At 47.5% G+C, this 67,547-nt stretch overlaps 2 protein-coding genes across 2 annotated transcripts; both read right to left on the bottom strand.

Moving 5' to 3' along the window:
- Window positions 1–4,544: 4,544 nt before the first annotated feature.
- Window positions 4,545–5,937, bottom strand: LOC105538502 (chromosome unknown open reading frame, human C15orf32). Its single transcript, XM_011978380.1, is given in 5 exon segments — window positions 4,545–4,669; window positions 5,099–5,257; window positions 5,260–5,328; window positions 5,331–5,381; window positions 5,384–5,937. Coding segments are annotated over 5 exon segments (468 nt in total). The 5' UTR covers window positions 5,448–5,937.
- A 5,885-nt stretch (window positions 5,938–11,822) lies between these two features.
- On the bottom strand, window positions 11,823–53,447 carry ST8SIA2 (ST8 alpha-N-acetyl-neuraminide alpha-2,8-sialyltransferase 2). The gene is made up of 6 exons (XM_011978389.1): window positions 53,269–53,447; window positions 47,456–47,518; window positions 43,196–43,324; window positions 38,973–39,230; window positions 32,653–32,946; window positions 11,823–13,479 (listed from the first exon to the last, which is right to left on the bottom strand). The coding sequence occupies exons 1-6, from the start codon at window positions 53,445–53,447 to the stop codon at window positions 13,194–13,196; spliced, it is 1,209 nt and encodes a 402-aa protein (XP_011833779.1). The 3' UTR covers window positions 11,823–13,193.
- Window positions 53,448–67,547: the final 14,100 nt, after the last annotated feature.

Raw genomic sequence — 67,547 nt, 5'->3', positions numbered from 1 at the left:
GTGGTTGCTGGGTTGGGCTCTGACTTTTGTGTGTCTTTTATTAGTGACCGTGGATTCCCATGCCAGGCTGCCAGTCATGACTTAAGGGTATCCAGCTCCCTCTAATGCCTACTTTTTCTGTAGGCAAATTTAGTTTTACTGAAATCTACTGTTGGGTAGATTTGATGATAAAAGCTATTATTTTGGAGGAAGCATGTATATTAGGACAAGTAATGAACACGTATTTGTTTAGAAATGATTTAAGCGGGTTGTAAAGGAATAATGTTATTTTTATATGTGTGTGGGCATAGTTCTGTTATGTTGGTAGAATTAAAATTGTTAAGTAAATCAAGAGAGTGGGTCTCATTCTATAAGGACTAGGAGAAAGTGATGTGATGAAGAGAGGGGAGCCACGGAGCAAGGCCATGGGTGAGGAGACCCAAAGCACAGGTGGATGTTGAAAGTGGAACAGAAGTTGCAGCTGAGAATATGCCAGGCAGCCCCCACCCCATGCTGGTGGCTGTGGTTAGAGACAGTGCCAGGCCCCACTTGCCTAGCTCAGTGATCTATGGAGAAGCCACCACTTTCAGCCTCAGCTCCCCATTTCTGTCCAGTTCGACTCCAACAGGAGGGTGGCTGGAAACATCCATCCTCCCCAAGAAACACCGGGAGAAAACTGATCTGCATCTCAATTGCTTATGCAATTGACAGTATAGGAAACTATAGCATTCCCTCAATGGCTGGCCTGGTAACTGGTATTACAATCAGGAGATCCATAAACAAACCATGAAAACTATGATTAGAAGTGGAGCATGGAGGTCTCATTATGCCCTGGGGGAAGGTGAAGAGGAAAGAGAATGAAGGCATGAAGGGGTGGACTTGGGTTGGACAAAAACAAGGTGAGACTGCAGGTCTCAACGTTGACTGTGTGGGCACCTGCCTCTCCCTCCTCTGGCATTGCTGAGACCATTATCCACAAATCAAGGGCCTCGTGAATCAAGGTGGCCTCACCCGGGGCATCATCACGACCTAGTAGGGAGGCTGGGTGATGGTAGCAAGGTTTATTTCCCTGGTGGCTTTTGTAAATTGGCCAGGGTTGGCAGCGGTGTGATAGTTAGCAGCTTGAATGCTTCTTCTGTTCCTTGCTGCCACTGAAGAGGGTGGAGATTTCCCAGAAGGGTAGGCCAGAGAGTCAACATCCCACTATCAAAATCCCACTCATTCTTCAAGGTCCAGCCCATCTATCACCTTCTCTGTGAATCCTCTGAATGCCCCCAGTTGGTTGGATTGGCATTTCCTCTTTATTTCATTCTGTCATTGGCTGTGCATAATTGTTCCCCCCTTAGATTTGAGCTTCCTGAGGCAGGGACTGTGTGTCCTACAATGTCCACAGCAGGACGTAGTTCATTGCTGGCTGTCAGTGGTGTCTCTGAAGCTGGATGAATGAATGGAAGCACATACTCTTTGACACACACATGGAGACCTCTTCTTGACCTGTTCTTGTTGAGATCTATTGAGTGGCGCATTGGTGTAGGTTGTGTACTATGCATGTGTACTATGCATGTGTACTAAACTTCACAGCCCTGGAGCTGGAAGGGTGCCAAGCTTTGGATATGGGATTATGAGGGTCAGAGTGTCCCAGCCTTCACTCTTCCCCTGCAGTCCATGTGTCTGTAGAGGAAAGGAGAGCTCCCTTCATGGACACATGAACTACATTCCTAAGGCGTATTTCAAAGTTCTGCTTCCATTTGGCAGTAAAGATGATCCTAGATAGAATGGATAAGTTAAGGAGGAAGGCATTGAAATGGGTGAGTTGGAGAACTAGCAGCAAGTATTCAAAGGCTACTGTCTCCTCTGTGAAGCTTCCCCTGAAGTGTCCTCTCTTGTGTAAGCTCCTGCAAGCAGAGTTCCGGGCTCCTTTCTCTCTGTGCTCCCTCTCTCTACACAGCAGTGTGCCCGTTGTTCTACAACAGCTCTTACAGTGCTCTCCTATGTGTCTGCTCCCTCTCCCCCTCCTACCACTGCACTGCGAGCCCCTGCAGGAGAAAACACAGGGTGTTCATATGCCAGGACATCTAGTGGACACACCCTCATGTTTCTTAAATGAGTGGGCGAAGAAATCCCCTCGAAATTCATAGGTTGAAATCCCAGCCCCCAGTGTGATAATATTAGGAGGTGTAAGGAGGTGGGGAAATAATTACGTCATGAGGGTGGGGCTTTCTTGAATGAGATTGGTGACTTTGTAAGAAGAGACCACCAGAGCTTGCCTCTGTCTCTCTGCTTTCTGCCATGGGAGAATATGGCAAGAAGATGGGTATCTGCAAGCCAAGAAACAAACTCTCACCAAGAACTGAACCTGCTGGTACTCTGATGTTGAACTTTCCAGCTTCCAGAACTGTGAGAAATAAATGTTTGTTGTTAAGCCACCAAGTCGATGGTATATTTGTTATAGCAGCCTAAACTGACTAAGATGGAGACGAATGAATGAACGAATGAATAGGCTTCAATTGCTGTATAGATTAGGGAGGCAGAGATTCCTAGAAGCAAGTTTCAACCTGAGTTTGATCCCTGTTCTGCCACTTACTAGCTATGTGACAAGCCATGGGCCTTGTCCATCAAATAGAGATAAATAATACCAGCTTCACATGGGGTGGTGGAGGAATGAACAGCCTAATCAAAGTGCTCGATGCCATGGCTAGCACACAGCACTCAACAAGTGGAAGGTATGATGGCTGGCTACTTGACTCATTTAGGGTGCTGCAGGAACACAAAGCCATTTCAACATTAAATGAGGTGCTGACATTAAATTGAGGGTGTTCTCTGTTCTATTGCTATGCTCCTAACTGCAGCTCTCAGGTAGAGGGAGACAGAGAAATGTACCTATTTTGTTCAGGCCTAGAAACTGAGGCCTGGGGAGCCCACTCGTTGAGTAGCCAAAGATGAAAGATTTTAGTAAACTGGAAAGCATTCATCCATTCATTCAAGAGGGATTCATTCATTATTGGGCACCTACTGCATGCCAGGCCATGCCTGCTTGCTTCAACAGTGAAGAAGGCAGGCTGAGCTAAGTAGAAACTGAGCAAAACTTACCACAAACTAGTCCTTGCCCCCTTGGCCCGAGAAAGCAGCCCCAGAGGAGAAGCAATGAGTTGCCAAGCATCTAATGCTCTGAGTGGGTGAAGAACTTAAGGCTCCTTATCTGGTTTAATCACAAGAGCAACCCAGTCCAGGAAGCTTTTAATTTCCACTTTACTCATCATTGAGTGGCTGGATCCACTCTGCTGGGTCAGGAAGCTGAGGAGGCAGAGGCAGGGCCTGGGCCATCTGAGGTCCCCTATTTTCCCTGATGCTGCAAAGGAGGGCCTGATACCCCTTCCCTGCAGTAACCCAGCCTGATGCAAACATTTAATTTCAAGGCAAGCTGTTGGAGCAAGAGTGCTGATTAGGTCAGCTGGTAGCATCTTGTAGCATTCAAGGACGATGCCCCACACTTTTGCAGCCCATTTCGCACTCCTGCTCTTCATTCATTTGTTCTGTCCTCTGCTTTGTTGGTTTCACTTCTCACTTCCAGGCTGGCCTCTGCCAGAGAGCGATTCCACATTTTCCCAGCAGCCTGGCCGCCTACCATCTCATTCTCAGACACTGAGCCAAGTGGCCCCGTGTGTGCAAAGAAGCATGCTCAGCCTCCCTGACAAATTCAAAAGGCAGCCGCAGCAGCCATGGGCCCAGGGCTATGCAGCCAGAGCCTGTCGCTGGTGCTGCACTAGGAGCATTCCCACTGGGTGGACCTGGGTGACAGCTGGCGTTGGAGAGGCGCTGGCAGCTGAGCCGGGTGTGGGGACAGCAACTGTGGGAACTGGCTGGATCACTCACCTACGAAGTCTAATGCCATGGGTTTGGCTTGATCTCAGGCCTCAGTTTCTAGACCTGAGCCAAACAGGTAAATTTCTCTGTCTTCCTGTACCTGAAAGCTGCAGTTAGGATCATAGTGATAGAACAGACTGCACCCCTAAATTAATGTCAGCACCTCATTTAATGTTGGCACGGCTTTGTGTTTCTGCAACACCCTGAGTCGAGTAGTGAGCTACCGTCCATTAGTTGAATGTCTGCGGTGTGTCAGCCACTGCACTGAGCACTTTGACTAGACAGCTCCTTCCTCCATCACCCCCTCTGAAGCTGGTGTTATTTATGTCCATTTTATGACCTTCATCAGCTTCAGTGGCAGCAGATCAAGGTCAAGCTTAGAGGCTTCCTTCACCACTCTGGAACCTGAGGGCTTGAGTTTAAATCCCAGCTCAACCACTTCTTAGGTTTTTGGCCTTGGGCAAGTTTATCAACCTCTTGCTTCAGTTTCCTCCTCTGCAGAGTGAGAATAATAATAATGTCAACCTCAAATGGGTAGCTATGAGAATTAAATGACTTAGCCCACGTAAAACATCTAGTTAGTGCTCAGTGAACATGTCCTGCTCTTTTCTGGTCATCCTCTGACCCTCTTTCTGTTTCTGTCATCCCCTGACCCTTCACTGTGTACCTCTCAGAGGCTATTCAAGGTGAGGGTTTGCTCATTACCAGTCCTGGCTGACTCTCATAAGATGCCTCTTCCAGTGCCTCTCTATGCTTCCGCAGTTGAATTTGTAATCTGTACGCACATGAGCTACACAGAATATCTGCTTTGGGTCAAGGATGTGTCCATGGAAAACAAGAGAGGAAAGCCAGTCACCCAAAGTAGCTGCCACGGAAACACCAATGCAGTGAGGCTCCGGTGTCCTGCCCAGTGGTCCAAATGCCCAAATCGGCCACCTGGCCCCTAGTTTCTTGCCTGGAGAACCTGGGAGCATGGGTGATATGCAAAGTATTTACCAACACAGAGGGACCCGAACCAATCAGAATGGACCTTGGCCACAGTGCTGGAGCACGGGGCACATGGAGGGCTTAGAGCCATGGCTCTTGACCACCTGGCAAGGAAGCATTTGAACAATTGGCATTGCTACACAGGTGTGCTCTGGGTCTGTATCTGCTTTGCCAGTGGGAAAAGCCAGGGTGCAGCAGTAGCCTATGAGGAGTCTGGGCTACAGGAAGCTGAGTTCCATCTTCCTGTCACTCCTGAGTGCAGGCTCACTTTTGACAAGATGGTTGAAGGTTGATAGAATTAAGTGGCCTTCAGGCCTTTTGAGCTGAGGTGGTGTTAAAAATGTTGGCTTCAGCATCAAACCATCCACTCGTGAACTTTGGCATCTTAAATGAGTCTTTAATTTCTGAGAACCTTGGTTGTTTGATTGTAAAATGGGTGCAACACCCCAACAAGGGCTAGTATACAAAGCATCTCACACAGGGTTCAGACACATGGCCTCCTTCTCCTCTTGGGGAAATCTTGGTGTTCTTCCTATTAGGTGGGACCCCTTCCCACTCTGAGGGTCAGCTGGGTGCAAGTCTTCCTTTGAAGCATTCACACTTGTTCTTTTGTTCATGCAGCAGGAGTTTATAAAGTGCCTACTCTATGCCAGGCACAGTTCTAGTGGTCAGGAATGCCTCAGTGAACACGCCAGACAAGGCCCCTGTCCTCACAGAGCGTGGAAGGGGAAGTAGAGAACATGCTAGACAGGCCTTTCCTCCCACTGCAAGCATGCGGCAATCCAGAGGCCTGGATGCCACTAACACAACGGCAGTGGCAACAAAACCCACCAGACAAAACAGAGCCTAACTTGGAATCAGGGAAGGAAACTCTCAGAAGCCAGAAGCAAAAGAAAGACTTCACACCACGGGCCTGAGAGGGGCTGCCATGGAAGTGGTCACAGAAGTTCAGGAACTGGGTCTAGGTCAGTGGTTCCCAGCTGGGGCTGCACCTCTGCGTGACCTGGGGAGCTTCAGGAGATGCCTGGACCATACGCCAGACCAAGGAATCAGACTTCCTGAAGGCCAGGCATAGGTTTCAGGAGGCTTTAAAGCTCTTCCAGTGGTTCCAATGTCCAGCTGTGCTTGTAAAGGTCTTTGGGGTGGGGCTAGGGGGTGGGGTTCTGAAGCCTGCACAACCCTGTGTAAGGCGAGGCTCATGAAATTCTCTGAGCGGGTCAAATGGGGACTGGAAAAATTCCACCCACTAGCTCAGCTAATGGGTAAAAATGCTGGGCATTTATCTGGAGCTGCAGAGGGTACAGTGTCACCCTTGGGAAATTCAAAGCTGGCCTGTGCCTATTGAGAGCACCAGGGATATGGTCACATTGCTGGTCTGTTGCCAGCACCCCAAGCAGAGTCATCAACAATTACTTTGGAGGATGGCCACTTCCACCTTCCAGGGCATAGGTGACCGCTGTGGAAAACAAGTCCCCCTGGAACATCCGAGAAGGGCAGGCAGACCATAAACTAGTGAGCAGATATGTCATTGTTTCTCAGTTCTGACCGTGAGCCAGGAAGATGTCCATGATCAGCTTCCAGAGATGTTGATTAAACTTGTGTGGAGTGTGGCCTGAGCATTGGGATCTTTTAGGAGGGTTCTTGGGGTTGAGAACTACGAAACAAATGAGACAATTTAGTTTATGAAGACCACCCAGCAGGATAATGTGTCATATAATAGAAAGTAATTAGCTGAGGGAGACCAGGAGCAGGCTCCCCAGGAGGTGACATTCAATTTGAAGCATGAAAGATGAGGCAGAGGGGGCAGACAAGGAGCTGGGAAGCATATTTCCAGGCAGAGGGCACAACAAATGCAAAGGCTGTGACACTAGAATGACAGGGAGCCAGAGGGAGGAGGGCTCAAGGTCTTGGAAGCCGTGGTAAGATGCTTGGAATTTTCTTGCAAGGATGAAGGAAAGCCACTGAGGGTTTAAGCAGGGCAATGATGTGATCTGATGTTGGACAAACAGAATCCTGAAAACTCATAGCTGCATACATTTCATTTGCTTTATAACATTGAGTATCCCCACTCCCTCTGCCCAATTTCTCCATCTACCTTGTCCTATATTTGCGTTTTTGCAATAACTCCATATGGGAGGTCGGTAGCTGTCTTCTCCATTTTACAGATGGAAAAATACCAGAGCCAAGTCTCATTTGTGCCCTCTAGGTTCTTGTGCGGCAGGCTTTCAGATTATCTGGTACTCCTTCCAGAGCTCCTGCCCAGAGATGGGGCACTTGTGAACACAAGATGCAGTTAACCTGTCCCGCTGTTGTTATTACAGTGAGTTGTATTTTTGCCCACCTTGGCCACTGGAATGAGAATGCAGTAAAACAGCTTGCCCCAGAGTGGTCTTCCCTGCAACACACAACTTCTCTTAAGCATTCATGATTCTGAGGGCCCAGTCATCCCTTCATTGACTTTGTCCAGCAGCTCCACCATTACAGTCTCATTTTAGATAATAAAGACACTTGGAAACAAATTGAAAGGGCGTTTTCCTGCACCAATCCCACTTGACTTGCCTCAGTATGTTGCATGGAGGGCTGCACTCCCCCCGTGACTGCCTGGACCCATCATGCTAGGGTCCATGTGGGTTGCACGGCAGTCCTCCCACTTCTTGGCCATTGGGTCCTCATTTTCTATTAATTCTTTAAGGGATGGCCACTCATTCCTGGCGCTGGGTCAGTTTTGGAGAACGCTCTTAAATATTTAAAAATGTTGTCATGGCTGGAGAACTTGAGATCTTTGTTGACACGGTTCTTGGAAGCCCATAGTAGCCCCATTTCCCATTCCCCAGGTTCTAGGGAAAGGTGGCTGAAGAAGTGGTGAGGAAGACTGAGAAAGGCCACAAGGGAACTTTAGTGCTCTTTGTTGGGTGGTTCTATTGGGCTTTGGCTGCAGACAACTAGGATGATTCTAGAGAAACTACGATCTGGGCCTGGATGGCTCAGTGGACTGTATATGGAAATTGCCCTATCACCTGGATTGCTAAGAATAGAAATTACATTACCCCCATCATAAATCCCCAAACAACTAAGATATTGCTTCTAGATGGTAACCACGGAAACATCCCATTGTTGTGGATGACCTGCCACCAGAACAAAAGCCTGTTTTTGTTCTGCTTCCATGAGGAGTGGCATAGAGTGCTCCCCACTCCCCCCCTTTCCTGCTATCTTACAGCATTCCTCCAGGTCAGGGCTCAGGGACCCAAGAAGAAGGGATGCCACTCAGCTCTCTGGGCTCACTCTCCTCCTGGTGAATGCCAAGGGAAGAGCCCTGAAGACAGGAAGCAAAGAGTGGAGATAAAGATGAGAAGAGATGACATTCGGCAGTGTTGGTGAGAGACAGAGGCTGGGGCAGACCGTCAGTGTCACTGGGGATACCATTAAGGACATTCATGAGGCCGTATGCTTGCCTGGAGTCCCATCTGACTGGCATCAGTAAACATCCCTCTTCCATTCCTTCTGGAAAGGGAGTCTTAATTAGGCATGAAGAGATTTATCAAATGGCAGCCCCTTGGAGTTGTTGGTCTCCCTGCCATCTGGAAGGATGGTTTCCTACCCTGCAACAAACAGCAGTGGGAATGATTGATGGGGTCCTACAGCTCCACCTCCCAGGCCTCGTAAAACCCAAATGGCTTTTGTCCTTCCCAGAAAGGAGCGAGATTTTGCCTGTGTTGATGGGGTTCATGCTGAGGTCTGCTGGGTCTCTGTGTCTAGGCCTCTGCATAGCGCTAGTTTTCAGTTTACAGTGACCCCACCACAAAGATGAACAGAAAAAGCACTGAAGTAAGGATGAGAAGACCTGGGTGGACATTCTACCAGGAAGCTATGAGGCTTCATACAGGTTTTTGGCCTCAGTTTTACGACCTATACAATGGGGATAATGACTTCTGCTTTGGTCCAACCCACATGATTTTTCAGAGGTTCTTGTGACATTATAGATGCACAATGACTTCATTAACTAAAAGCCCTTTACAGGCATTAAGGATTTAATCCAACAAACATTTATTGAGCAACTGCTGTGTGCTATGCACCACGCCTAGTGCTGTGATGGATACAGATGAATAAAACACAGTCCCTGCCCTTGGCGAGCTTACAGTCTAAGAACAGTCATAGGACAAGTGCACAAATAACTATAATACAAGGCAGAATATGGTAAGTGCCATGAGAAAGGTACAAATAAAGTGCTACGGTGGTTCAGCAGAGGGAGAGAGCCCAGTGGTTGGTAGATCAGGGAGGGCTTCATGAAGGACGTGGTTTCCGCATGGGCTTTGAAGGGAAGAAAAGGGAGCATTCCAGGGGATGGGAACAGCAAGACCAAAGGCACAGAGACAGTAAAACGCAGGCACCCTTTCCAGGAAAAACAACTCTCCTAGGCTGACCAGGGGAGGGTGGAAAGGAAGAGTGGGGCCTTATCCGGTGGTCTGTAATGTCAGAATAGAGAATTGTACATTTGTTCATGGGCCGGGGAAACTTTTAAAGATTTGTGTGCAACGGGAGAGAAAAATCACTGTGCATGTTCAGGGTGGACTGGACAATGTGTCAGCGTGCACAGAGGTAATCTGGGAGATGAGACTGTTGCTGAAGTAGTCCACGTGACAAGTAAAGAGGTGAGGTTAGAGTTAGTGGGAAGAATTAGCAAGGCAGGACATGGGAGAATAGTCGAAGATAACGTCAGCATCTCAGACTGGGTGGCTGATGGGATCACGGGTCTTTTAGTAGAAAATGGAGGGATTGTGGGGGAAGGGGACACAGATGATCCACTTGGCTTCTGACGTGTTGAGTTGATGGTGCTGCTGTGGGAGCAGATGGGGTGAGTGTCCCCCGAGCGGGTATAATCGCAGCCTAGAGCTCAGGAGAGGGCTGGGTTGCAGAGAGGGGTTGGGGCAGGGGCAGCTTAGGGAGGTGCAGCCCGGTCTGAAGGCAGGTGTGAGGTTGCTGATGGAGAGTGCAGAGGGACCGAGGAGAGGATGCCAGTGTAAGGCATGTCCATATGGTGGGGCAAGGAGAAGAGAGGGGGATACTGGTCAGATCTACCTTGATTCTTTTGTCAATCAAAGTAGGGGTGTCAATAAATAAATCACAAATAAATAAATAAATAAATATATAAATAAATACATGGCTGAGAGGGATTGGGAAAGAAGGAGTTAAAAAACACAAGAACGTGGCATTCTGGGTGCCAAGGGGCCAGGGAGCGTCCAGGAGGGGTCGCTGCAGAGCCAAGTGGCCTGGAGAACTGGGAGATGAGAGGGGCAACGTGGAGGCGCTGGGACACTGCTGCCAGGAGCTGGGAGGAAGCTGAGAGGCATCAAGAGGAAGGGCAGCCATGGGTGCTGGAGGCCCTTCCCGGGGCTGGTGGAGGTAAGGGAAGAGGCTGCAGGAGCCAGTCCAGGTGGAGCGAGCGTGTGCTAATGGGCAGAGGTGACAGAGGTGGAGGAGAGAGGGTGAGGGTGTACAGGAAACGTAACTGGTGGGGACGATGTTGTCTCAGAAAGGGGAAGGAGAAGAGAAGAGATTTTAAGGGCAGATCTCATTTCAGAAGGCTCCGTCTCTTCCATGAATAGAATGATGGGGGCCCGTTGGGGCTTGAGGCAAATGGAGGTCAGAACCACTTGGGTGGCTGATGGCAGGTGAACCGGGCATCTGACAGGTGGCAGGAGGTGACAGAGGGGTGCCTGTCAGCAGTGAGGGCCGGCTGAGGCTGGAGGCCCATTCTCCCAGGATGCCTGTGACTCTGCAGTTATAGCAGCGAATCTGGGGGTCGGGTACAGGCTGTGTGACTCCCTGGGGCCACCCAAGGCCAGCTGGCCCACACCAGGAACTGCAGTGGAGGCTCAAATTGAACTCTGAATGGGCAGGGAAGGACAATTGGCCCCTGACTGTGCATGCCCAGATGGAGAAGGGCAATGAGCCAGGGAAAGCCAAGGCCCCTGGAGCTCTGCCATCACATGGCCAGGCCATTTTGGCAGTGCAGGACTCAAGCCAAGTCGGGGAACGGTGTACATGTTGATTGTCCTGGGGTCTCTAACCTTTCTCCAGAGAGAACCTGAAGGCAGGGTGGAAGGACTCCTTGCTCTTCAGCTCACATCAGCTTCAATTTTAGGAGCCATGACTAAGATAGGCAGAAAGAAAACCATGTTCTGGTCCCCCAAAGAGTTCTGGCCCTTTGACTCCCCTGCAAATGGATGGTGGGGTGCTGGCTTGGTGGATAGAGCTCAGGGCCAACTCCAGAACCTGACATGTGGGTTCCCCGCAGCGCTTACCATGAAACATTCTGGAATCCACCGAGGCCCTGCTGGAAATTCTACCTGCTCCCCAGGACACTTCAAGCTTTAGAAATTAAATGTCTTCTAGGGTCTTTGAGATCCTCAAGATGAAAGGCTCTGGAGATGTATAAAATATGGTACTAATTATTTCCACCGCCTGTGAGGAGTTCGAAACCACTCAGTTCCCACAGAGGCTATTAGGGCTGTTGCTTTTTAAAATATTCATTTTATAATGCAAATCCCCAATCACAGACTTCAAGCAACAACAAGGGAAAATGCAGAGATATATCACCTTCCTCACGGTTTTGGGCTGGAGTGTTCTTGTGTAGGGTTAATGGTTCTGCCGCCTCCACTCCCTTCCCGTCAACCATTAATTTAGAGCCAAGGTCCTGTTCTGCATTGCTGTTGATTAATTACATCCAGTCTCATATGCTTAGGAGCAGGTCTTGATTACTTTTCTTAACTCCCTTCACCTTCAAGATAGTAGTTTTTTACTTATCTTTCAAATATGTTTTAAAACACTGTTATTCATCAGGTAAAGGAATACGACTAACAATCAAGTCGGCTATTTCTCTACATGAGACCTGTGATTCCAGCTCCTAAGTTGTAGGCATCAAGCCTAGATTTCCCTGGGAGATTATGTCCACTATTTGGAACTGCATTTGGCTTCGGGTATTTTTAAAAAAAAATCTTAAATATTAATCTCAATAGGGGGAAAAGGATTTTGCAAAATTCTAAAATTGCTTCTGTGAGAAGAGGGGGTGCCTAGAGGTGGGGTGGACATTGGAACCTCTCCCTGCAGAGTTGAAAACCTCAGTGTTGGAGCTTGGTGTGGGCTAATGTGACCATCAGGATAGGAAAGTGACAAGAAAGTGACATTGACACAGCAGTCTGGCTGCAAAGGCCCTGCAGAGTGCAGAATGCAGAAGGCAAACAGAGAGTGGTTGCAGGGACATGGAGCTAGATGCTGAACATTCTTTCAGGTCTCACACTCTGGGGCTCTGTGAAGCACCCAAAAAGGCAATCATATGTATTTTAAGAAGGATGGCATTTATCTTGACAGCACCCTTTCAAGCTCTCATTGTGGCTTCCCTGGTGGCAGAGGGGACAGTACAGTCCCTCGTGACATTCTAACAGGGTGAGACAGAGACTAACCCAGAGGGTGAAATCCCAGGGTCTCTTTCTCCTCGGTGGACTCACATTGCTTTAAAAAACACCCAAAGCAACTAGATTTTAGACACTCTCCTGCCTTATTCTAGTGGGCCCTTAGCAGGAGGTCTTGATTTTTCAAAAACATGATTCGGAACATTACTCCTCTTCAGTGTCATCTGCTTGCTTCACCCAAAGTTCTTGGTGGTTCTTGCTAGGCCAGAACATGAACCATCCATTGTGTCTCCTTCAGCCTTCTCTCTGTAGTCATGGAGGCCTGTCTGAAACATGTGAGTCAGTCGTGTTGTCCCTTGGGCAGTCAAACTCTAAGTTCTTGGAACGAGGCCCTCTGTGCCGATGGGGCCTCTGCTGCTTGGCTTCCTTGTGCTCCTTTGTCTGGTTGAACTCTCCAACCTCCCTCTCCTCTGTGAATAGCACCCACTTTAGACTGGGTCAAGTGTCCCCTCTGGGCCTCGGCTCTCCCCGAATCCACATATCCCAGAGGCTTGGGGCAGCTGACAACAGGTGGCTCTCCATTCATCCATGAGCCCAAAGATCCCTCCAAGCCAGGAGGCAGTTTGTCATCCAAAGTCATGGGACTGGCTTCTTTTCATGTCAAGTCCTTCCGCCCCCAAAGATGGATTGAGTCTCAATCTGGTTCAGGTGGGTTCTCCACACCTTCTTCCTGTGGCCTATCTGCCTAATGCTAGATGAACACCACACAGTTATAAATACTCAGGTCAATATATATATGCAGGTATAGATATATATATTCTGGTCACTGTTTTACACTTTAACAAAGAAAACCACTAGCCTGCTTGTTCTATTGTTTGTGCCACCCCGACTCCCATCTGCCTGTGGTGTAGCTGGCAGGAAATGTGAGCCACTGAGTCCTATGGGGCGCCCACCCTACGTGGCCCCATCACACTGGCCGACAGTCAGTTTCAAAGCCCCCTGCTCATGTAGGCTCTTGAGGGCCTTAAACTCCAAGGGCATGGTGTGGGGGCTGGCCTGGGAGGTGTAGCCATACTTGAGGCTGTCATAATAGTGGTACTTGACTGGGTTCTGGTTCTGATCCAGTGGAAAGGGCCAGAAGCCATAGAGGTAGATTTGGTTGCAGAAACGTGTGGCCAGGGTATACATCAAGAGGCCGGTGGTGGGTCTTTTGATGTGGACTTTGTTGGTCAGCCAGTATCTGGAAAAAAGAACAAGTAGAAAAAAAAAAAAAAAAAGAAACATGAGTTTGTGAGTCATCCCTTCCAGGAAGACAAACATTTTATCCTGCCCAGCAGGCTGCCTTCTACCACTCCAGGAATCATAGAGACCGATCCAGCCACACATCCCTGGTTCCCTCCACAGAGGACTGACAAGCACATGAAGCAACTGAACTGTTCCTTAGCCTGGGTGCGGTCACAGACATAAGTTTATGAAATTCTCAAAACAAACCTGTTGTGGGTACAGATGCAGAAATGGGGCTCTGAGGTGAAAAGTGGCTTGCACAAGTTACCTGGGTAGAAAGGGGCAGCACTTGACTTGAACTCAGGCCTGTGGACAGCTCAAGCAGAAGTTGGCAACCTTTTTCTGTAAGGGGATAGATGATCAATATTTTTGGCTTTTGGGCCACAACGATCCTAATACTACTTGACCATTGTGTAGCTGTAGCATGAAAGGGCCACAGACAACACACATGGGTGTGGCCAGGCTTGGCCCTCGAGCAGCAGTTTGCTGACCTCGGAGAAAACACTGGCTCTTGCGTGGTGCCTGCTGCCTTTCTGAGGGTCGCATGGGGTGTCCCCTTGCAGATCTGCATTCCTGACTCCGTCCTTGCCTCCTGAGCATCTTCAGATTTCCTTGCTGTCCCTGCCGCAGGACTCCCTCTCTGATACCCATCTCTGACTGCGGGTGAAAACCCTGGGGGCCCTGGACACTGGTTTGCCATGCAAGGCTGGGTTCTGCCCACTCTCTTTCTTCTAAAGACCGCTCACTACATCTTGGTGTATCCACCTCTGACACAGACTCCCTGCTTCCTGCCTCAAGTCTTCTGTCAAAGGGTTATAAGAGGAAACACAGAGAAGTGAAGAGAGCAGGGTGCAGGGTGCACCTTAGCCAAGAATGCAGTGAGGAAGAGACTATGTCCATTCCACGGACTAGGAAACAGGCTCGGAGAGGGTAACTCAAGACCTGAGTGTTAGTGACAGTTCGGCCACCAACTATCTGTGTGCCTTTGAGCAAGCCACATCTCTCTGCTGAACCTAATGTTCCACATTTATGCAATGATGAGGCACAGTCTAGGTGATCTCTAAGACATCCTCCAGGTCCCAACATTCCAAGAAAATCTAGAAGTTTCTCCCAAAGTGGGAAAACATCCATTCTACTTGTCATCGTCTTACTTTCCATCGCAGTTATTCTCCCTCTGGGACTCAGAACACATGCTCATGTGTGGTCAAATGTCTTTATTTCTAGTAAAAGCTTCCACTTACCCTAGGCTGAATCCCTTAAAAGGCAATGTGTATGCCTTGGTGGGAAGACATTTTCCTTACCACAAATTTCTTACCATTGTGTCTCTAGACCAGACACAATTCACATCTTTCTGTCCTCAAGCAAACTCCATGGTTTCCCTCCCTAACTAAAACGAAGGCCAGCATGGTTTCTGCTGACATCTCTGCAGAGATGCATGTGACTGTATTATCAAACTTATCCATTAAATTCAGGCCAGAAGTAAAGATATGTTAGAGAAAACATTTACATATTGCTGAAAGATGAAACTGTTTAATATGATTCAGTGCTTTTAGCTGAAATGTTGGGGTGGAGGGACAGGTTTTCTAGAAGCCCAAACACTTCTTTGTTTTTGCAAAATTGTTCCTTTTACAGCTTATAAAAGGAAACCCAAAAAATATCCCAGAGTGTCGACCTTAAATCCTTTTTGTTTGTGTGTTTGTAGGAGGTGTTAACCTGTGAATCAGACGAGATTATAGATTACCAATAATCTATGTAAGTTCAGTGAGTCACCTAATCATGTAACATTTGATGAAATAAAATGCATTTCGAGAATCCTCATTCTCATACCCCCTCATCCCGACTATGGGGCTGGGGTGACTTGTATCTCCCCTTCGACATTGCTGATGAAGGCTGTGGTCCTAGGTGTCCAGAATCAGAGTGAACACGATTCTCCCGGGCATGGCAGGAGCCTCCTGGGTGGCCCCTAGACAACCGCAGTTGTTTCATAACCCTGTCCTTCGAAGACCCCTTTCCTCGCACTTTCTCTGATTTCATCCTGTCTGGACCAAGAAACTTCCTGGCAGCTGAATTTTCCAACTGGAAACCCGAGGGAGGGACAAAGGCAGACACAGAACAGGGCAATGGCTCTGGCTGGTAACGGCAAACACAGCGCAGTTGAAAAATAACAGAAGCAAGTGTTTGTGGACACTGAGATCTTTGTCATTTCTTCCCTGCGCTATCTCTCAGAAGTCTCTGCGGGGGCAGCCCATCACCGTGATCTGTCCTCCACCTAGTGGCCCCCCAGGCATTTCTCTGAAATCTCTCCCTGCTCCACATACAATCCAAGTTCCATAGTTCAGAAAGTCTGCAAGACCTGGCCCCTGCCACCCGCCAGCTTCAGCTCCCACCAACACTTGCACCCTCCCCAGAAGGTCTGACCTGCAGATACCACAGCACTGTGCTGTTTCCTAGTGCCTCCTGCTACCACGGCTCAGATCGACACTCCTTTAAGCTTTCGCCTACCTCTGAGTTGTGCTAAGTATGTCCCTCTGGGCACCCATTGAGACCTGCGTGCCAGGGGTTGAGGTGTGCATGCCTGCCTTACACACTGAGCTGCGGAGTCCTGGAAAGTTATCTCTCCTACTGTCTCTGTGCTAAGGCTCATGACGGCTGAAGAAGTGGATGGTTATTTTAGAATGGGAAAGGATGCTTCCCAGAAGAGGTATGTGTGTTTGGCGCTTTTTCCTCTTATATTTGTGATTCCAGGGGAACACAGCCAATTTTCTATGGGGTGGGTAGAGGGCTGGGGTGGGGTGGTACCAGTCTCCAAGAAGTTCTGGGAATGTGAGGGGCAGACTGTGGGCAGGATGTCCCCCGGCTATGTACAGAACTGGTGCCACTCTCAAGAACTCCCAAGATGTCTCGGAGTTTTTAAGAGGCTGTGTTGCGATCAGGGTTATTAGATAACTGGCCCATGTCTCCACTTTGCTCTGAGCTCTGGGCTAAATGTCTCATTTCAAAGGCCCATTTCATACCCCTTTCTCTCTGTCCAAACCTTCCTAACCACACTCCACAGCATCTCCCTTCCCTCTGTATCACCCAGCTGAGATATGGGCCTCTCTCAGCATCTTACCCTCACCTACCACTTTACAGGGTGTCCTCGACTCAGGCCCACACTTCAGACCCAGGTTCCACACAGGGCATGAGGACTGAGCAACCCGCCCAGATAGCAAGGGGTAGAGCCAGGTCCTCCTTTCAGGCCTTCTGACCCCAAGTCCTTGTTCTTTCACCTTCCCAAAGCAGACCCAACAGATAGATGGGTGGCTAGGAATGTGGTTGGTCTAATGTGATTGTCCTGGGACTACCCCACATGGCCATCTGCTTAGTCATCAGCTAATATGTAGGAGGCAGGAGGGATGGTGCTGGTTTGGGGATGTTTGATGCTGAGCTTGGGGTTTGCTGGATAAGGAGCCCTTGCCTAGACCACCTCAGCACCATCTATGCTCAATCGGAAGCCCAAGCTAAGCTTGGGAGGCTCTGAGGGGCAAAAGCAGGGGGACTGTAAAGAGGAGAAGAATCCCAGAAGGGCAGCAGCTGATGCTGGGATCCTCCCACACGCCCCTGCAAAGTATTCACGCACCTTGGCTAAACTACGTCACGTATTGGGGAGCTCACCCCCTCCTAAACTAGCCCATTGCATTTTCAGCTCTAATGCAGAAGTTCTCAACCTACGCTGCACACTGGAATCACCTGGAGCCTTAAAAGCTGCCTGGATCTCACTATCATGTGTGGCCTAGACCCTGGGATTCCCACAGCCTCCCCCAGTAATTCAAATGTGCAGCTATGCCTAAGAACTCCTGTGATGACTGGTAGGTGGTTCTGCCAAAAGGACCCAAAAATGAGATATATTTAGAGAAAAAGAAGAAATGTCAGGACTATAGCCATAGAGTTTTAAAGGTGATTGGGACTGAGGAGCTCAGTTAGTTCAGTAGCCTTGCAGGGGATGTGACTGAGTGAGCGGGGATTTGGGACATGTGTAAGAAAAACGAACACCCAGCCTCAGTGTTGTGAAGGCAATAGGGAATGGTGAGGACTGGGGCATCGTGACAGGTAGCCAGTCTTACTGTTGTTGAGTATGGTGGTCCCAGATCTTCAGTTTTTTTTTTGAGTATTAGAAATTGGGATTTTTATGCAAATTCTCCAAATTTTTAAATGTTGGCAACTAATTAAAATTTTACTTTGAAAGGCTGAGGCGGGCGGATCACCTGAGGCCAGGAGTTGGCTTGGCCAACATGGTGAAACCCTGTCTCTACTAAAAAAAAAAAAATTAGCTGGGCGTGGTGGCACACACCTGTAATCCCAGCTACTCGGGAGGCTGAGGCAGGAGAATCGCTTGAACCTGGGAGGTGGAGGTTGCAGTGAGACAAGACATGCCATTGCCCTCCAGCCTGGGTGACAAGAGTGAGACTCCATCTGAAAAACAAAACACCACCATGAGAAGCCTTACTGGGTGATCCCACAGGCCATGTCTGTGTGGTGAATGCATGGGCCTCCTAAACTGAACTTGTCCTCTTCTGTCATTTTAGAGACGAACACGCGGGAGTCCACTGTGACTTGCTTGAGAAGAGACAAGCTTCTCAAATGGCTGGTTAGACAGCCATTTTGGATAAAACACAGGGGTCTGAGGGGCCTGATTCTTGAGCATTTTTCACCCCATGGCAACTCCCCAGGCTAGGAATAAGCTGGCTGCAGCTGTGGGCTGACATTACCCAAGGATCGTGGAGCCACCACGGTGTCCCCGCATGAAACAGCCCCCCGATGTTTACTTCCTAAGTGAATTCAAGCCCTAACACAGACCAGATAAACAATGGTTTGTTTATTTTCTGATCGCAAGGTCTTAGTAGGGGAAGGCTTTCAGAAATGAATTTCTTTTCAGGCCATCAATGCTATGCCCAGAAAGGAGGAGACAGGAATCGAATCGGCGATGAAATGTCCAAGTGGCCCATAGGTGCTTCTGAGGTTACTCAGGCATGTGCTGGGCCTCCACACATGCTGGGTGCTCCCCTAGATGCCTTTCCCCACTGATCCCTGTGGTGAACTCTCTTTCCCAACTCCAGAAACTAAGCACGTGCATCCTATCTTCCTGGAAATACTCCCTTTGTTCTACCGTCATCTCCCCAGTCAGACTGAGTTAACCACCTCCAGCTGATTACCATCAGCTTTGTTTCTACTTCTCTTATTGTGCTTAGCAACCGAGGCTGAAAATTCATTACTGTGCTATTTCATGGCACCTCCTCCTATCAAGGCTCAGATCAACACTCCTTTGCACTTTTGTCCTGTCTCTGGGCAGCTGTGGTCACCTGCGCACCAGTGTCTTCCCCTGGCTACAGTCTTATGCATTGTGCACACTCACCTTTCCCGCTGAGCTGTGGGCTCCTGGGAAGGTCGTCGCTGCTGCCTCTGTGCTAAGGGCCTCGAGAACCATGACTGCAGAAGTGAATGGTCATTTTAGAGTTGGAAGGGATGCTTTCCAGAAGAGGAACATGAAACTGTACTGTGGTCTCCCCAAGCACAGGGACCACAGCTTACACCCCTTTGTAGTAGGATTCAAAGGCGTCTTGCTCAGTGCCTGCTGGGTCCAAAGCACTGTTGCAGAGACAACAGCACTCAACAAACATCTCCCGGCTTCTCTGACTGGGCTGGGGTCAAGTGACTAGTTCTGGCCCGATAGGCTGCGACAATGTGTCCTTTCCTGGTTGGTGTTCGAGAGCAGGCTCCTCCCACTTTCTCTTCCCCTGCCTTGGAGAACTTCAAAGTCTCCTGGTCAGAAGATGTCAGCCTAAGATGGAAGAATCCTAGGTCCCCGAATCGCTGATTGGAAGAGAGCCCCTGCCAGCTCACATCACAGTTTGTGAGAGTGAGAAATAAACTTCTGTTGTGCTAAAGTGCTGGAGTTTCAGGGTGTGTTACTGTAGCATAGCCTAGGATTGATCATCCTGACTTCTGTTGCACTCAGCAAACATTTGACTCAAATGGAATTGAAAAATGGGAAGATGTAGGTAAGAAGAAAGGAAGAAGCCAGCAGTGCATGCAGCTTAGTAACTGTGGCCAGCTGAGACGGGAATAGAAACGCCCAACCTCTCAGATCTGGGGCCAGTCTTTTCACCCAGAATTGTTAACTGGAAAAGGTGTTAGCAAATGAGGCTCCGGAATGAATCCAGAGCTCAGTGGCACAGAGGGACCCATTTATTTCGGATTCTGCCTCCACGGGTAAACAAGAACTCCTGAGTGATGTCTGACAGGGACACGGGAGCGCCACTTAACGAGCAGCTTGTAATAGAAGCTGACTGAGTTACACAGGAACAAATCACTCTCGATTTCCTTTCTGTCTCCTCCATTGCTTGGGCCAATTTAGAGACTGTGTGCATGGCCGACTTGTAGACTATTCCTTTCCTTACGATAACAGCTGGGTGTTAAAACACAAACTAATTAATTTTGCCTTCCCAAATGAGGTTAGCTGGGTGCATCCGGGACGTTGTATTGACAATGCACCTTTAATATCCCAGTCTTGAGATTTTAATTAGAAGGCAAAGTAATCTCAAAGAAGGCAGTAATTATTTTTTCAAATTGGCTACCCCAATTGCCATGACAATTAAGCACTGTATTTTATGAGCATGGACAGCAATCAATGAGGATCGCCAAAATCATCTCCAAAGCACATTCGTCTTTTTCCCTGGGTTCCTGGGCTGGGTACGTGGAAAGAATAGTGGCTGTCACTGTTGGAAAAGGGGACCAAGAGGGCTTTCTCCAAGAAGCTAAAAGCACTGTGGGATAAAGCTGATGATGTCCCTAAGAAGCAGGAATGCCTCACAGGTGGTCATCAAGGGAGACTCAGTGATGCTTTGTGCAAGATCAGCAGCAAAGCGGGGAACAGAACTTTCGGACTCCTGGTCTCCTGTGCTCTGCTTTGGCAGCCTCAGCCCTGATCCAGGGGCCCTACAGCCCACGGCTGTCCTTTCCTTGGGAACACTGTTGAGGGCTCTGGTGTGCTGTAGGATATCTCAGAATGAGACGCCATCTCTGCAGTATTGGAGAGCTGAGGCTTTCGTCTCAGAATTTGGGGCTGTTGGGAACGGTTGGTCAAGTCATGAAGATGCTGAGTCTAATTCCAGTTTCCCAGGCCTCCGTGCCTGCCTAAGCCAACACTGTTGCTCAAATAAGTCAGGTTAGCCTCAAATATGGACATGCCACTGAAAACTCTCGAATGACTCCTGGAGTCCACAGGATAAAACCTGATGGCCTCCATTGGGCTTGTGAGGCCCTTGGGATCTGGGCCTGCACATCTCTCCCAGTACCCAGTGTGCACAGCCACACTGCCACGAGGAACATCTTGGTTTCTTCCACGACACCTCCTATGTGGTCCTGGCTAGCAGTCCCTTCTTAAGGTCTTGGCTTTGAAGCCACATCCTGCAGGAAGCCTCCTGGACCTCCCTGGATGGTTTTGTGTCCGGTATGTTGTTCTTCCCCTATCACAGCACCTATCACGCTACCCTGGAATTACTTGTCTACCTGTCTTTTCCTTCTCTACAGTTTTAAATTCTATAAGCAAGTGGACTGACTTCCTGCTTCTGTATAACTCCAGATCCTAGCATGGCACATGTATAAAGTGGGCAGTTCACAAATCTTTAATAAAGCAGTGAATGAAAAGCAGCAAGCAGAGGCTAGAGGCTCATTCTGGGGACATTATCAGGAGAGATAAATTACCGCAGCTTCACTGCAAGCCCTTCTTGGCAGCTGCCAGGACTGCGCATGGGAAAGGCAGGCTCACACCATCTTAGACAGCAAGTTACCAAAAGAAAGGAGAAAAGTATGGCACTGGGGGTTTTTTGGCAGGCCCTGCCGGGAGTGGTGAGACTGTTGCTCATGCCCAGGTATCACCTCTGTTCCCTGTGGCCCAGCAGGGGCTCCAGCAAGACCATTTCTTGGGGGCTTAAGCCTTCTGGCTGGATTCTGGAGTTTCAAATGACGCCACTCCAAAGAAACAATTATATTCAATCTCATTCATAATCAAAGGAATCCAATTTCAAACAACAATCAGATACCATTTTTCACTGGATTGGTAAATATAACTAATGTTGATAATACACCCATTGGTGAGGTTAAGAGAAAACAGGTATTTTCAATAATTGTAGGTGAGGGTGTGAATCAATACCTACCTCTAGGGAGGGTAATTGGCAGTAACTATACAAATTAACAATGCAAATTGGCAAAGACTTCTAAAAAGCAAACCTATAGATGTGCATATGTTTGCAGATATCAGCACAAGGGTGATCAATGTAGCATTGATTATACTGGCAAAAAATTGGAAACACCCTCAAAGCCCACCAATGGCTTCTGCTTACATAAATTATGATCTGGACACACAGTGGACTGCCAGGCAGCTGTGAAGGAGAACGAGGTGGTGTGTGTCGATATGGAATACTTTCCAGAATTTAACAAGGTGCAGTACTTAAAACGTGTTCCGTATGTGTAAAAAGGGGGTATTTTTGGAAGGATCCACACACAGAAAGCCGGTTTAACCCGTTGCTTCTGTGGAGGAAGACGGGGGTGCAGAGTGGAGTTTGCTTTTTACTTTAAATCTTTTAATCCAATTTGGATTTCTTTTCACTGTATTTAAAAAGAAATTGGAGAGAGAGAGGATCCATTACACACAAATGCCAGTAGCCACCTATGCCTTAATACCACAGACCTCCCTCCTTTTCTCTTCCATGGAGCACACTTCCAAAAAGGTGAATCTAGTTCACCTCACCCTCTGTCAACCGGAGGAGACTGGGACCAGCACGGGGAAGGGACCAGCCCTAGGGACACACTCTCTGGATTGCCACGGTCCTGTCTGGGAGGAGCCACCAGCAACCTGTGCTGGTCTCTCCCTATCTTTTTGCACCTTGCTTACTCTTTTCTCACCTTGGGCCCTCAAGTCTTTGCAGCAGGGCTTACTTTGCTGACCTGGCCCCTCTGGCCGTGGCCAGAGGCAAGCTGAATCAGTGCCATCCTAAAGCCTTAATTAGGCTCCTGGTGCCTAATTAAGCACCAATTCACAGGCCTTGTCTGCACCAGGGCCAGTGGGCTGCTTTCCTGCCTGAGGGGCCACCTTCACTGTGGGTTGCAGCCTCCTTCTATGTTGTAATTAAATTAGAGCCATTCACCACCAGCTGCCTGAGGCCATACTCAATTGCCATGGTGTCCTTCCACTCCATTGCTCACCTTCCTAGCCAACAGCCAGCCAGGGCTCCGTGCCACCCCACAGGCAAGCAGAGCCAGGGGCCCCTGGGTGAGCTGCTCAGGTTGGGGCCCCTGAAGCCCGCCTTGTTGGCACCAGAGGCTGGACCCTGCCAGCTGCTGGTGAGAGCGGAAGGATAGGCATTCTGCTTGGGTTTCAGAAACATGCCCCCCTCTCCCTGCTCCCTGCCTCAGATGGGCAGAAATTTTGTGAGTACACTGTGGGGGCAGAGACTCGGATGTGTTGAATGAGAGAGTCTCAGCGTGGGAAGGGAGGCCATCTAACCCAGCTGTTATGGGTTGAATTTCTCCTTTCCCCCAAACTCATAAGTTGATATTTTAACCCCCAGTACCTTGGAATGTGACTGTATTTGGAGGGAGGGTATTCACAGAGGTAATCAAGTTAAAATTAGGTCATCGGGTGGGCCTTAATCCAATATAACAGACGTCCTTGCAAAGAGGGGGGATTTGGAAACAGGCATACAGGTAGAAGGCCATGGGAACAAGAAGATGGCCATCTATAAGCCAAGGTGAGAGGCCTGGTGCAGATCCTTCCCTCACAGCCCTCAGATGGGACCAACCACGCTGACCCGTGAGTTTTGAACTTCCACCCTCCAGAACTACGAGATAATATATTCTGTTGGTTAAGCCACCCAGTCTGTGAGACGTTGTTATGGTATCCCTGATTAGCGAGCTAATCTGCCAACTCTGTATGGCAGGGATTTCCTCTCCACCATCCCAGTAACGGGGGGTTCGCTGCTGCCTGAACATCTCCAAAGATACTGAATTCACCACCTCCTAAGAGGCGGCCAAGCTCATTTCAGATGATCTTATTTGTTGGAATATTCTTCCCAAAGTCTGGATGGAATCTGGCTTCCTCCCCCAACTCTAGTTCTACACCTGGAGCCTCACAGACCAAATCTATGAGCCACTGGAGGACAGGAGCCTTGTTTTATTGATGTTTTTATTCCCCCAGCACAGGCCTGGAGCCTATTGGTGCTTAATGAGTATTTGCCGAGCAAATGAAACTCTTGTTCCTTGGAGCCTTCTCTCTCAAAACCTCTCACCTTCCAAATTTCTCTGCCACTGTGGCCCCTCTCTGGCCTCACACCTAAAGAAAAATGTGATTCTCTAAGTGGGATCTGGCCAGGCAGAGAAAAGCAAGGCCATCACCAACCTCCCTGACTCCTAGAGATGCTATGCATTCATTGTTGTGACCCAAGACCACGTTATCCTTTTGAGCAACCACACACCCACCGATGGTTGGTGCTGTTCATCTCTCTGTACTTGTACACATGTTTTGAACCTAAGTATGGAATCTTGCATTTGTCCATGTCAAATTTTTTCCTCTTTGGTTGATTTGGTTCTAATTCTGAGACCCTAAATATGGAGAATCCCCCAAAAGTCACATCACCAGTGAATGTGCTAAGCAGACCACTGATGCTGTCATTTAAGTTATTGGTAAAAATGGAGACAGAGACCAAGCCCGGTGGCTGGTTCAGAGAGGTCTCTCTGTGGTCCACATTAATCTAATTAATTAGCATCCTTTGGGTGTCAATGGTCAGCAGATAGTGGTTAAACTATCTGTCAAGGATACAAGGAAGTCACAGTGCAGATAGTAGAGATCACTGACGTCTATATATGTGGGTTTAAATTCCAGCTTCCTTCCTCTCATCTGCAATTTACAGAAGGGCAGGCCTTCTGTTCTGGTTTCAGAAACATGCTCCCCTTTCCCTGCTCACTGCCTCAGATAGGCAGAAATTTCATAAGTACACTGTGAGGGCAGAGACTCAGATGTGTTGAATGAGAGAATCTCAGCGTGGGAAGGGAGGCCATCTAACCCAGCTGTTATGGGTTGAATTTCCCCTTTCCCCCAAACTCATATGTTTGATGTTCTATAAATTCCAACTGGGCAATTTACTTTGCATTTCTGACCCTTAGTTTCCTTATGAATAGAAAGGAGAGGAAAATAATATCTATTTTATCAGGTTGTTCCGAGAAGTTAACATTTGTCCCATTCAATTCCCTAAACTGTCCGTCAAGTTCAAGTTGCCCATGAAATGCTTTGTCAAGGTAGCTGACTTATGTCCAGATGTGAAATGACTATACTGATCCCTGGTCTACCTGTCCGCTGCCTGCCTCACAAAGGAACATCAGAACAGTGTGCCCAGGTATCTTCCAGTTTTACGTCTCCATCTTTAAGCATTCATCAGCCATAAGACTGATAACCTATTTGAAACTCTGGCTTGGTGTTGACATTAAGCTCACCGTTGTCCATCCTTTCCTCATGTTTAGAAAATTGGGACAGAGATTGCCTGATTCTCTTCTCTAATTCTGCATGATTTGGAGAAGATCATGGCCAGCTTGCTCAGTGGTCTGACTGCAAGTTTGCCCCTGGGAGGTTCATTGGTTTTGACTCTGTGGATAGCAGTTGTTCTCAAACTTATGCTGTGCATCCAGATTACTTGGAGCACAGTTGAAACACACATTGTTGGGCCGCACTCCTAGAGTTTCTGATTCACCAGGTCTGGGGTGGGCCTGAGAATTTGCATCTCTAACAAGTTCCCAGTGATGCTGGTGCTGCTGGTCTGGGGACCATGAATGTTAAGAATCACTGCTTTAGAGCAGGAAAGTGGGACTGTCAGTAAAGAACCCAAAGGCCCTGTTCTCCTATCCAAGTAAAAGACTCATCTTTGCTGAAAAATCAGATATAGGAGTTGAAGAGTTTATTATACGTTTGCCCTTCAGAGCCCCGATGCCATCTGCTCCTAACCCTTTGGTTCTTACTTGAAATATAAAAAGACTTTTCTGTTTTTCTTAATATTTGCATAAACTCAAACCCATCCTGACTTTGGCCTTCCTGACATGATTCTCTAGGGTGCCATCACTATTTCCTAGTTATGTGTAATAGGGGCAAATGGATGGTGATCAGGAGGATCAGGAGCAGGGAGGAGACCTGGATCTGTCCCTAACCAGCCGTGGGACCTTGTGCAAGTTACTCCTTGAGGCTCAGTTTTCCTATCTTTAAAACAGGGATAATGGCAGTAGTCCTCTAGTGACACGAGATAATGCTTAGCATGGCATGCGGCATGTAAGCATTCACTACGGCAATATGTACCCCTCAGCTGTTTTCCTACATATCCTGTTGCAAGCCATTGAGAGTGGCATGAGGTGTGACTGCATTTCTGAGCCTTTCTGAGTCACCACCCAAGGATGCCTGCTTTTCTTCTGGAAAAAAAAAAAAAAGCCTTTGTTGTGAATGGGCAGCCAAGCAAATTAAGAAGAGAGAAACCAAAGGCACATTCAAGGGCAAGTGGCATGGAGAGCCTCAACTGGGGTTTCAGCACGACTGTGTCATGCCCAGGTGCTGGCTGGTGTTTGATGGGATGCTGAGGACCTCTGACCTTTCAGCTTGTTCTCCCTGATAAGGTGCTGCCCCAGGCTCTGAACAACTGCAGTGTGCACATGTAGCCTTGATGCGCTGCTACCTGCTGTTGTCTTCTAACACCCCTTCTCTAGTGTGGCAGCTCCTGGCCCACTCAGCTCATTGCCATCCCTGTCTCTAGCCCAGTACTAAATGAGTGCAAATTTCTGCTGCACCTGGTGCACCACATTAGAGTGAGACAGTGCAGTTCAGTTCTCGGTTGTGCCACTTAAATGCTGGGTGGCCTCATACAAATGACCTAACTTGTCTGAGCTTAAGTTCCTCTTTTGCAAAATGAAGGTAACAAAATGAAGGTAACAAGTTAACATTTGTCCCCTTCGATTCCCTAAACTGTCCGTCAAGTCCAAGTTGCCCATGAAATGCTTTGTCAAGGTAGCTGACTTATGTCCAGATGTGAAATGACTATACTGACCCCTGGTTACTGCCCTAAAAGTGAATTCTCATTTGAAATTCCCACCAGCAAAGCAGAAGGGTTCCTATTTCTCCACATCCTCACCAACACTTGTTATTTTCTGTGTGTGCATATGTGTGTTTACTAATAGCCATGCTAGAAGGGATGAAGTGATATCTCATTGATATGGTTTGGATCTGTGTCCCCATCAAATCTCATGTCGAATTTTGTAACTCCTAATGTTGGAGGTGGGACCAGTGGGAGGTGATTAGATCATCAGGGACAGTTTCTTGGGAATGGGTTAGCACCATCCAATGGATGCTGTCCTCATGATAATGAGTGAGTTCTCTTAAGATCCAGTTGTTTAAAAGTGTACAGCACCTCCCTGTCTCTCTTGCTCCTGCCATGTGAGATGCCTCACTCTCCCTTTGCCTTCTGTCAGAACTGGAAGCTTCCTAAGATCTCCCCAGAAGCCAAAGCCACTATGATTCCTGGAGAGCCTACAGAACTGTGAGCCAATTAAACCTCTTTTCTTTACAAATTACCCAGTCTCAGGTATTTCTTTACAGCAGTGTGAGAATGTACTAATACATTTATGTACTTAATTTGTATTTCCCTTATGATCAGTGGAGCATCTTGCCCTGTACTTATTGGCCATTTGAATATTTTCTTTGGAGAAATGTCTATTCCAAGTCTTTTGCCCATTTTCAAATTGAGTTATTTGGATTTTCTGTTGTTGAGTTGTAAGAGTTCTTCACATATCCTGGATGTTAATCCCTTATCAGGTATAGTATTTGTAAATCTTTTCTCTAATTATATGAGCTGTGTTGATACACTGTCCTTTGACACACAAATGTTTTACATTTCTAGGTAGTCCAATTTATCTATTTTTTTCTTTCATTGCCTGTACTTTTGGTGTCATACTTAAAAGACCATTGGCAAACACAAGGTGATGAAAAATTTCTTGTAAGTTTTCTTCTAAGAGCGAATTTCTTCTAAGTGAAATGTACAATTAACAATGCTTTAAATGCAGACAACCTACAGAACAGAAGAAAATATTCACAAACTATGCATCTGACAAAGGTCTAATACGCAGAATCTATAGGGAACTTAAACAACTCAACAAGCATAAAACAACCCCATTAAAAAATTGGCAAAAGATATGAATAGCCAATTCTCAAAAGAAGACAAATAAGTGGCTAAGAAATACCTGAAAAAATGCTGCTCATTGTGAATCATCAGAGAAATGCAAACCAAAACCACAATGAGATACCATGTTATACCAGTCAGAATGGCTACTATTAAAACGTCAAAAAACAACAGATGTTGGTGAGGATGTGGAGAAAGAGCATGCTTATATATTGCTGGTGGGACTGTAAATTAGTTCAGCCACTGTGAAAAGCGGTTTGGAGATTTTGCAAAGAAAGAAGAACTACCATTCCACCCAGCAATCCCATTACTGGATAAGTATCCAAAAGAAAACAAATCATTCTACCAAAAGACACATGCACTGGCATGTTCATAGCAGCACTATTCATAATAGCAAGGACATAGAATCAACCTAGGTGCCCAGCAATAGTGGATTGGATTAAAAAAATGTGGTACATACACACCATATTAACAATACCCATTCACAAGAAACCCTCCCCGATGATCTAATAACTAGAGGCCGTAATCCTAAGTGAATTAACACAGGAATAGAAAACCAGATGCCACATGTTCTCACTTATAAGTGGGAGCTAAACATTGGGTATTCATGGACATAAAGATGGCAACAATAGACACTGGAGAAGAAGGGAATGGGGAAAGGGTTGAAAAACTGTTGGGTACTAAGCTTAGTACCTGGGTGGTGGGATCATTTGTATCACAAACCTCAGCATCATTTAATATACCCAGGTAACAAACTTGCAGAGGTACCCCCTGAATATAAAATAAAAGTTGAAAAGGAAAAAAAAAATCATTAAAATAGTAAATTTTATGTTATGTATATTTTATCACAATAAAAGTTTATTCATACCTCCCCCATATACCCTATAGACAGGGGGTTTATTGGGCAACACATCTTAACATAGCAAAAAAGATTATTTTGCAAACTGCAGTCCATTATTGGGACTTCAAGGTGAAGAACTCATGAGTGGCTGGTTTGACTTAGTCCACTGCTCTGACTACTACAGAGTCCTGTCTTAAATTCAACCTATTGCACTTTCCTCCTCACAAGGAGAAAAGTCCCTGGAACTCTTGAGTCCATAGGACAAGTCTTATGTCTTTCCCACACTGTAGCTCTCCAAGTGGCAGGTGGCAGCTGCCACAATCACAGTAGCCACGATTGATTGATTACATGTATACCCTGTGGGGCTCTAGGGGAAGGGGGAAGGCAGGTGATACAACCAAGCCAGTCATGGAGCTGGGGTCTGGACCTTTTGGAGGTATCGCTACTGCCAAAGCCAGTGGTTTTGATGCTAGGCCACAGTGCCTCTTGGCCGGATTCCTCCTCAACCTTCCTCTCTACAATCCCTTGGTCTTTTCTTGTGTGACTTTGTACTGCATCCCTCCCCAGCCCATTCTTCCACTTGCAGTGAACACCAGGTAAAGTCCCACCAAGGCAAGGGCTAATAACACATGCTTCCTACCTTTTCATTGGTGTCCTATTAGACCCAGCACCCTACAAGGTCCAATGGCCCCACAGAGGGAGAGGATCATTGGCAGAAATCCATTCCAAACCCCCTTCTCCCCTTCTTTTCCCCCTACTAAAAGCAGAGGCTAACCTCACCCATCTCTCCTGCAGTATTTCCTCCTGGGGGCTCCTGCAACTGAAGATGCTGCAGTCTCAGGATGAACAGCCTGTTTGTTTAAAGGGTTTATGACTGGTGCTTAATGCTATTTTGACAGATGAAAGTGAGTCAATTATAGCTGGAAATAGCTCTGGCTGCATCAGTTTCTTCCAGGTGGTTGCCCATTCCCCATTCAAGGGACTTTTTCTCTCCTCTTATCCCCAAGGACTTCAGAACCATCTCAAGAGTTTCCTCCTTCTAGGAAGAAACAATATTTAATATTTAAACAGTCCATGAGAGGAGGGTTGCCACTGCAGACCTACTCTGACAGGGATGAAGTGAAAAGATGGTCCTGACAGGCCAACCTCCAGGATAAATTATGTAGCCCCGTTGAGCTCCATGTCCATATAGGTATCATTCTGGCTCCATCAGACACACATGTGGCTGCTCCTTATTGAATGTCTCTCTAGGGCTTTCTTGGGGGCAACGGGTTTTCCCTGTTGATACTCATCTTAATGATACCAGTGTTGGTCACAGGCTTGGGTGACCACAGTCACCTTCATGAGGACAAGAATCCTTTGTGGGTGGCTCAGAAGGCTTCCCAAGGTCACACTGAGTTATGCTAAGGCCCCAGTGAAGAGCATCCTAATGCCCCTCAGTCAGTGGGGAGTCTGTACACTGGGCGCTCTCATGTCCCTGCTGATCTGCCATATGGTTGGATGGGCAATTGGGTATAGGGCCTGACCCCAAGCTGGGAGGTCAGGAGTGTGGTAGGGTATATATTTGTAACAGGCATCTCATACTGCATATGCTCAAGAAAGAACTTCCTTCCGCAATGCCCCCAAACATGTGTGGGATTTTCTAAGCTCTTCTATCACAGAATATGGCACTGCCATATTAGGCTTGTTTGCTTGGGCTTGTTTACTCAAACTCTAATTCTAAGAGTCATCCTGGATTTTTCTCTTTCTCTCCCCCATTATGGTCCTTAAATAGAATCCACCAGTAAATCCTGCTGCCTTTACCTCCAAATTTTATAGCAAATCTGACCAACTCTTAGCTATCCCACGCCATAATCCTAGTCTAAGCCATCATTATTTCTTGCCAGAGCTATTGCAACAGCTTCCCAACAAATATTCCAGCTTTCATTCTTGCTGGAGGGATCTTTTAAAGATACAACTCAGATCTTCTCCCTCACCTCCTTCACTGCCCCTCAAACTTAGAATCAAATCCAAACTCTTTACCATGGCCCACAAACACATGTGCATTCTAGTTCCTATCTCTCTCACTAACATCATCTCCTCCCCTTTCTCCTTGTTCACTCTGTTTCAACCACATTTGTCTCTTGGTTAAACCTTGAGCACACCCTCCCACCTCAAGGCCTTTGCACTTAAGGTTCCCTCCCCCTGGAAGGTTCCTACCCCAGATCTGCACATGGCTGGTGCTGTTTCGTCCGTTGAGACTTAGCTCAAACCAACTTCTTTCCAGAGAAGACTTTCCTGATAGCACTATTTAAAAGTATCTTATTTATTTGTTTACCTGTAATTTATCTTTCCCTATAAGAAAACATAATTGTTAATGAGATCTGGGACTTTATTTTATTCACTACCATATCTTAGTGTCTAGAACAGAGCCTGGCACATAGTAAGCACTCAATAAATATAGGCGGAATGAATGTGTGTAGGTTTTAAAATGCATCTACAAATTGGCACTTTCCCATTGAGAGGCAGGGTCTATGTCTACTTCCCTTGATTCTAAGCTAATTTAATGACTAGATGGCTAGTAGATGATAATAGAAGTGACACTATGTGGTCTTAAAATGTGATGCAGCTTCTGCCTTGGTCTCTGGGCCACTTGTGCTAGAGCCTGGGCCACCATGTACACGTCTGACTACTCTAAGGCTACCATGCTATGAGGAAGCCCAATTTAGCCCATGCAGAGAGATCATTTAGAGAAACCCTAATATAACATAAAGAGAGGGAGACAGACGCATGGTTAACCCCAGCTGCTTCAGCCCCCCACTGTTTTACTTCTAGCCAATCTGACTGCACCTGACCTAAGAACCATCCGGGTGAGCCCTTCTCAGATTCTTAGCCAATAGAAATTGTAAACAATATAAAATGAATGTTGCTGTTGTTTTTTTAAGCCATTAAGTCATGAGATGATTTTTACTGCAACAGAAAACTGGAAGAGAGTGAATTAATGATTAATATTAAACTATTTTTCTTGTGGCTGCTCTAATGGGCACTAGTAAATTCCTAGCCAATTTACTGATCCAAGTGCCAGGGAGATCTATGCCAGGTCACATGAATGGGAGGAAACAAGGAGGAGATTGGGAACTACTACTTGTTTGGCTGGGGCTGTTTAAGAATACCATCCAGGTTGACATGGACTTCTTGATAGGAATAGTTCAGACCCTCCTCAATATTTCCTATTTGTTTTCCTTAAGTCTTGGAATCTCTTTCCTGGAATTAGAGATCCAGGCCTAACCAGGAGAATCCTTAGCTAATTAGTTACATCAAAACTCTTCTTAAAGAGAGTCGATTCCATTGCTTTAACTCTCCCTGTCTCTTTCATATTGCCTAGGTAAAGTTCCCTTCCATCTTAGAGGGAAGACCGTGTGGACAAAAACATCCTAGGAGACGGTCCTTTGAAGATCTCAGCCCAATCAACAAGATGTGCTCTGCAGAGTTAGAAAATATTGCACTGAGACATAAAGATGGCGATGATTGATGATAACATTAAGTGTTTCTACCGAAATATACTAGGCATTTCACATCCATTATCTCATTTAGTCTTCACATCCTCCAATGTTACCATTCCCACTCATATTTCACTGAAGAGGCAACTAAAGCTTAAAGAGATTAAGGTGAATTACTTGAAGTCAAGTGCATCTGATCCTGATTTTCTTGAAAATCACACACCTGGGATGGTATGTGACTTGCCAGCCACCATCTCTCTTCCCATGTTCATGGCATCTGTTCCCACTGAGCCTCGAGACAGCCCCACCCCCAGGATCATTCTCAACTCAGCTCTCTAGGCAGGCACTACTCATTGGTCAAAATTGGCATGCCAGATGAAACTCACTTGCCAAACCCCCTCATCTCTCAAGGAATGGAGGCTCAGAAAGGCCAGGTGACTTGCTGAGGCCATCCAGCAAGTGTGTGGTGGAGCTGCGGTGGAAATGCACCTAGGAAAGGGATACTGCCTACCAAGAATCCCCCACACTTAGTGACGGTCCTACTGGTCTGTAGGGAGGCCACTCACCCACGAACAGCGTGCAGCAGGCGCAGCGAGGGGTATGCAGTGCGCACATTGACATGGTGCTTCAGGATAAGCTCGTTGACCCACTCAACACGCTCCTTGCCGCCCCGGGCCATGAAGGCAGGGATCCACAGGATGCTGCCATTGAGGCTGTGCAGCCGCTGCAGCAGCTTCTCCCGCCACGTGGCATTGACCAAGTCCTCAAAGGCCCGCTGGATGACCGAGGGGTTCATGGTTACCAGGTCTGTCTTGAGCCCCACATCCCGGGCGTACTCCTGTACTGGGGCCAGGTTGCACCTGCCAGAGAAAAAGGCAACATGATCCTTTTGGGAAAGCTGGGACCCCTTCTTCTATTTAACTTGATCCCATCCTTTGCCTCTCCTTGCTTCTTTTTCATCCTCAAACAAAGACCCAGGGCATCTCTCCACACTCACAGGCCCCTCCCGTCATCCTTTCTCCTCCTTTTTCTGCCACAAATGTTTACTGAGCTCATACCATATACCTAGAACTTTGCTAGACCCTGTGGACGTAAATGCCTGTCTTCTGGAGTTCAGGATCTAGGAGAGGAAGAAAGAAACAAGTAAGCCAGTCCTCAGTCCACAAGATGATGATGCTGTTGCCAAGAGTGACCTGGCCCATTAGGTGACAGAGTGAGGGATCCGAAGGCAGACTTCCAGGCTCTAAACTCGCTTTGACACTTTCTACCTGTGTGATTCTGGGAAACTTGCTCAACCTCTCTGTGATTCCTGAGACCATCCATTACTTTAGCTATGATAGAGATCACAACAGCATCCCTCCCAAGGATTAAAAGAATTGCTACACGCTCAGTACTTAGAACACTACTGGATATAGTAAGAGCTTGATAAATGCTAACTGTTGTCATCATTTTTATGGGAAGGAGGAGTGTCAGGTGGACTTCCCTGAGGTGGTGACCCCTAAGCAGAAGTCTATTAGTGGACAAGGTACATGAAAAGGTGGTTCTCCAGTTTGCCAAGTCAGAAGAATCACCCCAGGCACTCATTAAAAATACAGATTCCCCAGTTCCTCACCTGGAGATTCTGATTCAGCAGGTGAGCCTAAGCATTGATACCGATTTTTCACAAGCCCTTCCTCTTCAGGTAGTGTTATAGCCAAGCAGTTTAGGAATACCATGCTATAGCACTGTGGGCACAAGAAAGGTATCCAAGGGCAGAGAGGTGGGAAACAACATGGGTGTTTAGGGAAAGGCAAGTGATTTGGTCTGACTGGAGTATATTGTGTGGAGGAGATGGGGTTTGGCAGGCAAGCAGAGTGAGGTATCAAAGGACTTGTGTGCCAGGGACTTGGTTCTGAGGGCAATAGGGAGCCACTGAGGGTTCTGGAGCAGGAGAGTGACAGGGACGGTTTAGAAATTTTGGCCACAATTAGAAAGCAATGAGATGAAGTTGCAGTATGGATTGGAGGGGATGGAGTTGGGTACTGGAGGGCAAACTAAGAGGCCACTGCAAACTCATGTTGACAAGTCAGGCTGCCTGGGTGGGCAGCCTCTGCTATTTAACCTGACGACTTCCTTGTGGGAGACCCGGCCTGGGTGTGCATACCTGGGTTTCCTGCCTGTGCCTGGGACTGGGATAGCAGCAGAGGGCACTGCAGGGGAGGTCTGGCTGCTGTCTGGCACAGAGGATTTAATGGTGGAAAAGCCCTTTGACCAGTGAAAAGAAGTCTGAGAAATCCAGTTAAGAGTGTAAAAATAGAGGCTGGAGACATGAAGACAAGGGATTGCAAGTCATCATCAAATGAAGAAATCCAGGAACGCACCATTTATCCCTCCCTTTAAGCAAGGACTTTCCTTTTTCAACAACTGGGGAGAAAAAGTGGGTTAATCAGAAAGAAAACTCCTATTTTTTGAGCCCCTGGTGTGTGCCAGGCACTGACCGGTCCTTTAACATAGGTCAACTGATTTTATTGTGACCCAGTTTTAATCACCATCCTGTTACAAGTGAGGAAATGGAGGCTCAGTGTGTGAGAATTAACTTGCTCAAAGGCCTGGAGCTGGAAAGCGAACCACCAGGAGTCAAACTCAGGTATATTCGACTCAAAGAGCCTGTTTGTGATTTCGGACTGAACGCCCTAAAATATTCCCTCTTCCCATCCCTGCCCCTAGGTCTTGCTATCTTTGACTGTGACTAAACACTGTAAAGGGATAGGATTGCCCTGGGTCAATTCCCCTTCAGGAGCCCTTGCCACAGGCCTCAGAGACTGAGGTGTCACTGTAGTACATCAGTCAGTGTGGGGCTGCCCAGGTCTCGGTTACTCCTATTGCCTTGAAATCTGGCTGAGCCAGGCTTCCAAGGCTTTCCTGAGGGTCTGGGGCCAATTCTAGGCCAAGCTCCAGGTCCTGAGAGCAGGGCCAAGTGGACTCCATGCAGTTCAGATGGACTGGAAGCAACCATGGGGCAGGAGGGGCTGTGACAGAGGCAAGGAGAATGAAGGGGATGTGGCACCTAACCCTGGCGGCTCACAAGGTGGCCCAGAAGGGTGAAGCAGGAAACACACTCCCAACTACAATGTTGGCCAGTCTGGAATGCCACCTCCTGGAAGATGTTGTGGGCAATGGGAACAGGGGCTGTGTGCTCCTTGCAGGCAGGCCCCAGCCCTCATTCAGTATAGGACTCGGCTCACAGTAGGGGCTCCATACCTTACCTGCAGAGGCACAAGAAGAGGGAGGCAGAGAGGGGCTGTGAAGTCCAAGCTTTTCCAATGACTGTGCCTCAGTGAGGATGCTGGGGTGGGGGAGCTCTGCCCTAAGTGGACTGTCTGGACGTCTTCCTTCCCCACCAGAGGTGAATTGCTTCATTTAGGCGAGAAGGAGGCGTTAGGAAGGGGTTCAATCTGATCTAGGCTCTCTTTTGTCCAACAGTAGGCCAGGCCTCCCAAAGTGACTTCTGGATTGGCTTGGCTCCGGGCAGAAGAGGAGTCACTCCCTTCCAGAAACCACCACACCCACAGGTACACATTGAGGAGTACTCTGCAGGGTGAGAGAGGCAGCTTGGGCAGGCTCTGGAAGCCAACTACCCGGTCCACAGCCTGGCTCCAGCCCTCACTAGCTGTGTGGCACTTGCCTCTCTCTGCCTCAATTTCCTCACTGCAAAGCCAGGATAAAAACAGAGCACTCCATACACAGTAGTTGTGAGAATTCAATAAGTTAATAAACATGAAGTGCATGGAATAGCACCTGGTACATTCCAAGTGGCCAACAAATAGTAAGGGATAACAATGATGATAATGTGGTTTATCCATGGAAGAGCATTTGTTCATCAGATTCTCCTTATGGAAGAAGTGCGTGTGTGCGTGCGCGTGCATGTGTTTGTGTGTGTGCCCAATGAAGTTCTGATCCCCAAACATCTGGGAGCTTATACTCTGCACACAGGATCCCAGATAGACACAGTGTCCTTAGCCTGGCATTGCAGGATCATGGGGCTCTCCTGGGACCAGCTTCCCACCCATTGCCAGCAGCACTTTGTGCAGCTGATGCTTGCTTGAGCAGTGCCCTGCCCGATCCATGCATCTGCCTTCTTGCTTCCATGCCTCTCTTCATGCTGTTTCCTCCTCCTCACCATTTTCACTGGTCAAAGGCAACTCACACTCCAATGCTGCTTCTGCCGGAAGCCTGCCTTGAACTCCCTAGGAGGCACTAGGTTTTGCAAGATCATTGCATTTTGTGTGCCATGTGTCCCACCAGGACTTACAAGCTTGTCTTCCCCACACAGAGTTTTCTGAGAGGGGGTGAGGTCTTGCGTGTCTGTGCGTTTCTCCCACAGAAGAGGCAGGGTGAATGGATTGAAGACGTGGACTGGCAGAGACAGAAACCTCTATCAGGAGTTTCACAGTGTCTGCCATTCTAGCAAAGCCACACGGAGGCCCTCCTCTGGCCTAGCACAGCCTTGGACAGGAGGCCCAGAGATGGACACAGCCACTCTGCTCTGGAGGAGCTCACCACTTGGGGGTGAGGTGGGTGGAGTGGAGACAGAGTCCCCAGGGAATTAACACTTAGTGTCCCTGTTGTGTGGGAGACACCATCCCAGGCATATTCCCATATGCCATCTCATTTAATGCTTGCAACATCACGCTCACGCTCTCTTTATTGTTAGTGTGGGGCTTTGGCCTGTAGCATATTTCCAAGTGCAGGGCATGGAATAAACTCCTAGATGGGAAGAACGCAGAGGAACAGTCCCAGCGGGGTGGAGGAGCTAGTGCCACTACTGGGTACTGTATCCCTGATGTCAAATGTTAGTCTGTACACAGTAGGGCTGCAAAATCTTGTCCTAAAACACCCCTCAGGTCCACCCCAGAGACCCGTGGGAGTTTCAGAGCCATGGACATAGGCCTAAAGGACAAAGAACAACTGCACTTTTTGAAGTAGCTTGCTCCTTGGCATTTTTGATCCATATTTTCCAAGTATGTGTGGATGGGTGTGGACATGACTCCCAGGAGTGAAGCAGAGCACACCCCGGCTGCGCCTCTCCACTCCCAGTCACGCACCAGCAGTGGTGTCCCCTGGGGTGCTTGTTAGAAATGCTGAGTTGCCGGCCCCACCCTAGACCCCAAAACTCTGCATGTCCATAAGCCCAGGAGACTCCTGTGCACGGTAAAGTCTGAGAAGCACTGGGCTAGAGCACAGACCGTATTCATAATGAAAGAACCTCAAGGCCAGCCAGTCCACCCAGCCCGTTTTACAGATGATAAAACTGAGGCCCAGAAAGGCAGAGAGATACACCCCAAGTCATGTGACAAATGGGTAGCAAAGCCAAGGCCCAGCTTTGAACTGCACACTGCTGACTATGTGAAAGGGTTCCAAAAGGAAACTGTGGCCAAAATCTGCCTCTAAAAATTCCTGGGTCAGGACTTCATGGGCTGTGTGAAGCTCACTGTGGGGACTCATGACTTGTGACAATGGAAGAGGCATGGCTTACGTGTATGGCATTAGGTCAGAAAGTCCCCCACCGGATACTGCTGGGCACTCCTGGAGGGGATCTGACCCCCTGGGAGGAGGCCTGGGCCCCCACACCCTCACCTTTAACGCCCAACCGTCACTCCTTCTCTGACTTCCAATCAGACAGACCTGCCACACTTCCTTCTTCCTTTCCCCTCCCCTCACCCTCCTTCCACTAGTCTTTAGACTAATGGGCTCTGAAAAGCAGGGACTGAGCTGTTGGATGTGCCAGGGCCAGACGGACCTGGCAGAGGATGACAAAACTCTGGCTGCCAGGCTGCGGTAGCATTTCAATCCCAGCGGATGCAAGAGTAAAGACACGGTTTCTTCCCATGTCCCAAGGTTTAGGGAACTCTATGATAAGGTGGCTTCCCAAAGCCCCAGGACAAGGCTGTCTTTGCCTCGAGTTGGCCCCCACAGAAACATGAGAACGTATGCAGTTCTGCCAGGGCTGGGGAGCCGGCTGGAATGAAACTCGAGGCCCTGCATGCCCTAATTTTGACCGGGAGACAGCAAAGCCTTGTTTCCATGACTTTAGTGGGTTGGGGGTCAGGTGTCAGGGCCAAGGGCAACCTTGTGTGCAAATGTCCCAGGCAACTGGAAAATGAGAGCAGATATTTTCGAGAAAATAATGGTCAGCTACAAAATCCAAGTTTCTCTGTTACTCCCGCACTTCCCAGATTTTGAGAACAGGGTAATAAAGTCACTAGTAGGGCACCCCCTTCCAAGACACTTACAAGAGTTTTGCAAAGTTGAACCAACAACTAGCCAGCCCAGGAGATTTCCTTACCAACCTTTTGTACCAGGCTCTACCTCAGGGGATCAGCAAACTTCTTCTGTAAAGGGCCAGATAATAACATTTTCTGCTTTGCAGGTGATATGATCTCTCTGTTGTGACTGCAATTCCACCCAATGACTTAACTGTGCCCAGTGACTCCACTCTCTTTGTAGTGAGACAACAGCCACCAATGATATGAAAATGGGTGGCGTGGCTGCGTTCCAACCAAACTTTATTTACAAAAGTAGGCTGCGGGCCAGCATCTGCCCACCTCTGCTGTGGATCAGTGATTCTCAACCTTGGCTGTAAATCAGAATGACCTGTGCTCCCTGGGTTGCCCGCACCCCTGCCACGCCTCTCTTCCCCTCTCCCTCATTGATTTAATTGGTTTGAGGTACATTCTGGACATTGGAGGTGAAGCTCCCCAAATGATTCTGATGAGCAGTCATGGTTGAGAGTAGGGGCTAACTCCGCCAAGGCCTCGTTTCAGTCTCTTGGGACAACTGGCAATGCTCCGCTGAAACACAGCCTGCCCGCCGCTCTGGCCCCAGAGTGCCTGCTGGGGCGTGTTACCTGATGACGAAGCTGTGGGCGTCAATCTCCTGCCCACAGCCGCTGTTCAGCAAGACCCCCGAGTTGCCCACGATGGCACAAGTCCCAAAGTGCTTGTTCTTCAGTGGCGAAGTCCTGGGGAGGAGCTCGTAGAGGTTCTGAGACACATTCATGGTGCTGTCTCGATCGAAGATGTAATGAATAATGTCTCCAGGCTTCAGGGTTCCCTTTAGGACAGAAATGTCCTTTTCAGCATCCAAGAACTTTAAAATTTGCTTCCTGTGAAAAGCAAACATGCGTGAGGAAAGTCTCCATGGTGCCAGCTGCCCTTTGCCTGCCCAGCTTTTCCTATCCGGGGTCGCCCTGCAGGGTGGCTGCAGCCCAGCCAACACACAGAGTATGCTGAGAATTCAGATGCCCTTGAGAACGGGTTCCAGGCAGGGACGGCCAGAAGTGGCCCAGAAGCAACTACGGTGGTGGCCAATATGGGGGTTGCCAGGGTTACACCCTCTTCCTTTGCGAGGTGAAAACTGCTCTGGGAAATCACTCCATTAGGACTGGAGGTGAGCTCCTCAAGCGGGCCCCAGAAGGAAGGGTGGCCCATCACCCCAGTTTCCCCAGGACTGCCTGGCCTAGGCACTGAAAGTCCCATGTCCCTGAAAGCCCCTCAGTCTGGGGCACACCCAGACATTTGGTGGCCTTACATTACCCTCACTCTCTTAGGGGGATTTAGGGCCACCCTGTGACAGGGATGAAAATGAACAGTTAGGTACAAAATCTAAGTTTCTCTTTTATTCCCACACTTCCTAGATTTTGAGAAAAGGATACTAAAGTCTAGGAGCAGAAAGCCAGATGACAGGTGCCTCTCACTCCTTACTGGCCCATTTTCTTCCACGGAAGCTTTCTCTGGGCAAAGGAGCTTTCTGGGGGGATGGATACCGTGACGTGTATGGACATTTTCCGCCTCTGAGACACTGAGAGGATGGCCTGCCATCCTGCAAGCTGGAGCATGTCCGCTTGCTGCCCCCCTCTAGTTGCTATCTAGTGTTTATGGGTAGGGGGGAATCATAAATATGGACCCCTTCCTGGTCCCACAGAGAAGGGCTCCTTTGTGTTGTTTCAGAGCAAAGGACAGCTCTCTAGACTCTAGGGTAGCTTTGATTTAGAGAAAGTTCTCGAATCGAATCATCTAGCAAAGCACAAAGAAAAGATTGAGTGGGGTCAGGAAAGGGATGGGTGTCCTCTTGGACTTGCCAAAAAAGCTTCACCTGAAACACACAGCCTTCCCCTAAGGAGCCTGAGAATCCTAGCTGGGGGTTTTACTTAAGGAACTGTTTAAATCACCCGAGATTTTTAGAAATGATTCCAGTCATAAAGAGAAAGAAATTGGGTACCTAGATAAGCTGAAATTAATTTCATATTCTGCTGCAAATTCCTATCTAGAACAGATACAAAGATGCTGTTCTTTGTTTTCAGAGTCCTGGAGGTGCAGAATTTTCATGCCCTTTGCAGATATGAGATGCTGCAGGATGGCTGTCCCATCTCACAGATAGTAACACTGAGGCCTGAAAGCCTGCTGGATTTGAGATGTTCACAACCTGTGGTACATTCCAGCAGGCTGCACATTCAGTCACTTGGGGAACCTTTAAATACTTCAAATCTCCAGGCTTACATGTGAGAAATCTTGATTCTGAGAGTGGCCCAGTTCTCAGCATTGCTCTCAAAAGCTCCCCAGGTAACTTTAATGTGTGTCCAGGTTCAAGCGCCTCTGGGGAAGTCAGGGGGCAGCTAGAACGCTTGGTAAGCTTGATGCTTCTCCTCCATTATCTTTCCTTATAAATGACCTGCATCTCTTGCTATCATGTAGGGGAAACCACCCTTGCAGAATAATTCGTATCTGTTGATGGAAAATAGAGGCATTGTTTTTATTTACTGTGCTTTACCAAGGATTATATGACCTGACAAACTAATATAGTTGGGAAATTGCTGAAACCTTTGCAATTACTTACCCCAAGGTATTTAAAAACAAAGAGAGCCCCTAGAAAGCCCATCAATAAACACCTCTGTGAGTGAATTAATTTCTAACTAATTATGAGAAATTACCATCAATTATTAAACATCATTCCAAATCACTTGCAGAATCTTTTATTATGAATACTCCTGGTGACTAACTGAAGCTGGAGGAAATTCTTTTTCCCTCTGGGTGAAGGTATGTTGTTGCTGCTGAGGGGACTGTGTTTGCAGGGTCTTTATGAAGGACACAGTCTTGTCTTCACAAGGGGTGGGGGAGCTATTTCTCTACCCAATGGTTGGAGAAAGGGACATTGGGGACCATGGGTAGCTCATACTGGCAGGAGGATTTCACTCACGGTGGTGTAGTGGGGAGAATGGTGACCCCCCTAAAATATATGTCCACCTCCTAACCCCTGGAACCTGTGAATGTGACCACATTTCAAAAGAGCATCTTTGCGGATGTAATTAACTTAAGGATCTGGAGATGAGATTATCCTGGATTACCCGGGTGGGCTCTAAATTCAATGACAGGTGTCCTTACAGGAGACAGAAGAGAAGAAGACAGAGGCACAGAGGAGAGGGCCACATGAAGATGGAGGCAGGGGTTGAAGTTCTGCGGCCACCAGAGGCTGGAAAAGGCAAGAAGATGGGTTCTCCCTTGGAGCCTGCAAGGGGGTGCTCAGAATTCTGGCATCCAGAGCGGTGCAAGCATAAATTTCTGTTGTTTTAGGCCACCGTGTCGGTGGTAATTTGTTATAGCAGCCCTAGGGAACCAATGCAGTTGGGGTTGCTGACTCCACGGTGCCCCTGATCAAAGGGGGCACCTGTTTAGGGCTTTGTGAGGGGGATGGAGAGCCACCAGGAGGCCTCTGAAGAGGCACTGAGTAAGGAGTGCAGGGTGGCAGGGAGTCAGCTACTTCAGATGATTTCTCAGCTGCCAGGTCCCCAGAGCTCATGCCTTTCAACTCCCCAGCCCTGCACAGGTCCCAAAACTAAGCTTCAAGAACTAGGGTGCAGGGGCGTTTCCATTTTGATAGTGAGCCTTGTGGCAGGGGCAACTCCCTGCTCTGCGTGGCGCCATTGCTGGTGGCTGCTCTCTTCTCTCCCAATAGTATGGCCTGGGATGGTCATCAAGGCCTTCCCCATCTGGTCCTGGCTACCATCCCAACCTCACCCTCCTATTCCCTGCCCCCTGCTTCCTGCTCCTGCAGCACTGTTCACAAGCACCAGATCACAGACTCTGCCTGTGGGAAGCAGCTTGGTGAACTTCTAATTATCCTTCAAAACCCACTGCTCCTGGCCAGCCTTTCCTGACCAGTCCTCTTAGTCTTCTTACAAAATGAATGACTCTTTGCTCAGCATGGCCTCTTTATTTCCATCTCTATATATGTAAGATGCAGCACCACCTAATGTGTATGTCATACCACGTTGTCTTGTCTTTGCTTATATTCGTGTCCCCACCTAGCATGTCTGATTCATGTGAGCACCCCCGGGGCCCCAGCATGATGCCTGGAACTAAATAGTTGGATTATACTTACACATATTTGCTGGGTCAATCATGGCTACATCTAAACTAAGTGTCCAAAATGCTGAAGTTGTAATTCCTTCTCTATGGTTCCCCATTGCCACTACCCCATGACGCCTGCAGTGCTCTGAAATAGATCAGGGCGAGAGCTGCTCTCTGGCTAAACAGACCTCTGCTTTCTGGTCAGGTGTCCTGTCAGTTCCTGGGTTCTCCGGATGCCCCTATGGCTCTAGGTTTTCCTTTTCATGTTGTGGGGGAGGAGCAGCCTATGCAAGCCACAAAGGCTGAGGGAGGGAGCAACTCTCCAAGAACAAACTGGAGGACTGTCACTGAAAGGGGATGTGAATCCCAGGCAGGCCCCAACAAGTAAGGACTCTTTATGCCTGGGAAGAAGCAGCCACCTGTGGCCTCCACTGCCCAGGCTCCCTCTGCTGCTGACCCGAGACTCAAGGTTTGCTGCTTCTGAGTCCAGGACCTCAGCGGGAGTTCCTGCCACCGCCTGGCCCCAGTCACCAAATGCACAGGCTGGGCTGCTAGGCTTGTCTGGGTTTTTATTTCCAATTGATCACTTACAGATGAAACCTGCCTCAGCGGGAGGTAAACATTTTATTTCTATCCTGACTTCTTTAGACGATGAAGAGCGGCAATTTGCCGGTGTGTGCTGAGGACCAAGTCTACTTCTTGTCCTATAGGTAATTACTAGTACCTGATCCTCAGAGAGAGTGTCTGGTTATGTCTCCATTTGGATGAGGCTGGCTGGATGTTGTGCTTGATGCTTTCATTACTTCTGTCAACAACAGCTGGTGATGAGGAGCCGTTTATTACAACTTCAGCTCTGGAAGGAGAAAAAAAAGGAAGAGGGTAGACATGATGTGTTAGCAAGCCGATGACAAGTCTAATAGTTTTGTTTTTGCACAGGCTTGAATGTAAACTTCTCCAGAAGAGCAAAATTGCAGTTATTACCTGAGAAGAGAAGGAAGTCTATTTATCTTCCAGTAATGCACAAACTCTGTCCCTCAGGTATAACCTACATACATTCTTGGAGACAGGAAGGAGGGTGATAAACCTATTTTTCTTCCTCCGCCCCCAGTGATTTTTTTTTTTTCCTGGTAAAACCTGGCAGTCTCTGTCAGAAGAGTAATATTTCTTATTCAAGCTATTGATAAGAAACTCTATAAGGAGCAGGTATATGAACCACAAAGTATCAAATCAAGGGCTTCCAAACTTAAAGAGAAAACAAGAACTCATACCAGGACAATGTAATTGTAGCCTGTGGCTTCCCCCTCCTCCCTGGCGGCCCCATCACTCTCTTGAGGGTAACTCTGAGATACTCCTTGAAACATGGACCTTGTTACACAGTCATCTGTGCTGTGTCTGTCCCTCACAGGAGACTGTAAGCAAGGGATCTCCAGCATTCATTTTATATTCCCTAGTGGTCTCACATAGCGGGTGCCCAATAAATAAGTATTGTTGAATTTAGGTTGAAATCGATCCTGGGGGAGCCTCGGGTGAATGAAAGAACTGGCTGGCTTCATATTCCCTGGGTGGATCATGATTCTGGGTAAACACCCCCTTTCCATCTGACTCAGGAACACCAGGTATTATAGGACTGGCTTGAATTCAGAGGCTTGAAATCTGTGCTAGTAGGTTTCTATAAACTAGGTTACAATTCTATCTTTGAAGGCAGTGTAAGAGTCAGCCGGCTTGCTGCCGGATGCACACAGATGTATGTGGGTCACATCCAAAGTTCTTTTTGTCTGTGCTGACAGCAGATTCTCCCAGTTAGAATAAGTGGATTTGTGATGACAAATTCTGAAGCTTTAAAGAGTTCAAACCAAACATCTATGTCCTCTCCATTTATCTTGAAACAGCCAAGTTAAAAAAAGATGAAATCCTGTTAGTGAGTTCTAAACCCGACACTCTACTTTTTTTTTTTTTTTTTTTTGGAGACAGAGTCTCAATCTATCGCCCAGGCTGGAGTGTAGTGGCACGATCTCAGCTCACTGCAACCTCCCCCACCCAGGCTCAAGCAGTTCTCCTGCCTCAGCCTCCTGAGTAGCTGGGATTACAGGTGAACGCCACCACACCCGGGTAAGTTTTGTATTTCAGTAGAGATGGAGTTTCACCCTGTTGTCCAGGCTGGTCTCGAACTCCTGACCTTAGGAGATTTGCCTGCCTCAGACTCCCAAAGAGCTGGGATTACAGGCATGAGCCACCATGCCTGGACCTACTTTGACTTTTGTAGGTAGAGAAGGAATTCGTTTAGGGGTGCATGTTGTCTCACATGTTCCCTTCACCCACCCACCTCCATTCCTCAGTATTTCTGACTCCTGGCTGATATCACTTGTCTCGAACTCAAATATCTGTAACTTTGCGGAGGATAGAGAATTGATGAGTTTTGAGTAAGGCAGAGGAACTCTTCCTAGTATGCAGGCTTAAGGGAGCTTCTGAGAGGGTACACAAGACCTAACCCTTTGGAATTTTTACTGTTTTCATGCAAGAAACAGAGGGTACAGTGGAAAGATTTCATAAACTGTGTGACTGTGGGTCAATCATTTTACCTCTCTGAGCCACAGATTGCCCATTTATAGAAACAGGGTATAGAAGAGACAGATATCCATCTCGTGAGGTTCTGGAATTTTCAAAGGAGCACCGATGTTTCTGGCATGACCCACTGGCTGCCACCTCATGAGGCTCTAGCAGGAGCTGGCATTGTTGCATCCTTTTGGTACCACCAACTTCTATGCAGACCACAGGCAGGGGCACTGACCTCAGGGACACAGAATTAGCGGCTTTGCCCAAGCTTCGTTGAAGCCTACCTCAGTAGGTAAGTGCGTAGGCATGCACAACAGAAATGCTTTAATGTTGGTGATGAGGAGTTATCGTCCTAAGAGGCTAGCTGATGTGCTCATCAGAAATCAGTGATTGGGCCCTGGCATCTCATGGCTTAAAGTGGGTTCAGTCTAGGGCGATGCTTCTCAGAGACTGGGGCACACTGGATGGCACCAGGCTCTCAGGAAAGAAGGAGCTGCAGAGGAATTCTATTATGGATACTTGGGGAGAGGGCACCTGCTTGGAAACCTCCAGGAAAGGTTTCCAGACTTCTCCAGGACACAAGATGGTAAAGGTTGGAAAGGGAGAGAGATAAATGCTGGTGTGGATAATGGTAAAATTTCGTTTCTCTCTCCACCTTCCAGGGTGAATTTGGATGGCATCCTGCATAGCCCATTATGGTCTTAAGGGATTTTAACCCTGGCTCAGTTGCAGTCTACCTTGGTGGACTTGGAAAAGTCACTTCAGATTTCCAGCCTTCTTATCTGTAAAATAAAGGGGATGGATTAAATAACTCCAGGGTCCACCTCGGTTCACAGGTTTTGTACGCTCTGTGCTGCACAAACATGCTGGATTGGTGAGTTGAGGTATTCCTCTTCAATGAATATGTCCTCCTGTTTCCAGTCCCTTCCCCCATTTCCAAAATGACACTAGAGGTACATCTCAGGCTTAAGTTGCTTCACCTCCCAACTCCTGAACTTCACCCCCAGTGACCTTCCTATGATGCCACAGATATATCCACAGTGGTAGTAACAAGCATCAAATAACTACCTTTAACATATCAGGTGCTGGGCTAGATAGATCCTTATATTTGGTGGTTCTAATCCTGAAACACTCCTCAAAGACACTGCAGTATTATTCTAATTAAATGGGTGAGCCAAGGCTCAGAGGGGTAAAATCACTTGCCTAAGGCCCTGGCTAACAGACACCAGGGGTGAAGCTAGGGCTGCCTGGATCCCAGGACTGTTTTTTCCACTTCTCATACTTGATTAATATGAGACTGTGGCCCCTCAAGCTACCACGAGGACTTGGGCTTCAGGGGCAGGATCTTCTTTCTCCAAAACAGGGCCATCATTTCCTAATAGAACAGAGAGGGACTTAGGAGCACATGGCCTTCTTTCTTTCTGTCATATTTGCATTTCACCTGGCATAACACAGGCTTCATTGATAGCTCCAAGGTGGCTAGGAGGTAATTAGAGAGCTAGAAGCAATGATGTCAGGGAAAGAGGGAACAGTTTCTCGAGTCAGTCATGCAGGGTCAGGGACAGATGTACTTCACAGGTCTCATACAGAAAAGAGATCTAAAAAAATATGGAAGGGCAAATAATAGACTATCCTCTGCATCATATGGACCTCTTATTCCTACAATGACCAAAATAAGATATTTAGAAAGCAAAACGAGCCCCTGATTTTGTGGAGTAGCCTTTGTTTACATCATATAACTCGGCACTTCCTTCCACTGCTCCTTAAGCTCAGGCTTATAAGACTACAGGTCATAGCTATGGGGCACTTGTCATTGATGGAGAATGGGGACTCAGAAGCATGGCGCAGCCACAGCCAGGGGCAATCCTGGCTTTTCATGCTCTCCTGCATCCAGCTGTCCCCTGGCAATGACTGTTCTGCACCATTACATGAAGTAGAAACACTCAGAATTTGGAGCATACGTTCAATAATCGGGGTTAACATTACTGTGTTGACTCCCTAAATATTTTAAGAGGTCTCAGCAAAGTTTCTGAATGCTTTATTTTCCATCTTAACCTCCTGGACAAACCATTTACCGCAATGAAATTGAGTGAAAATCCTGGTTCCCTTCAGGGTCTCCATTGCTTAGCAAACATGCAAGTTTGAGTAAGCTCATTGGCGTCCAAGGCATTGCAAAGTGGGTGGGCTCTTTTCCAGAAAGTGACTCTTACCCATCTGCATTTTCCATCTCTGCAGCCTCTAGACCTTGGGCCATTTCATGTGATCTTCCATTGACAGCTCCCCCCAAAAGTGATTAGGGAAATGCAAAGCCAAAGTGAAACGAAACAGATCTATTTGCTAAGTAAGAAGGGCACCATCCAGCAAAGAAGAGAAGCAGATTAATAGCTGCCTTACAGCAAAAACAAATGAACACAAAATCTAATTTACAAACCTATTAGATTTGCTATGTAAGCTGTTCACAGCTGATCTGATTGTACCTCTGCCTCCCGAATTCCTGCAAGACAAAGGAAATGCATTATTTATAAACCCAGCGCATCTTTGCAAAGCCCTCTTCAATTGCCAGGAGATCCCACAGCCCACCAGGAAAACTACAGAGGGAGGAAGAGACCTCATTCTGGACTCTCCAGAATGGGCAAAGTCCTGGCCCCAGACACAGCCCAAACATTTTATAGGGTGTGGACCTCCTGGATCTTCCCCTGCCTCCCTCCCCACTTGAATATTCTTCCAATTAGTACCCAGGTTCTCATTTGAGACCCACATTCAAGACAGCAAATGAACTCCCTGGGGATTAGTCTCCCCTGGTGAATCCCACAGGATAGCAAGATTCAACATGACTCAGCATCTGCTCTAGCATGACTCAGCACCCACTGGCTGTCTTCTCTTGCTTTCACTCACATGTAGTGAGCTGTTGTCCATTGCATTCTCTCCAACTTTGAGACTCCAGAAATTCAACAGAGGCAGCAAGGTTAACTCAACAGTGCCTCCATTCAAAAGTGATCGCAATTTGCTCTTTGGTGGCAAAAGAAATAGTATTAAGTGGTGTCACTCTGCTAGGAAGTGAGAAGGGTGTATGTGGGTCATGAGATCCCTTGTTTCTTCCTCTGTAGGATAGGCTTTTGAAGTAAAAGCACTCTAAGGCCCTTTCCAGCCCTACTCTCTATTCGGTTCTGCCAAATCCCATTCTGTCTGGCCACATGGTTTCATCCCACTTCACTGACACATTAGGCGTGGGGAATAGATAAATACATGTGCCTTGAGAACTCCCCACTTTTTGCTCTGCATGTTTTAGAAAAGTTGTATGTGAGATTCATTATTTTTATTAATTTAAAAAATGACAGGGTATGCGGTTTGGGGAGGTACTGGGTGCTTTTCTCATTTTTAAAGTTCCATTTAGCCTTTCAGTCAAGGTGTTGGCGGACTCCAAAGAAATAATTAAAATCACTGGGGAAGCTATGTATTGAAAGGAAACCTTGTCATTAAATGAGAACACTGCAGGGGGAGTTAGTACCTATCCACACACTGGTTTTAAGTCTGGAGTTTTGTATCTGATTTCCTTAGGATTCACATACTTGTATATATCACATTGTGTGTGCACACACATGTGTGTGCATGCTTATATGTACATGTCTTTTCCAGATAAATTGTCTTTTCCACATTATTTTGCAACAGGCTATATTCACCCATTTCATAGGCAGATAACCAGACAACAGAAAGGGTATGATGACCTACCCAGTTTCTCACTTTAGTTCTCCTTTACTTAAGATTCCAAATTTCATCACTACAAATCTAGTTCTCAATTACAAAGAGTATCATTGGGTCTTCTCATTTTAATTTGATGCCTAATATTTATTTTTGTCCCTCCTCATTTCCCCTTGGAAATATCTCCTTGGGATAACAGCATTCTTGTACTTCCACGTTGGGGTCTGGGAATGTCGGGTCAGCTCCGGTCCTGTAACCCGCATTCATCTGGGTCAGGTCCCAAGGGCATTGCTGGATGTGCTATGGCCCATGGGTCACTGTCTGCTCGCATGCCCCCAGCTGGACCCTAGAACTCCTTGTGGGGAGGGGAGACTTGCTAGGCCAGACATTAAGTCAAGCACAGTAATTCAATAAATGGTTTGGAATGGTTGGTTAATGATCTGGTGGTGAGTTGGGAGAAAAACAGTTGACCGTTACCTTACTCTAGACAGAAAAAAATGGATTTAACAAATGTTTCCCAAAATTTAGTAATTTTCAGATCCCTATCACCAGTTTTTCATATTTATCAACTGCACGCACTATTATCCACTATTATCCACTTAAATTTTAAAACGGACTCATCTTTAAAAACTTACCCTTACCCTAAGCAATATCATCTGTGAAATACAGGTTTGATGTCTTGATTACAAAGTTATTAACAAAAACCCTACACAACCATTACCACAAGAATATTTATCAATAGAATTCCTAAAATCATCTTACATTATCACAAGGAGTACCATGGGTATCTGCACCACCCTCTGAGAAAGATAGAATGAAAGTTAATTTTTTTTTTTTCTGAGACCGAGTCTACCTTCGTCGCCCAGGCTGGAGTGCAGTGGCGTGATCTGGGGTCACTGCAACCTCTGCCCCCCGGGTTCAAGTGATTCTTGTGCCTCAGTCCCCCAAATAGCTGGGATTACAGGCACCTGCCACCATGCCCAGGTAATTTTTGTATTTTTAGTAGAGACAGGGTTTTGCCATGTTGGCCAGGCTGGTCTCAAACTCTCAGCTTCAGATGATCTCCCCACCTCGGCCTCCCAAAGTGCTGGGATTACAGGTGTGAGCTACTGCACCCAGCCATCCTGGCCAAAACAGTTGAATATTTAAAGAAGGAAACCCACGAGAAACTAGTAAGAACAGAGAAGAGGATATTCATCAAATCTTTGATGAGGGCTGAGGAGTGTATGGGAGGGACTTTGTAAATTTAGAAGAATGAGAAGAAATTACCAAAAAAAAAAAAAAAAAAGTCAACAGATTTAACTTACAAAAATCCAAAATTTGGCTTATACTAAAAGCAAACCTCAACTAACCAAACCCAGTTTCTGTCATGAAATCTAAGGCGGCTCTGGATGAGGATAGCAACATATCTAAATAATTTATTTTCTTATTCATTCAACAAAAATATTTTGAGTAATATTATATTTCAGGCTTTGGCCAAGCTAGATATATATAGTCTCCATGCTCGTGGAGTATAGCTTAGGAGACAGTAGGGATGCATTAATTTTTTTTTTTTTTTTGCCAAGTGCCCAACCTCCCCCCAGCTTTATTAAGACATAATAGACAAACAAATTAGACAAATTGTGTATATATACTATGTGTAACATGATGTTTTGATATCTGTATACATTGTGAAATAATTAAATGAAGGTAACTAACATATGCATCGCCTCGCACACTTACTTTTTCTTTTTGAGATGGTGTCTCGCTCTGTCACCCAGGCTGGAGTGCAGTAGCCTGATCTCGGCTCACTACAACCTCTACCTCCTGGGTTCAAGCAATTCTCCTGCCTCAGCCTCCCAAGTAGTTGGAATTACAGGCGCCTGCCATCATGCCCAGCTAATTTTTGTATTTTTAGTAGAGACAGGGTTTCACCATGTTGGCCAGGTTGGTCAACTCCTGACCCCCTGATCTCAGATGATCTGCCTGCCTCGACTTCCCAAAGTGCTGGGATTACAAGCGTGGGCCATCGTGCCTGGCCCATACTTACCATTTTGTGTGTGCGTGTTAAGAACATATAAGATCTACTTTATTGGCAATTTCAATTATACAATACAGTATTATTAACTGTAGTTACCATGATGAACAGACCTCTAGAACTTACTCCTCCTGTCTGAAACTTTGTACCCTTTGCCCAATACCTCCCCTCCTCACAGCCCCAGTCCCTGAGAGCCAGGCTTAGAGGAGACCAAATGCCTTGAAATAGCTGGTTCCAGCCTTTCTCTTCTCCTGCTTCCAGCCAGGTCCTGGAGAACATCGAGTCCTGCTGACTTGGGATACTACAAATCCATGCACTTTTTCCATGCCAGTTCTTACTCAAACTCAGGGGTTCTTGACCTCGGCACTGGACATTTTGGTGAAGATAGTTCTTTGCTGGTGAACTCTTGTTTTCTGCTTGGTGACTCTCAGAAGAGGAATCCCCCATGCCTCAACTCCGGCCCCACCAGCCCGCCCATCCACATCACCTTTCCATGCCAACTCCCTAACCCAGCATCGGTGCCTCCCTTCCAAACCATCCCAATTTTCAATTCTCAGCCACCATTTCCTTTTTTTCCCAGAGCACTCAATTCTATTACAGCATTTGCCACCTTCTTCTCGTATTTAATTACTTCATGGAATTGCAGATGGGAGGCTTTACAGAAATCTTGTCATTTACACAATCTGAACTCCTCCTCATACAATCGAAGAGACCAAGGCCTGGGGATTTGTGTGTCAGGTTCAGCTTCCTCCTGCGGGCCACAATAAAGTGTAAGTCCTTGGGTGGGGCGGGGGCATGTTAACCATGTCTTTTATTTTCTGTATTCCAATGCTTTGACATCTGGGGCTTTTCTGACCCTGGAGAAACTGCCCCTCCCAGGGTTAGCCAGTTTCTAGAGACAGCAAACAACTGTCCTGGGAATGCTTCTGTCAAATTGCAACCTTGAATCCATGCCCCTACTGTCTTATTTACTGGGGGCCAGTATTCCCCTACCCTAATTACCCCTGGCTAGGTACCATGCAACTAGCAACAGCTCCTACCCTGCAGAGCCTGCTGAAATTATTCAAACTAGCCAATCCTAAACCTGCTCTGACCCCACCTTGCCCATTCTTTCCTGTGCAAACCACAAAAAAGGCTCTTGCCAGTTTCCCCCTCCTCCTGCCTCCAGACCAACCCCAGTAACTCCTTATGTAGAGCCCCGTGATGTGAGTATAACAAACTGTCTTCTTCCTGGCAGTCATCGCTTCATCTGTTGGCCGTGACATATGTAAATAATAACAGAACCTATAGTAAAACAGGATAGAAGCCTGTCTTATTCACTTTCTTAGCCTTGCACAGTGCTTTGCCCCATTGGGACTCAAGAAGCAAATCAGGAGTTAAGCGGGGGCTTTTCTTCTAAAGTCGTCCCTGCAGTTTTTGTGCTGTGTTCCCGCATATTGTTTACACCTGTACAAGACACCGCTTCACCTCTCAGTTGTTCATAGGACAGGGGAGACTATCATTCAAAGAAACTGGGCTGCAGATGTTTGGCTCTAGAATAAATCACAGGAATTGATGAGGGATTTGTTTTTTCTAATTAGGTTTTGCCTCAAATGTTATTAAAATAAGCTTATTTCCTTGTGATGGGGAACTGCTGATACCTGCCGGGTTGATTGATAGAAGACGATCGGGTAAGAAACATTTGCTAAAGATAATTCACAGAGTGCTGAAATTGTAGAAACAGAGATGCTTAGATCATCCAAATGAGAAAATATGTGGGGATACACTTTGCACACTATAAAGAACTCTATAAAATAAGGTATAATACTAGTAATAACAACTGTCCGTTTGACCCTGCTACAATATTCTCAATCATTGTAAGGGTAGAGGTTGACGACTTTAAAGGTCTACATTTTAGAATGCCAGTTTTCACTTTGGGAGGCCGAGGTGGGTAGATCACAAGGTCAGGAAATCGAGACCATCCTGGCCAACATGGCGAAACCCCATCTCTATTAAAAATACAAAAATTAGCCGGGCGTGGTGGTGCGCACCTGTGGTCCCAGCTACTCAGGAGGCTGAGGCAGGAGAATCGCTTGAACCCAGGAGGCAGAGGTTGCAGTGAGCCGAGATCACCACTGCACTCCAGCCTGGGTGACAGAGCGAGACTCCATCTCAAAAAAAAAAAAAAAAATCAAAACCGAAAACCGAAACCAAAACAAAACCAAAAACAGACTTCTAAGATAATGCTGCATTCTGAAATCCTTAACACTCAAAACCCCAGAAACCAAAGCAATTAAAACCCAGGACAATATATATATGTATGCTGTTGGTTGAACTGGACCTAGTGAAAAGCTGCGGGCAGAGAGGACTACTTCTCTATGGTGCTCATGGCTATAGAGCCTTTGCTGAGTTCCCCCATGCCGATTTTGGAGCTCCCTGCTATACAATGAGCCTGGGACTCTCACCATTCCTGGACGTCCGGGACATACCTGCAGAAGGGTGCCCCCTATATTCAGCCACTATTATCTCTATGCATTCGGCTTCAGCACCCTTTCCCCAGGTCATGGCCAGGCACAGGACCCCGGTCCTGCTCATCTCTGCGTTGCTGTGGGAGGGCGTATTTCCTGCACATCCAGTGTGTTCTAGAGAGGACCACTGAACGAAGAGATGAGCCCAAATCACTGAAGATGACCCTCTTCTGTAGAAAAGAGGATTCAGAGATGCCCATATTCCCCTCAGCAACTTCTCTCTCGCCAGCTCTTTGCAAACTTTCGCAGGTTCATCTATACTAGCGGTCTCTGTTTCCTCACTCCACCCCTGCTTCTTCCGAGCCTGGCTGGTTTGTGTTCCTGTCACTGTACCAAGAGAGCTCTGATATGGCCACCTTGCAATGACATTCTTCAGCCCCCAGATGGCTCGAACCGCATCGGTGTTGGATAAGGGTGGTCACTCCCTCCTTCCTGGAGAGGTGAACTGGGGCTCCCTGGGTCTGGTTCCCAGCTTCTGCCCAGCTCACACGTGGCCCTGGAGAGACCTTGTCTCTGGGAGTGGGGAGGCAAATGTTCCCTTGGACGCCCCCTGGAGGAAACATGAGGTGGCTGAGAGACATGACAAAGGATCCCAAGTGAAGGGATGGCTTAGAGTCCCCAGGGCATCTTTAAGAGCCTTCTGGCCCAGAAGATCCATTATTTTACGTCATCCCCTTGCAATATTTAAGACTTCATTTAAAATGGCATAAAATTCCTCCTTGATCCTACTGTTCCCCTGGCAGAGGTGCCACAATTAAAAATTGTGATTTTTCTCTATATTTACACCCAACAAGATTTTGTTCAGCATTTCTTTCTACAGTTTTTCTTACTAAATGAAAGTTTTGTAAAATTTCCAAATACAAAACACCGTTTGAATATATATATATATATATATTCAAAACAGCTTCTCTCCCCTTCAACCTAAGTTCACCCTGTAAGAGTGATGCCTCCACCATCCCAAGTGACCATTCTTGTTCCAGACAGGACAAAAATTCTCTTGCCTGTCTCTTCCTTAGACAGGGATGCAGATTCTAAGACATCAATTAAAAATAGTAAGAACTTCATTCCCTTGAGCCCCTCCATGTGCCAGGCACTCTACCAAAGGCTTTTTTTTTTTTTTTTTTTTTTTGAGGCAGGGTCTCACTCCCGTCGCCCAGACTAGAATGTAGTGGCGTGATCACGGCTCACTGCAGCCTCGACTTCCTGGGCTCAGCTGATTCTCCCACCTCAGTCTCCCAAGTAGCTGAGACTACAGGTATGTGCCACCACATCCCACATTTTTTTTGTTGTTGTTATTTTTAGTAGAGATTGGGTTTTGCCATGTTGCCCAGGTTGATGCTGAACTCCTGGGCTCAAGTGATCTGCCGGGCTCAGCCTCCCAAAGTGCTGGGATTATAGGCATGAGCCACCACGCCTGGCCCATAGTAACTTTCTTATTTCTGACTTGATTTTAGAAATAGGACACCAGGCTCAAAAAGGTTAAGTGATTTGCCCAGGGTCACCCAGCAAGCAAAGCAGCAAAGCTTTGATCGTGATCTGCATGAAGCCCAAACTCCTATGCCTGCAGAAAGTGGGCCCCTGCATCCTGCCCTTCACCTCCTGCCCAGGAGGATTTAATATATGTCGAGGAGGCCCCAGAGAATTAAGAGGAAGCAAGGGTTACTCAGCAAATAGTTGTAAGATGGCAAGTTAGCTAAGTGGGAAAATATTCAAGCTAGCCTCTCCACTCACATTACACTATAAGGATAAGATGTGACCCAGCCATTCAAAGCGATGCATAGGAGCAGTTTTATATGAAAATTCATGCAATCCTCCATTGCTCAGTTATTCAGCGTCCATTATTGACAGTCACTGGGCCTTGCACTGCAGATACATTGTTAACCTCAGATGTTATTTTTCCTTTTTTATTATAGGAGAAATATACTACACAGAACCTTAACCAAGAGGTTGGCAGCACTGCAAACTCCTCATTTCATTCATGTCGCATGGTATGGATAAATCCATGCTCTTTAAAGAGAAGCAGAATGCCCATCCAGGATGCCATGCTTTGCTCTTGAGCCTGCCACGAGGGGACTTGAAAGACCTCTGCCTTCAACCTGGCTTTCTTCCCTCTCTTTTGTTCCCTTCCTGATGTACCTGCATTCAGACACAGCATCCCTGTGAATGTCAGCTGCAGCCTCTTCATAAGAGAATTTCTGGGGGGCACTCAGTTTGGGGAGGACTTTGAAGTCACTTTTCTTCTGGGTATTTGATGTGTCCCCCTCCCCACCTGCCCGGTTCTAAGGCAATGGCCACTCCCTCTGCTCCAGCGGCCATGGTGGTTACCATTCAGGAAGCCTTGGTGTCAGATGGAAGGAGGATGGATGGGACCACCAGGAGGGGACTGGAATTCTGGTTCCTGATGGGTTCTAGTTTTGTAGCCCTAGACCTCTCTCAGTCTTAATGTTCTCCTCTCTTAACTGGGATCCTGCTGTAGGATTAAAATAAGAAGGACTGGACAGATGTGGATGTTAGTTGCAGTATTGTTGAAGGTGATGGCTACTGCCCTTTGGAAAGGAACAAACCAGTTGCTGCCTGTGGAGTTTGACAAGTCCCCTTGGAAGAGCAGTCCTTGGGGAAGCTGATTTTGAACAATGCAGTCCATTAGGGAGAAATAAGAAGCAATGGAGGAGAGAAAGTGGAGTGTGCTAGCATGGTAGAATCGCACTGCCTGCTGTTGCCCCTGTAGTTTTCATGGATGGAGTGCTGGGGGCCCGTTCAGAGGCGGGCCTGCTGGGGACTGGACATGTGCATTTTCTTTTCCTCAGCAAAAGAGGCACATCTGAAGATCACGTGGCCAGGAGGTGGGTGAGGCCTGCCCACAATCCACGGGGCTGTGCAGGACTGAACCCCGGCGGGTCCCTGGCATGGAGACCCTTGCAGCATGTCCCTATCTCTCCTGGAGCGGGTCCAACGGGACGTTCTCTCTGCTCTGTCAGTGACCTAAGCACGACCCCGAAGTACCCCTTAGGCCATAGACTCCTGCCTCCTTCATCCTCTGGCAACACTTTCTCCAGGTTTTCTTTGAACTTCTCTTTCCCAGCCTCTCAGGATGCTGGGGTTGGTGTGAGCATGCCCTTTGCATGCGCCGCTTTTCCAAACCCTGCTTCCATTGTCCCTCTGTGTCTGATCTGCCTCTGGACACCTCACTCCTGGTTCCAGTCACAGCACATCCTGGCTGCCTCCACACACCTCCCACCCACCTCCACGCCTTCCACCTGCCTCTCCCGGTGTCCTCTCAGGGAATGGCAGCTGCCCCTAGTTCATTCAGAATCAGGGTGATGTCCACACTCCCCACTCTCCCTCACCACACCCCCACCTTCAAGAGTCCCCCAGTCTCCAGATTTGAGCTCTCCCACCTGAGGAGGGTGAGTGCCAGTGTCCTCTTCCCTCTGCCCTGAATCTCTCCTGTGCCTCCGTCTAATCTGCCCACCTGCAGAGACTGCTTATTTACCAGCCCCTCCTACACAGACACAGCTTTCCGAAATGCAGTGTGCCATGTGCCTCTCTCTCCTTTAAACTCTTCAGGGTCTCTTACTGACCCCTGCAGCTTTCAGAATCAGGTTCAGATTCCTTAGCATGGCACAGAGACCCTTTCTGAACTGTCCCTTCAGCCTCATCTTCTTTTCCACACATCCACCTCCTACCCCAACAAGGCAAGGGGCAGTTTCTGGAATGTGTGACTCAGTTCACAAGGCTGTGTCTTTAAATATCGTGCCCTCTCTCTGGAATCCCTTGTTCTATTTTTCATTTGCTGATCTCAGAGTTTATAAACTGCCAGCCCTGGGTCATATCTGGCCTAAATATGTGTTCAGGCGCTTGCATGTTCAACCTTTTTAAAATCAGAGGCTACTGTTTAAAACTCAAGAGACTAGTCGTTATAAAATATCCTCATTTCTGGCTCCTTTTAAACAGTCAAAAGATCTGGTAACACTGAACTATAGTCATTGCTGGAGTTGGGAAGTATCGGTGTCCTCTTGTTAGGGGGGCAGGGGAGGGGTGCATATGCTACATTTTTCTACAGTCCGCACTACTCCCTATTGTCTCACTCCGAGCGTCATTACTTATGTCTGTGACTTGCCTGGACCCTAAAGGCATTTGAATTTAAGATCCCTAGACTCATCCTCCTATCAATTACAAAATTCAGCTCATGTCACTTTCTCCACAAACTTCTCTGACTCAGAAGCCCCTCCTGTACCAGATTCATTAGGACTACAGGCCCTAAGGAAGTGGCAGAGGTGCTAGTTTCTTGCCCTTTCTCAGTCTCAGCTGACCAGATGCTTATTGATAAAATCAAGCAGAAGCAGGAGGAAGAACACCTAGGGGCATGGTCCTTTTCCCTCTGTGATGTTCAGAAACAAATGCTTAGGAGAAGGAAATTCAGGAGCTCCATGCTTCCTAAGATGCTTGATGAGGCTGCTTCTTGAGCTTGCTGATGACCAACAGATAGAATAGGAAGAGGAAGCCAGCCCTGGCCTCTGGAAGGATAACAGTCCCAGGTGTCTTCTGGCATCAGCCGTGACGTCTGTCCCCACCTTTCCCAGCCCAAGAACTTTTAGGAGCCCAGGGCTCTGGGGAGGAAAGGGGGTGGAGGAGAGGTTCTGCCTCTTGGGTCCTCCCTGTGAGCCACGTCCTGATTGGCTTGGGGAAAGCCCAAAGATGGGTTCAGGGTGGAAGAAATTAACTCCAGCCATGTTGATCTAGGGCATGGGAAATGGCTGCATCCAACTAATGCCACAATAGCTTGTGGTGGGTGATGGGTCATAGAGAGGTCACATCCCCAGGGATGTGACCAGCTTGATGCTAGAATCAGGTGTCTGGATGTAAACATGAGAAGAACCTTGCTCGGATGGATGGATGTTGAGAACAGTAATTATTACCAGAGTTAATGCTGCCTGGGCCCTTGCCACATGGCAGTCCCTGCTGTGGATTTACTCCTTTCATCCGCGTCCCAACCCTATGAATTGGGCATTTTTCTTCCTCCAATTTACTTAGAGACGTTAAGCATCATATGCCAAGATTGACAGTGAGGAGGGAGCTCCAGGTGGAATTTGAATACAGCTCTGTCTGACAGATTGTCTCCAAATTGGGAAGTAGGTACAAAGTTGAGGTTGGGGTGGGGACTTGTCAGAACCTGAGCTGAGTCAAAACTGGAATGTAGTGTCACAGGAACAAACTGACAAGGGAAGCCAGAGGACAGGGCCAGGCAGCCAATGTACCTGGGTCACTACACCTGACTCCAGACAGACGCCAGAGCTTCACCCAGCCAGATCTGAGAGGCAGAGGTACGAAGCCAGGTCAGGGCAAGGGGAGCGTGTGCAGGGACCTGGGGTTGTCCCCTGTGATTTTATTCCTATGCCTTTCTTCTTGGCAGTTCTGGCCCTGTGCTTTTAATATTTCTAGCAGATTCCATCAGGACATTCAGGCTGTGCAGAAGGCAGGGAGGCTGGCTTCTGTTCTGAACACCCATAGAAGAGAGGTACAAAGAAGAATCAATGGGTCCTTCTCTCCTTTGCTTTTCCTGTTGCCCTGAGTGCCAGCACAGACTCCCACTTTGGGCTGAGCCTGGAGGGGGCATGAAAGTCACAGCCTATTAGCCCCCAGGGTCTGGGCTGGTGGCTGTAGATGGTGCCCTGAGGGCAATGGCCGAAGGTGTCATTGAGGGCGTCACATTCAGGGCTGCCTCAGAGCCTCACCCTCTCCCCACACTCCTGCCATCAATTTCTTATAGAAAACTTCAGGAAAGAAGGCCGGAGTGAAAAGTCATTGTCTGCTGTTTTCTAGGGATTAGAAGAATCCAAAGGCAGAGAGAATTCTTCCCTGCTGACTTCTCAACATGACCACAGGGGCCGGACAAGTGGACAGGAGATTTAACCCTTTTGTCCTGGGCAGATCACATGCATGTGTGAAGCACCCTGGCACACAAAGGGCTTCCTGGGGCACATCTGGAACAGGGCAGTACTTCAGTAAGTGTGCAGTGAGGATGCACAGAAACTACCCACCCCCTGGCCAGGAGGAGGAGGGAAACGGGATATGGCCTCCCTGTTTTCTTGACAAACATGCCTCTTTGATACAATACTATAAAAATAAAATGAGGTGGCAAATGAGAACACAGGCTTCAGTGTGGTCCCTAGCTCCACCTTAACCCGCAGAATATCCAAGACTGAGTTTCCTCACTCCTTCAAAAGGGTGAACTGTGAAGAGTAAAAGAGATAATGAAAACACATCAACAGCTGGCAGATGCTATCTTCATTTTAATGTAATTATTGTTCTGATTAAAAGTTTTTGAGAGGAGGATAGGTTATGGCTGAGTTCTACTTTCCCTTCTTTTTGTTTCAATTAACATGCCTTTCTTTATTGAGCATTACGGAGCACCTACTCTGCAACAGGCAGTGAGCGGGGCTCTGGGGTCACAGTGGGAATGGAGACAGATAGTCTCCAGTTTGAAGGTGCTTAAAACAGAAATTTGGGGACATGAAACAAACACACACTCACTGCCTCCCCTGCCCCCCACCCACCCCACACCAGACAGCAAAGGAACAGAGCTATAAACACCTACCCATTACTGGGCAATGCTAAGAAGAAAACAGGCAAGGGCTGGGTGCAGTGGCTCACACCTGTAATGCCAGCACTTTGGGAGGCCAAGGCGGGCGAATCACTTGAGGCCAAGAGTTCGAGACTAGCTTGACTAACACGGTGAAACCCCGTTCCTACTAAAAATACAAAAAATTAGCTGGGTATGGTGGCATACGCCTGTAATCCCAGCTGCTTGGGAGGCTGAGGCATGAGACTTGCTTGAACCTGGGAGGCAGTTGTTGCAGTGAGCCAAGATCTCACCACTGCACTCCAGCCTGGGAGACAGAGCAAGACCCTGTCTCCAAACAAACAAACAAACAAACAAACCGAAAACACAGAGGCAAGTGGTGGTGGATACCAGACTGCATGGATACTTGAGAGCGGACAGGAAGGGCTGTTCCAAGAGATGGCATTTGTTAGAACTCTGAAGGAAGACAGGGAGCCAGCCTTGCAAAGGGCTGTGGGAAGAATATCAGGCAGAGAGGTCTGCATGGGCCACAACTTGAAAGGCAAGAAGAGCCTAATGGGTTAGAGGATCTTCCCTTTAAAATTCACCATGTTTCCAGGCCCTGCTCACCCCAGCAGATGGTCTCTGAACCTTCATCCCTCCTCTTCCCCTCCCCACTTCTGCCATTTGGTCTCATTTTCACCTGACTGTGACTGTATCATTGAACCTCTCCCCATTTCCTTCCCCTCCTCTCATTTCTTTATTTTTACAGATGAACTATTTTATTTGTGAAACATTCTTCTCCTGCCTGCCTCTACCCCTCACCTGCTTCTACTTCCTTTTCACACCTCCCGCAAGGCCAGTCTGCCCTCACTGGCCCCTTTATCAGGGACCTCTCTTTGGAATCTCACTTCACCCCACAATTCCAAGAAAGGAGGTCTCTCAAATGCCACTGGGGATCTGCTGACAACCTGGCCTGAGGCCCTCCTCTGTAAGGACCCTCCTGCCGGGAGCACCCGCCTGTCTTGCCTTGCTTCTTCCCCTTGGTTGTCTCGTACTTCTCTCACTGCCCTTCTGCATGGCCTTTGCTACCTTGGTTTTCCGTTTCCAATTCTCTAAATCAGAGCAAAGACCCAAGCTTAATCCTGGGGTCTTTTCTACTTTAGAGATTTTATCTACACTAAGAGTTTCAATTACCATCTCCCCCACATGGCTTAAGATCTCCACCTCCAGCCTAACTTCTCCTGTTACTCTCTTATGAATTGGTCCCCAGCTGCCCACCATTGAGTTGACTGTGGAGAATTCACTTCCTGTTTCAGGGCCTCAGTGGCTGTACCTATAAAATGAAAGAGGGGTGGTTCTGCTGCTCTCTCATCCCCTAGTTGCTCCTGCAAGTGGTGGCTTCATAATTTTTAAATGTCTTCATTTCCACATAGATAAACTCGGCCTCTTAAAATCATCATGTTTAAAACCAAACTCACTACAGGACCATAACACACAGCTTCCCCGCGGATGTCCTGCACCCACAGTGGGCTCAGTTGTTCACACAGGCGTTACTGACTGTCCCGAGAGTGTTGGAGAGCTGTCATGTCTTCTTCATAATCATGGCTTCCTAAGTCCCTCTTCCTTTTCAACACCCCAGCCCAGCCCTCAATGCTACTCCCCTGGGTGATCTTCCCAGCACCTGCCCCCTCCAAGCAACTGACGCATCGTCTGCACATACCTTTGGTCAAAGCACTTCAAGGACCCCAACTGTCCACAGTGGCTCCTCTTAGCTTTTGTGGGTCCCTTTGGGAATCCTTCGAAATGTCTGAATCATCTACTCAGAAAAATGTCTACAATTTCAGGGGGTTCGTGGATCTCCTGAACCCCATCACAGATTCTTCAGAGGTCTCTGGACCCCATGTTGAACCAAAGAAACCCTCAAAGAATCAAGTCTGAGTTCTTCGGCCCTTGACAGCCTGGCTCCAAGCCCTCTGTCCTCCCCCACTTTCCTCCACCTCTAGGCACTGCCAGAGTCTGTGGCAGCCACATCACAAACATAAGAACGGCTCCTCCTTGTACACGGGAAACTTCCTTGGTTCTGGCCATTCTCTCCATCTAGGTCACCAATGTCATTCTTTTCCCAGCTCAAGTCCTTGGGCCCTTCCTTCAAGCCCCCAAATCCTGCCTTCTCTCATTCCCAGTCCTTGGTGGGGAACCCCCGCTTTGGAGCTCCTATGGTATGAATCATCAGTACTATGAGCACGCTATTGTTATTTTTGTTTTTATTACCTGTCAGAGCTCACCATGGGAGGTCAGGGATGGCATTTAGGCTGATATACTACGCTCATAAGATGTTTGTTGGTGATAATGAATTTTCCTGATAGGTAAGTGAAAAAGACTTCCAAAATCACCACATTTAACTATGCTTGAAAAGAGCTTTTCTACATCCCGTTACATGCACTCATGTGCTTTTCTAAAACTTGGTATACAGGACATCATTTGACAGGAACACCAATCCTGCTGTGATGCAATTGTCCTCTAAGTGGAACTGAGGGGTGCAGCAATGATGATGCTATTACTCCCCGTCCTGCAAGTTTATCAGGACATTCCATTGAGATGTGAAAATGTCAAATGCAGTGCCTGGCAAACAGTAGATACCCAGTATATTAGCTTGTCTTCCTCTTGCCATATAGCAGCTTTCTTTTCTTTTTAATGTAGAGCAGGTGGTAGGTGAAAATAGACCAACACCTATTTATTGCCCTGCTCTAAAATTTCAGGGCAAGGAATTTAGAGGCATAGCAGCAAATGGATTTGCTATTTCCAGTGAGGCTGAACTCCACTCCACAGGAAAACGCCTTGAGACAGCTGTCCAGTTTTGTTGCTCTAGAGCAAGTGAAGACCTGTGGGTTCATTGAGTCCACTTTTTATAAATGGGAAAACTGAGGCCCAAAGAGGTTAGGGTCGGCCCTTAGGGCAATGGCCTGGTGGTGGCAAATCCACAACCAAAGCCCAGACACCCAAACTCTCACCTCCAGACACATTCCTCATCATCGTACAACAACTCGCTCCCCCACCAGATCACAGGCTCCATAAGCACCTTCCCTATGCTGTACTCATCTTTTCAGTTGTCAGCACCCAGCACAGGGCTTGGAATGGATTGGATGCATTTTGCTCACACACAGTTTGCAACGACTGCACAAAGCTCATGGTAACCGTCACAGAAATCAAGCACCAGGAACCTGTCCTGATGCCTTTCTCCAGGGGCACTGTGAGTGCCTTATAAGGCTGCTGTTTTTCCACCTAATCGGGAGAAGATTGGCTTTTCCAGCAGGGTGGCTCACGGCACACAGTCTGCGCTGGTGACGCTGCAATGCTGTATTTGAGAAATAGTTACTGAGCATTTGCCAGGTGTCATGCACTGACTATATAGAGATGAACAGGGAAGAAATGGGCCTTTCCCTCATGAAGAATCATCGAGTGGAAAATGGAAAAAAGCAGAACAAAAGTAAACAGACCACCCAGTCCAGACAGAACAACTCTCTCCAGCAGCTAATCTCTGCCTATTTCCAAGACAGAAAATAAAAACAATACCACACAATGGGACTCTGATGAAGACTAAAAATCCCAAAGTCAACACATTTTACTTTATTTTATCTCAATTGATCTCAACTCCCAAACGCATGAGCTTCAAAAGGTAAGATTAGGTACGATTAAGCCAGCCAGACCAGCATTGATTTGAAAACCCTCCTCCCTAATACAGGACTGAGGAGGTTGCAGGCCCTTATTAATCTCCTTGTTATCAGCTTGATCTCAGCCTGCCTGGAGCCAGCTCACCTGATTCCCAATTCTGGACACATCCTTCCAATCCTCTGGCTTCTGTGCACAAGACCTCAGAGCCCATATAGAACTGTGGATTAGCCTGTTAGGAATACTTACTTAAACTGTGGGCTGGTCTTTCTTCATGAAATGAGGGGCAAAAATGAAATGCCTGTAATCCCAACACCTTGGGAGGCCAAGGTGGGCAGATCACGAGGTCAAGAATTCAAGACCAGCCTGACCAACGTGGTGAAACTCCATGTCTACCAAAAATAAAAAAATTAGCTGGGCACGGTGGAGCACACCTGTAATCCCAGCTATTCAGGAGGCTGAGGCAGGAGAATTGCTTGAATCCAGGAGGTGGAGGTTGCAGTAAGCTGAGATCGCGCCCCTGCACTCCAGGCTGGGTGACAGAGCGAGACTCCATCTCAATAAATAAATAAATAAATAAATAAATAAATAAATAAATAAATAAGGAACTCAGTGAATTTCAAATCAGACAATTGCACAGAGAGCTAATATAGACCCTACCACATTTTTTTCTCTTTTGGCCATAGAGAGAAATATGTAAGTGATCCCAGAATATCAGCAACTGGGGCCTATCTCAGCCTCCCTCAAGGAACTTACTTCCTCCCCTTCATCCCTTCCCTCCTTCCTTCCCTTCTTTCTCCAAAAGAGCACCTACTCTCTACCAGGTACTGTAGCAGGAGCTGGACGTACAACGGGGCACACATCTGAAACAGTCCTAGTCTTCAAGGAGCTACAAGCTAACAAGCCGGAAAGAAACCATGCAACAAACATGGTGTGGGGAGATGTGCCAGAGAGAGGCAGGGAGCTTCAGAGGACGGTGAGATGAGGGTCTAATCTAGTGGTGTTGCCGGGGTGATAGGTCTTCTTGGGCCTAAGGCATCCTCTCCTCTTGGTGGGACCACCAAGGTCTCTTGGAGGAGGGTTGGTGTACACTGTTTCAATCATTCATAAGGCTGTTTTATTCAAGGATTCTTTTGTTGTGTGTTGGGCCATTTCCAGACACAGTTATAAATGGCTTCTGTAAGTAGGTACTTTCTGAAGGATTAACTCACTCACTCTGGAGAGAAGTTCTGCAAGGAGTTGTCACGAGTTTGCTGCCATCCAGGGCAGATAATGACTATGGGGAAGAAGAAAGGCTGGGACGTCATTGCATAAACTTCAAACATTTTCCGGGTCTACCTTCATGCGTTTTGCTAACTAGACATTATTGACTTAATACTTTCCTTTAAATTGACTCACTTAAAAACTTAAATGAATTTATCACAAAAGGAATCTTTATACTACTACCATAAATAGAATACCAATATCCCTTGCCCTAAATAGAAGGTAATAGCAAAAATAAATACAGTTAAATTCTTGGCTTCCAGCCTGCTTGGAGGCTTTCTTTATCTGGAAGAGCAGATTGGTATTAAAAGGCTCCCCTAGACTTGCCTTCCGTCACCCCTAGAGGCCTCCCCTCTCCATTCCCCTGCTTTTTATAACTGAGAGTGGAGTTTGGAATTGGACTGCAGGCTGGGCAGGCCACCAGATCCACTCAGGAACCCCCAGAACTCTAGGGAACTGTGACTACGTACGCCAACTGTGAAGTGGGGCCCTGTGCTGTATGAATGATCACATCCTAGCCAAGCTCATTAGAGGGCTTAATGACACAGCTGATGAGCGCTTTGCTGTCCAGCTTCTCTAGAAATTTCCTTCAAGTGCTCCAGCACCAGGTCAAGCTTGTTTCTGGACACACTGTATCCTCCTTGGACTCATGTAATAAATCACTTCAACCCTTGGTTGAGATTTCTGCTCTCCTCATCTTACGCCTTGGGCCTCATTTGGGAGGACAAAGGAAGAGAAGTAGGCTAATGGCTAAAGGCTAAACCCCTGGCATCTAGGAACAGAGCCAGCTAGATCGCCAAATAGTTTAAGTTCTTTTTCTGTTTCCTAAGCAGTCACTCTATCTGAGTCTCAGTTCACTTGTCCATAAAATGGGTTTTGAAGGGGTTTTATAATAAATGTGTGAAACAATGTATAAAAAGCTCATGGCATACACTCAGGAATCCAACGAGTGGCTGTAATAAGAATCATCGTTCATTTTTATTTGTAGTTTTTTTTTTTGAGATAGGGTTTCATTCTTGATGCCCATGCTGGAGTGCAATGGTGACATCTCGATTCACTGCAACCTCTGCCTCCTGGGTTCAAGTGATCTGAGTAGCTGAGATTATAGGCACACACCACCTGCTTCAGCCTCCTGAGTAGCTGAGATTACAGGCACACACCACCACGCCCAGCTAATTTTTGTATTTTTGTAGAGACGGGGTTTCGCCATGTTGCCCAGACTGGTCTTGAACTGCTGGGCTCAAGTGATCTACTCACCTCTGCCTCCCAAACTTCTGGGATTACAGGCATGAGCCACTGTGCCTGGCCAAGAATCATTATTCATTTTTCTGATATCCATTTGGAGGTCACTCTAGGCTGACTCTGTGATGGGCAGTGGAGCCACACTGACAGGCTACCCCTGGTGTGATGGGCCAAGGTCACTGCTTAGGGCAGAGGCTCTGTAGAAGGCAGGGAAACCAATCATTCCCCCAGCAGAGTGTGCATACATTTCACCTGGGAGCTTGTTACTGAGCAGATTCAGATTCCGCAGGTCTAGGGTCTGGAGTAGGGCCTGAGACACTACATTTCTACCAAACATCCAGATGATGTCCATGTTGCTGGTCTGAGGACCACACCGAGTGACAAGGCTCTAGCCCAGTGGTTCTCAAGGTGTGATCCTGAAATGGGCCAGCAGTGTCAGGATCACCTGGAACCTGTTAAAGATGCAAATTCTCAGGCCCTGCCCCAGGCCTGTGGAAACAGAAACTCCAGGAGGTGTCCAGCGTTCTGTTTTCAACAAGTCCTTGAGGTGACTGTGATGCTCTCTCAAGTCTGAGAATTGGCTTTGGCATCTCAAGCCTCCTGGAATCCACCTCACTTGCTCCTTCCTGCAGTATTACAGAGATTGTGCGGCTTGAGCCTAAAAGGGAAGAGACAGCTGTGCCCTACCTCTTCCCAGCTCAGCAGGAGCCAAATCTTGGGATCGGTATCTTGGACTCATTTCTTTTCAGGTTCACCCTTGAGCCAAAAACAGTTTAGAGGCCACCCCTAGGCAGGTGATAAAGAAAGAGACTTCCCAAAGCTGCATCTGGGAGGGAGGGGGCTCTGGACTGTCTTGGCCTCCCTCCCCCATCACTCTGAGCCCTCCTTGCAACTTAGGTTTTGGCAAAACCTTATGGGCCCCTCCACTAAACTTACATGGGCAGGTCAGCCAACAAGAATTCAGAGTGGCCACATAAAAGTATGTCTGCACTTTCCACAATCCTAAATCCCAGATGTTGGGGATGTGGGCCGCCTCCAGCTTGTGTGTCCAAATATACAACAAAGTGATGATTTGTATTTTTCTAATTCTGTGTCTATAGCCACACCTCCCCCCTTTACTCCCTCCATTTCCTCTGTATCTGCTTTTCAGCACCGTATTATTTTTAAAATTAAATAATACCCACATTGATGCTGCTTTGTTTAAAATCACAACTGTGCTCTTAAAGTAAGTCAGCGTGTCCTGAGCACCTACCAGGCACTGTTCTGGCTGCTTGTGCTTGTGTGTGTTTCAATTGTGGTAAAATACACATAACATACAATTTACCATCTTAACTATTTTTAAGTGTATGGTTCAGTGGCATTAAGACATTTATATTATTCTGCAGCTATCATTACCATCCGTCTGCTAAACTCTTTTCATCTTTCAAAACTGAAACTTTATACCCATTAAACAAATTCCCCTTCCCCAGATCCTGGCAACTGTCATTCTACTTTCTGTCTCGATCAATTTGACCACTCTAGATGCCTCATATAAGTGGAACCATACAGTATTTGTCCTTTG

This window comes from Mandrillus leucophaeus, unplaced genomic scaffold (assembly GCF_000951045.1).
Source record: "Mandrillus leucophaeus isolate KB7577 unplaced genomic scaffold, Mleu.le_1.0 Scaffold193, whole genome shotgun sequence".
Taxonomy (NCBI): domain Eukaryota; kingdom Metazoa; phylum Chordata; class Mammalia; order Primates; family Cercopithecidae; genus Mandrillus; species Mandrillus leucophaeus.
The sequence above is the reverse complement of the archived record's forward strand: the minus strand, read 5'-3'. Positions and strand labels throughout refer to the sequence as shown.

Coding starts and splice junctions, on each gene's coding strand:
- ST8SIA2 (XM_011978389.1), bottom strand. CDS start 53,447: ATGGGCATCTCTGAATCCTCTTTTCTACAGAAGAGGGTCATCTTCAGT. Junction 47,519..53,268: donor GGCCATGACCTGGGGAAAGG/GTGCTGAAGCCG, acceptor TTTGTCTTGCAG/GAATTCGGGAGGCAGAGGTA. Junction 39,231..43,195: donor ACACTCTCTCTGAGGATCAG/GTACTAGTAATT, acceptor TGCTTTTCACAG/GAAGCAAATTTTAAAGTTCT.